The 72,089-nt window shown below is 32.0% G+C and overlaps 2 protein-coding genes across 3 annotated transcripts; one reads left to right on the top strand and one right to left on the bottom strand.

The window, feature by feature from the left end:
- The first annotated feature begins 30,708 nt into the window (after positions 1 to 30,708).
- MS3_00002769 (uncharacterized protein) lies at positions 30,709 to 41,348 on the top strand. The gene is made up of 4 exons (XM_012941623.3): positions 30,709 to 30,996; positions 33,384 to 35,160; positions 37,362 to 37,521; positions 40,605 to 41,348. Exons 2-4 carry the CDS (start codon positions 33,517 to 33,519, stop codon positions 41,033 to 41,035), a joined length of 2,235 nt encoding a protein of 744 aa, XP_012797077.1. The 5' UTR covers positions 30,709 to 30,996; positions 33,384 to 33,516; the 3' UTR covers positions 41,036 to 41,348.
- Positions 41,349 to 43,203: 1,855 nt separating this feature from the next.
- Positions 43,204 to 70,628, bottom strand: CEP72_1 (centrosomal protein 72kDa). Of its 2 annotated transcripts, XM_051210398.1 has the most exons (11): positions 70,461 to 70,628; positions 70,301 to 70,428; positions 70,073 to 70,265; positions 68,122 to 68,538; positions 64,291 to 64,391; positions 62,137 to 62,191; positions 60,753 to 60,958; positions 54,377 to 54,836; positions 49,417 to 49,490; positions 45,023 to 45,351; positions 43,204 to 43,926 (listed from the first exon to the last, which is right to left on the bottom strand). In XM_051210398.1, exons 1-10 carry the CDS (start codon positions 70,528 to 70,530, stop codon positions 45,160 to 45,162), a joined length of 1,896 nt encoding a protein of 631 aa, XP_051070384.1. In that variant the 5' UTR covers positions 70,531 to 70,628; the 3' UTR covers positions 43,204 to 43,926; positions 45,023 to 45,159. The 2 variants fall into 2 exon arrangements, with proteins under 2 accessions (XP_051070384.1, XP_051070383.1); XM_051210397.1 differs by having other exon boundaries at positions 45,023 to 47,490; positions 54,377 to 60,958; positions 70,073 to 70,428.
- Between the last annotated feature and the right edge of the window lie 1,461 nt (positions 70,629 to 72,089).

Raw genomic sequence — 72,089 nt, 5'->3', positions numbered from 1 at the left:
GGATTCTTGTGGAGAGCTCTTAACCTCTAGATCACTATGTCATCGTTTACATGTGTAACTTCAATCATTCCGACATATTACGCAGCCACCTATCGATGCCGATGGTTGTCTAACTTAGATCAGTTTGTGAAGGAAGGTTTAAAATTCAACAATCTTCAAAAAATCATTGGATGATTTCTCAAAAAATCATTATTGAGTTGAACCTAAAATACTACTGATCGAAAATTTATATATTTTTTTACCATTGGTAAGTTATTGTTTTTCGCGTGAAAGATAAGAACAATGGTAAAGAAATAGTCAATTACTAAAATGAATCACCGAACAATAGATTTGACTGTAAGTACGTACTTCACATTGCTGCTTATTGAAGCACTCAAGAATTTTCCAATGGTATGTAAATTAACATTTTCTGATAATTTCAGAATTGAAAGCTTGGATATAATTCAATATAATAATAGTTTACATTACTGAATGGACTAAGAAAGATAGTCATTGAAGAAAACCATACAAGTCGATGGGCCGGTTCTGTCATAACATGGGACAATTTCATAGTGTGACATCAGAGATCAAATTCAAAGCCTTCAGGACACCAGGCGAATTAAATATCCGTAGACCAATCAGTTGACCGGCAATCTGTTTAACGTTAAAAACTTCAGTCCATTCAGAGTGTGTGCGATCATCAGCCATAATTTAGTCAGATTTTATTATTTATGTCTTTAGTGAACACATGGTTGATTTTTCACGTTTGAAGTAAGTTCCTACCACTTATGATTTACATTCTAAGAGGAAACAGCTGTCAACTGATACCATTTTTCAACGGTCATTTATTTAACACCACTCCTTGATGTAACTTTACTTCACTTAATTGTCCAGTCATTTTTCCCTTATTAGTAAACACTATGTATACCACTGAAATTATCAAAATATCAAAGATTAACATTCTGATATAATAAGCAATCACAGTCGTTAATGATTATTGTATATTGCTGTTTAGTACTTCAGAGTACCTTTGTAGTTAGAGGACATTAACAGATTTCAATATTCACTATATGGAAGTTGGTATCATGACTCATTTTGTTCTACATAATTCAACTTAAAATTCTTTATTCTATAAAGCACTATAGATTTAAGCTAACATTAGAACAATTTCAAATAGTTCGTATACCGACCTGAATAATTATTTAAAAAATGACTGAGCAGTTGTCTACAATCTTATAACTATAAATAATATATATATTAGGTAAAGCATGATAATATTAATGAAATCATAGATCATATTTTCATGGTATTATGTAATAATACACATTAATCCATAAGTATCATCGGGTTGATGCATAAAGTGATGCAGCACTAAGGAACTGCATAAAGATTCATTATTTGGAAAGATGTGATTCAGAAGCTTTCGTGGTTTACATCACTGACTGATCTCATTTAGAAAACCGTTAAAAACTAGGCGGAAATGGACAGCTGTCTCACTTTTGGGGTCAGACATATGCATCATTGGATTCCGGTTCGGTGGTCGTAAGGATAATTACTCGCCTTGATACTTAAGGTCCTGGGTTCAATATGCGGTTTTTTACAGACCCCACACCGTTGGGGAGTCCCATACTAAGATCGAACAGCTATTCATTGCTGCATGGTTATCAACAGTTGTCCAACTGGGCCAATCTCTACAAAAGTTCCATAGCATTAATAATTGTGTGCTGACTAGTGATTAACTTCTAGGTTCATAAATTATTGTTCTTGAAAATTCGTCACAAACAGATGAAAAACACAAACAGTAGTGAGATGATTTTAAAATAAAGCATTGATGCTAACACACACATCGCAATAATCATTAGACTCGGAAGCATAAAGTTGTCTTTAGTAACTAGTGCAAGAAGAATATAAGTACACTAAGAAAGTGGAATAGCCACAATGTCTAGATGCCGCATAGAATTCATTAGATAAGAACTAAAGATTTCTTAGCAAGTGGACTGGGACGTTATGCCTATGAATGAATAATGTAATGAAGACAACAGTAAAATTACAGGTTAGTTATCATCCTCTACAACCAGAAAAGGGAAAATAAAAATAAAGAGCACGGAAGAACTTTAGAAAATACCGTGATAGTTTTATCACCAAAATTTAACTGATATATTTCATTTACCGACCAAGCTAATATTGTAATTATTACAGTAGTCGTTATTACGTGATATTTAAACTTTGCTTAAAGGACAAATTCATTTAAAAGTTTATTCACAATAGTGTTTTTTTCAACAACTTGTTGGTAGTAAATAACAGAACTTAGTTAAAATGAATGCCTATAATTGGAAATTGCATGGTTTGGCGTTGATTACAGATTCTTGATAATTATAGACTTCAAAAACATTGAAAATTATCTATAGATAAGAGTCCAACCATCTCATTGCTTCGCTTAGAGATGCAGAAAACCAAATTCATTGAACCAAAGAGACTAAAGTTGTTTTTTTAAACAGACTTACTAGCAAATATATCTAACATAATGACTCTTGTTTTCGGTGAATCAGTAACAAATGGATGATGATCTAATGTATGTTGTAATGAATAACTGAGATATATACGTATCTAATGGATCTTGATTAAAACAATAAATGCATCCTAAGTTCGATCTCTACTCATCAGTACATATTGTTAGTAGCACAAACAATATTTTAACTTCGATTCTATGGCTGATCCAATTGACAAACATCATTCGTCTTACGTTTGGTTTTTCGAAAATAAGAGCTAAGAACTTTGTTGAGGACGATAGATCCCTAAAACTCATATTTTGTAATTTCATCTTATCGATTAACTTATCGATTAAATTTTTGAATGGCAGTCAATTGATGGACCTATCGATTAAATGTGCAAATAGGTCAATCGATGAACTGTCGATTAAATGTTAAATAGCGGTCAATTGATGAACTCATTGATTAATGTTTAAAAATTTTCCATGACAATATCGATTGTAAATATTTGTATAAATACGCTTGATTTGTGTGCTTGACCTGACTTGTAATCTACTGTTTGCCTGTAGAATACACTTTCTACGCCTCACCCAAACTTCTTGATCGAGTTAGCTGAGTCGGGGACAACGAACCAGGATAACTATCGAGTCGCTGAATCATTGATCCTTCGTTCCATTCGAGTAAGACGAATCAGTAGTAACATTCGAGTTAACGAATCATAGCAAACTTATATATCAAAACGATTATCTGCTGAGATATATTCATATATAAATTATTAGAATGCAGTAAACGATGAGAATATTTGATATGAGATTAAATAAAAATATTCAGTAATTTTTCGATTTGTTTATTCATTCATGAACTCAGTGACAATTGTTTTCTCGGTATTATATATGTATATATCCAGGTCATTTTCGGGTCACATTATAATCATATCTTTTCACCACATTACATTATAAATTTATGTTGTTTCTCTAATGTATGTGTTTCTATAAAACTAATGAAACTATAAAGACAATCACATACTTTCTTGACAAATGGTACATTTTTTTATCGCTCAGTTTTGAGGCTAGATTATGATTATTATTGTTGTTATTATTGTCATTATTATTCTTACTGAAGGCACACCCATATAAAAGAGAATGTAATCAATCACCTAAAGCAGTGATAGAGGCATTTTAATATCAGACTCATAGTTTTTAGGTTAACTCCCTGAGATATTTCCAATAAGGATGAGTAATTGCTTCTTTGTGCAGGTCTTTTTTCAGTTTAATCACTGAATTGTTTTGATTTAAATGTAATAACATAGTGAATCAGAAATCCTATTTTATGGATTGATGATAGATTAGGTTGTTTATTGAACTTCAATTACAATCATTCTGTAAATATATGAAATAGTCTAGTAGTTTATTTGAACTGTTACAATAAGTAACCCAAGTTAGTGATAGATAATTTTTTTAATGATCTGATTAATTACACTCAAAGAAAGCATTTCACAACCACTCATTGAATTAAGGTACTTTATTTAATCTTAAATTGAAACACTTTAGAGATCTTATTAATTTTTTCCGTATAAACTCTCCAGAGTTACCATTACGTAGATCACTGCTGATTTCCGGTTAATGGTACGACAAATTACCCTAGAAATCATTTTCATATAAAACACAGCTTCTCAGCCTTATGGACACATTGATTTATACGCTGCAGAAAACGAGAAAAAACCTATAATATCAGTAGGAAAAATAAAGACATTTCAACAAAGAAAATTATCTTTTCGAAAATGTACTGGTATCATACAATTATATTTGTATTAATTTATTTACAAATAAAAATCTGCAGTACGATAGCAATGTGGTGTGGGTTACTTATATCCACATAAGTGGTATATAACGATGGTCAGGCATAGAATGTATTTCAGTAGAAGATCGAGAAGAAAAGAACGGAGACGAAACATAATTGATATAAAAATGCATGAAAAATGAAATCTGAGACAATGGAAATGGAACGGTCAAGTTTGAGACGATGGATTAATATTTTGTAAATTAACTATTGACTATATTGTTCTCAGATTTTAGTGAGATACTCTATAATTTCGTGTGAATTACATTCGATTGTTCCCACTCATGTACTTGTTCACTACAGAAATACCTAAACGTTGCCAATGCATTTTAATCTTCAGCAAATTAGATAGCGACTTGGAAGCTGTTTGACTCAATGAGTTAACATCGAAATTCTGAAACTTTTTCTTGAAATCTATTTAATATTTAACAAAAATATTGTTTTGTTTTTTTGTTTCAGTTAGCTTAACGACTTGTTCTTACTTAGATATTAATAAAAATCGATTGCACATTATGAAACATCGTCGAAAAAATTAAATAAATTCATCAACTCATTAATCAACATAGTTTTTAGACTATAAGATTAACATCTTTTCTAACCGCTTCATTTTAGACATGATAATAATATGTAACAATTTTATAAATAATTTTATGTATAACAAAATATGTTACTCAAATATGTAGAGATACATTTTTTTTAGTTTATTATAATAAAATTTATCACGAGCAACTGAATGAAACAAATTTACCAGGCAAAATTGAGTCTTAAAGTACAATTGGTAATTTTATTTATACCAGTTTGTATTTTCTAGTCGTTGGTGTTAAGGACAATAAATGTAAAACTTAAATCAAAACCTTTTACTTAATGACAAAATCCAGGCAATCCATACATAATACATATATTCCATAATAGAAACGGATCAGTTCTAGTCTTTAATACTAACAAAAAGAGAAAATGTAAAGCAATACAAATAAAATAGGTAACCTTTTAATAAAATTTTGGCCATCTGAACACACTAGCTAAGTAAATAATGAATTAGACGTTTTAAGAGAAAGCTACTGTGTTTGAGTTTCAGTGTAAACATTAACAGTAAGATGTAGGATCTGAATTGGGAGCAAATCTAACCTCCTCTTAGATTTTATAGCTATTTTATTTGGCTGCCAATATAAAAAAGCTATGTCCCATCCTTATAAATTTGGGTTGAACTGATAATTTGTTTACAGATATATTATTTATTATGTTTTAAGTGCATATATCATAATATTCTGAATAGGAAGCATTAAAATATTGTGCGTAACTTACTGATTCAAATTACGCAATTAGGATTTAATCGAAAATGGAGTTCTCCTGGCACAATTAACCGTTTACAATTAAAGTTATTCATGTTTGTATGCTTGTACTTTCTCTAAATTAGAAGTTTTGATTGAATAGGATGATCTTACATATATATATGATTTGAGTCTGAACTACTGTTATCTGTCATCTTACATTTGCTGAAAGGATTCAGAAATATAGTCACTATTACAGACCATCCCATCAGTTCTTGCACTGTATGATACGATTAATGATGAAAGTGTTGGAAATGAATTTGTTTATATTTGAAAAAAGACACTTCCAGTTAACTGTCATTTATAGAGTAAGAGCTTGGTAAACGCATATCAACTAATAGTGTAGTACTGATGACCAAACTTTATTTATGTTTTGTTAAGTTTTAATAGAAACAGAGCAGGATATTGATAAATTATAGTTTTAGGAGCTACTGAACATTGATTTTTTATTTATTTAAATGTAACTCCTATGGAAGTTAATTTTATCTTGATGTAATACATTAGAAATGCATTAATTTACAACATAATTTAATGGTCACATCTATGATTCAAGAATTTGTTGAGAGACTGAACTCCAGTAATCCAACTGTAATAAGTTTTGGATAAAAATTATGAAATATTTATTTCTAAATGTTATATATATGAATACAATTCTTCATTATACTTTAAAAGCTTGTTGATTTCTTTTGACGCTAGGAAATGCTGGAACGTCGCATTCAAAAGCAAAGATGAAATACTTGATCACTATCAAAATCTCTATCGGATATGTGTTCTGATAATAAAACTATGTACTCTAATTACTTTAACCAAAAGAACAGCTTAAATGTTCCAAATAAACCTGATTAGGAATTAAAGCAAATGAAATGTTGGTTTTAATCACTTAATTCTTATTATAATGAAGAACATAAATACCTATATGTAAATGAGATAACATTTAACTTGGATATTCTATCCTCTCATAACAATACTTGTTACTATGTATTTACATTAATATATCTGACATAAATTTTAAACAGTGGTAACTATTAAAGATAAGTTGGAATATAAAAAACGATGAATGGTGACTAACAGTGTAGTTCAAGACGAGCGCTTTGTATCTCATAGAACATGTCAGCTGTATGCTGATATTCACCCTGGAACTTGAATCCACTACTGATTGCTTTAAACGCCATTGCGTTATCCACTTAGCTACTGAGACCAGATAGTCGCTAGTTTGTACAATGAGGAGAAATTTACTTCATTCTTGTATTGGTTGTTTGAAATAGTAGCTAAATGGATAGTACGATGGCATTAGAACGTATCAAAAACGCTAGATTATGATATTTATTTTAAATGGAATTTTCATTTAGTTGACTCTGATATTAATTCAGAGTGATTTATAAGGATCGGACTTTGAATTAATTCAGTGTAAGTTTTTTTCTAAGTAAGGCATTAATTTGTATTAGGTAGTTCATTTTGTAAGTTTTTAATTCCTTGACCTCTATTCAGTATAATATTCCATTATTATAGCTCTGTTTATTTTGCGTTCAAATGACGTTCATTTAGTTTGGTAATTTCTATAACTAAAAGACATGTAATTTAATCGTTATGGAATTGAATTAAATTAAATGTAGATGAACAGTTTTCTAGGTCTTGACTGAGCAGATTTTCTCTCAAGATCTGTTTCGTATGGTTGGAGTTAATGAAAAAGGAAAATTCTGTATACTGGTTCGAAATGAATTACATTGATGGTTGGCAAAATTATAAGTTTCTTTTCCTTTAATATTTAATGCTGAAGCCATATAGTTGCAGTTCATGTATAAATGAATAAATAGGTATGCACACGTGTTTAATAGAGTTAAATGGTGGCTAGACACTTGTCTGTGCAAATACACTTGTGGTTTTTAAAACACATTTCAGAGGCAAGTAAGTAAAATTGAATAAAATGTGATCCAAGACTGATTTAACAAAACTGAATATTGTTTTTAAATATGATGATTAATGATTCTCCATTTTGATTGATTCTGGTTTTCATCAGTTGATGGTGCAAAACAAGAAAATGGGTATACCAAAACTTCCATAAGAATTTACGGAACATGTACATAACTATCGGCATTTTGACGTGTATGTTACTTTTTACATAATCTCATGTATATTAAAATAGTAATATCTATTTATCAGTGCACTAAAACCATTGTTGTGGGTGTTAAGAATAAATAATTTTTGGTCAGACGTCAAGATATAATAGGAATCTTTTTAGTTGTGTACATAAACCCAAGTAATTTTTGAACCTATGTTATTAGAAATGATATAGCAAGTAAAATGGCATTTTATTTTTCTAATTTACAGAACTGTACACCCATGTAAACCGCAAAATTATTTTTATCAACGTTATTTGAATAGTTTAAAAAATTTGTATATCTCCAGAGTCTGTAATACGTTTTATTAACCAAATAAATTTCAAAATGCTTAGTCCATATCATGAGTTCGCTAAGTATTAAACATATTTCTTAAGGGGTCTTATTCATTGATGAGAGGCTTTAATTGATGTCGTACGTTGATGGAAATCGTACATCATATATAACCTTCTAAATGTTTACTTGTTATTATCGCTAGTGTTGTTTTGAGAACGATCTTAGTCATGGATGGAGTTTTGCTGTTGAATTTTTAGAATTCAGTCGGCTCTAGACAGCCGTTTCATTATGATTTCAAGCTTCTTAAAATTTGGGAAGAAAAACGTGATATTTATCATGAGAAATAAAAGGGACCCACTCAACATTGAATATGTTAAGAGTCTTCAAATTATCCAATGTTTTGTCTATAAGTGATGGTTCAAGCTTGTAAGGATAGGCATGATAACTCTTTATCTAATTCATATTTCTCTACTGACCTTTGATTCTATCTCACTGGTCGTTCACGTCTTCTGCTCGCTGCTTTTACTTTCTCAGACATATATTATTTGCCATATAGATTCGGGTTTTCTATTAGCATTTTAGCTTTTATTAGATAATACAAATGCGACCCTCATATTCTCTTACACACACTTTTACACTTGTGGATTTTAAAGGTTAAAATATGACAGTGCGTTACTTTCCCGGCTTAGTTAATTAGCACAGATCTAGCTCCGTATTGGAAGAATTTCTCAATCACTTGTAATAAGAATTTTCATAGGCCAGTGGTCAAATTCTAACAAGAAATAAACCTTGCTATTTTCCTTTACTAATAGGCATTGAATTTAGTTTCTTTCTCTTCCTATATCGATACTACTCAAGTTTGCTTTATTGATTATTTGAATTTTTGTTTTTCTCCTCTCAGTCACATTTGAATGCATCAGTACATCGGTATATTCTAATTCGTTTGTATACCCATATATATATATATATATATATATATATATATATATATATATATATATATATATATATATATATATATATATATATACATTAGTTTGTTTTTGTACATGTGCGTGTATAGTATTTAACTGAAACACAGAAAGTGGTCCAATCAAAGACAAAATAACGTCGATTCATCTTGAGTTCACAAATTAAATTTTCTATCAAATATATATTTGATGCAAAATTATGTTATTTTCTTTCATGGATATTTTTCTTCAGGTTACTAAATAGTTTATCTGAATTGAAAATTAGAAATGTTCCAAATATAATTCCAAGTTTGATTCATTTTGTCTTCATTTAAAGAGTTAAAATGTAACAGTTGGAACACTAGAGTCTAACCTAGGAGAATAAAACAAAGGTTTGTGTCAACAATATTGAATAATATTGTTCTATTTTCTTCCTTGACATTCGTGTTTCTCTTATTATTCAGAAAATATTTATCAGAATGTCATATAACGTATTTATCCAATAAAATGGCAGTCGTCATAATAATATAAATTGACCTTAATACGCATTTTTCATTCGATTGGGAAGATAAATAGTTAGATAACTGGAAATGATCATGATAAAAGAAACCATTATTTCTCCTGTAGGTCATGTGACTAGTGCATGTGTACACATATGATCTCGTTTTGACTAGAAAAAATTATTTCAGTTATAATTTTTTTTGGGACGAATATAATTCCTTTGCTAGACTACTGTTTATCGATAAAAAAACATTGAATACCTTGCTAATTTAATTTAATGAGAAATAAAATGATAGGAACCAAGGGTTAATCATGTTTAGTATTTTGACATAATAGTCTGAAAACAATATTCCCTGACTCGTCATCATTAGATAATTGTAAGACTTCAGATAGATAAAAATGAGATCCAGGCGAAATTATATCATTGTATAATTTCAAACCTAATTACCACTCACTGTCTTAGAATTCTAATCACGATTAGGTATTAGGTAGGTAGATCACTGATAACCCAGAAACACTGGATATGTGCCTCAACTTAATTTCCAATAACTGTTTCATGATAGAAAATTATTTTTAGATGATACCGTAATTTTCTAGAAAACCATTATGATGAATAATATTTATCCAATAACTCATAATTTCATTTGAATATTCCAAGTGAGGTTTCGTGACCTCTGTGTTCAACGTTAATAATAATAACGATTATCGTTGTGTTCATAATCTACACAATGGAATTCTCAATTTAAACTGCCACAACACATACCTCTTAATCTTCAAACAAACTCGATACGGTTAACTTCTATCCTTTTCTTACCTACTTCACTAACTAGTGTAAGGAGTCCAGTTGCTATAATCGAATGTTTGTTGATCAACGCCAGTAAATATTTCAAATGGATTTAAGATAATCGGTTGTATGTCGATTACAGTGATAGTTTAGCAACTGAGTAATCGTCAAAATAAAGTGAAAAACTTGTTAAATGTTCATGAATAGAATTCGCACTGAATAAAGTAATGATGAAAACTTATGTCAATAAGCATTTTATTCCTTTTAAGTTGCATTTAGGGATTCGGCAATCCTAACAGTTAATGATTAAAGTTTTTCGTTAGATCAGCGGTTATATTTGTTAATGTAAATGATAGGGAGTTAAAGTGCTCTTGTATTTTTATTTGTATGGACGAATCCTAATGTACCTGGGTTTTGTGCTGATGGACTATATGTAAAAGAATTATGCGAATAAAGTACTCAGTTTCTGTCTGACAGGCTAACACTTCTTATTTTTGTACAGTGTTTCTAAGTCCTATCCAAAACTGTATTTATGATAACTGAGGAAACAGCCTATCGCTGACAACGGATGGTGACTATCAAAATTTGGAGATAGTGATCACTGAATTACAACGATACAGCTTTAAAGTATTATGGCTACTTCAAGACCTGAAGGTTTGCGATCTGATTTCCCTGCATTCGCTAATCTGAACTTAATGGAGTCGGAAACTACAATGAAACTCAGTTTTGGAGCTTATCAGGCCATAACCTGATGTCGTGCGTCGATAAAAATAGTGTTGTAAACTTAATACCATGGCTATTCGTGAAACACTTTTGATAAAACAATAAACTGTAACTTCTAGACGTACAATGGTTATTAAGAAAGTGCATAACATGTTTAATTTAAATTTTTTAATGGTTTACACCATGGACTAGTCTAGTTAGATGATCACTAACAGAAAGGACCAGACAGCTATTTCGTCCTAGTATGCAATTCTTCAGTTGTGTGGCTCCGCGACCTCACCAAGGCTACAAGTCTTGCAATGAGTGCTTATCTGGCTTTTCGGATGGTCACAGGAAGTCTAATATTAAGATAGAAAGTCTGTCCAAAGCTTCCTGGCATTTAAAGGCTGACTAAATAACATTAGTTCGTGATGCAATCTATAATGAATAAGTTAACAAAAGTTAACTAGATACGAATTATTTCGAATTTTATGATGTAACTACAATTTTTAATCATAATCTAAGGGATTTGCAGTATAACGATAAAATACTCCCATAAATTAACTCAACATTTATCTACGTTAATTATATCATTATAATGATGACTACATAAATATATTTTGATTAAATTATATGGAACAGGAGATGAAATTGGATATGCATACAGAAATTTACAAGTCATATATACCTCAAAACAAGATAAAGTAACACTGATTCGATATCAGTATCCATTTTTTGCCTCTTTTGTTTCTTGTTTAACTTTTTCCACCACATTGCTCTTCTCTCATTCAATATTAAAGTTGACCATCAGTCTGGATGTTTAAACGTATAACTTAATGTGTATGAATAAAGAAATATAATGTTGAGGAGAAAAAAAGGCAAATAAGCGAATAGATTATTGTTTGCTATGTTATAAAATTTGCTGATTTTTTTATTTCTTCCTAGAGAGAGAAAATGCAGCTTGATTTGATTTCAAATAATTTGCTCTTTTCCTTTTATAGAAGTAGTCAATTATTTCAGTAGCCAAATCAACATTTTCTTCATCACTATTAATTCAAGTAAATAAAGAAACAAGGAAAAGAAGACCTTCGTACCGACTGTGTTTTATCTTCTTCCCATTTTATCCATTCTTATTCTATTTTTTATTCATACGTTTGACTATAACAGTACAAATATATATATATATATATATATATATATATATATATATATATAAGCTAATTGTTTATCAAGTTATGTCACGATAGTCATTACAAAGAATTCTTTATTGTAGCTTTTTTTCTAGTCAATTTCTTTTTGCATAGACATATAGTTGTGACCGTGAGAACAAAGAACATGTATTTGAAAGATTAATCAGTATTTAACTCGTAACATTTAGGCCTAAATTTAGCTGCAAATTTTTCTAAACTGATAAAAAGTTATTTAAAGTGAATCTGCTTTGAGTCAATTTAAGATACAATCAAATTTGAAAATTTTCGACATGACAAATTTGAATAAGAAAAACATGACATATGTATATCTTTTAATAACCCGACTTTGCAGATCTGGAATGAAAAATAAACTCTTGTTTCACTTTTTTTGTAATCCAATCATATAAGACATACCAGGGTATTGTCTTTATAAATTTTTTAAATCAAAATTTTCACAGTGTTACTCTTTTGGTGGAAGCGAGTCCGAGAAGGATTTCATTCCTAATCTCAACGATAAAGTTAATACTCATAAACCAATCGAGTTAAAAACATTATATTATTGGTCTTCGTATTCGAGTACAAATTGTAAATCAAAAGATTAAGTAGTTGATTTTCGGCATTCGACGAAATCAGATAAACTAAATAACTTAATATTCTATCTTTGTTTGTTTATTAATTTTAGGGGTTTTTAGTAAATATTACCATAAATTGTTAGTTTCCATCTTTAAACCAATCCGTCGTTATTATCTTACTGGCCTACCTCGTAGATATTTACAACTGATTCGTCAATGAGTGGTTACCAATGTCATGTCTGTTGAGTTACTTAGAATAGTGACTATGTTACATCACGACCGATTGAATTCGATCAATACAAAAAAATTGGAAGTACAAGATGCTGGTCATTAATAACTGGTCGATCAACTGTAAATAAATAGGACTCGACTGGTTCATTGTTCTGTCTTCTGACATCTGCTCATTTAGAAGTTTTCCGTCAACAATTATATTTCTTTAGGTAGTCATCATCGGATTACGATTTACACTGATTCAGAAAAATGATACTAGAAATAACTTGGTACTTGCTACTGGAAAATTGTGAATTGGGCCACATAAACGAAAACATATAGAAAGATGAAGATTTCGCTGACATCAACAATAAATTAAAATATCTGAGTATAGTGATTTATACATGACTTATTCACAGTCATATTTACGGACCATATTTGTATACATTGAACAGTGTAGTATTCAGCACCGGTTAAACAATAACTTACTTTAAAACTACAGATGTACAATATTTTAAAATCACATGACTATGACTGACATATATAATTAATTTGTTGGGTTATATAATCAGTACCTCATAAGATGTGATTACATTTCTTAGACGATTTATACAAGGTCAATTTCTTATGTTCTCGCTCTACTCACTCGACCAAGTAACTGTTTTATGTCATCAACGATATATAAGTTTAATTTGAATCATTCTTCGCTTTTGAAATTTTTCGAAAAAAATTAGCACAATAACGTTTAGAAACAAAGTCAAAATATAATTATGGAACACTTATCTAAATTGTTAAAATGTTTTGTACTTCTACGCAATATTATTATTAGATGATTTTTACTCAAATATGATGTTGTCTTCATTGTACATTTATGAAAAGTTTGGTTGGGACTAATATTTCCCAACTGGCTTTAACCACTTCTTAAATCACTATATGAAGCGAAATTCCTAATCCATAGTTCTATCAAACATACTACGATAGGAAGGTAACGTATAATATTTATAGGTGATTAAATTCGAAAGTAGTATTGAGACATCAGAACAAATTCTAATCTAAATTGACGAATTCTGATCAAAACGAGCAAAGAAAAACGCTAATTTATTGATACACACTAAATGGCATTTTCAGGATGGTAAGAGAGAGAATAGTAATCCCGTAAAATAACTTATTCATAAGGAGAAAATGATAATAGAATATATACTAATTTAATCAACCCTAGGTAAATACATTATAGGTGATTCAGCATCCATTTATGAAAAAATGCTACCTTAAAAACAGGACTGGAATAGAATAAGGATTGATGAAACAACTGACATCTGTATAAAATTATCCTTATATATATTATATATATATAAGGCTATGACTGGAAATTTTATAATATATCTGATCATTGTTAAAGAAAAAATATAAACAAGATATTTTGAATTTGTTTCTATCTAGAACTGTGTGATTTATAAACATGTAGACAATGAAAGCATGTTTTGTTTCAAATAACTTACCCATCGAAATTCACTTGATGTTATTTTACTTGTATGTTCCCATTGTTATTTAGGACTGCGATTGATCAGTCCCATGTTGGCATACGTGCATCCTGTGCTGATTGCCCCGATCTAGCAAAGATGGATAGTAGCTAGCGGTGGAATCCTGGACGCGCGTTTCGTCCTATTTTGGACTCGTCAGCTGGATGTACCTCCATCGCAGAGTTGACGCTCACTCGTGTCCTGGGGTAAATCAGTTCTAAAACATTGAATTTCCAATAGAACTACTAGTTTTTTTCTTTTTTTGTTGTTGAATTTATGACAATCAGCTTGTTATTTCTCAACATTATACACATTTTAACTCTTTTTACTGTAGAACAGAAATCGATGGATTGAAACGGTTGATATCAAGTTTTATATAAGTGTCAATGAAAACGTTTACTATCATAAATTATTCCGGTATGTAGAAAAAATGAATGTATAAAGAACAGTAAACAAAAACCAATTGAGTTTTTTATATTTAAACGTGGTTTGTAAGACTCACCTCTTGTTTGTTTCAGATTTATGTGCATTTATCTGAAAGATACTTTTGTGATCTGAATAAAATTCATACGACACAAAATGACTTTAAATTAGTGTTGAATTTATAGCTAATAGTGCATATTTATCATGCATTTTTTATCCGGTCATTCTGATTAACGAAACTGTATTAAATTATCCAATAAATTTCACCTTTAAATATTCAATCAGTGAGCTAGTCACTTACTTGAACAAATTGTAACATTTCCTTAAATACGTTTTGTGTTTCTTTTATGGTTTTTCTATTAAAATATATTTATGCTAAATATCTAGTAACGATAGGATCAAAATACTGAAATAATTCTTTGTTGAAACTTATGACTTTTGAAAGCTATCTGCACGAAACCCTATTCGATCTAAGTTTGTGTTATTCAACACTTATCATCAAGGCCTACCAGTATATCAGGGGGAAATGATGTTTCTTTGTGGCTTCGATCCCGGGTGACAATCGTTGTGATTCTTGTTAATCATCTTCTAGCATGTCAAACAAACATTACTACTAAGCACTTGACTCCTAGATTCTATGGAGTCCGACAATAAAAATAAATCAATCATAACAGATTTGTGACTAACTCCTCTACATTTTCTAGGTTCTTTCTCAAAGCATCTGTATGAGACAGTGGACGATGAAGTAGAAAATAACCCATTAGGTCTAGTATAAACATTGATTTTTGTTTTAGGAAACAGACATTCACTGAACAGAGTCATTGGAATACAAGTGAACTACTATTAATGTAATTTATAAACCTTAACCAATCTAATTAGCTATTCAGTGAGCTAGTTGTAGGACATATACAAAATCCCAAATTCGCCCATTTTTATTACTGCTTAATTTCCCCTCATTCAATCGTACATCTCCTGTTTCAGCTTTTGAAAAATTCTCTTCGAAATTACATTCTTCATCATATGGAGTACACAAAAATCTACTTTGGAGGATGTATGTGTAAATATAATCGTATATCTTATGGAATTATAGGTTTTCGTAAAATGAAAATCGTAGTTTAAAAATTCATTTCGTTGGTTGGTGTTCAGCTTTAGTTCGAGACTATGGAACGATTCACTTTAATGAAAATCGGTATAGACGAATCTAGAACCAACTGTTAGAATGTTAACAGTCAGACCTAAACTTATTTAGTTAAAAATATTATGTTTTAGAGAGATTTTCAGTCTAATATATAAAAATTTGGTTGATCCTTTTCGGTGGAGTTGTTAACTGAAAGGAAACACTTATCTAATACATCCTGATACTAAAGAAAACACTAAGTTATTGCCTCTTGAAAGTTGAATAAGAATTGAAATACAATAAGCTTTTATTGTTTAGAATGATAAAGGTGAATTGTTTACTGTCTTACTGTTAGAAAACGCTGCTCATTTAATATGAATAGTCATGCAATTTATTATTTATAGTTTTGTATCAACAGTTGTAAAGTTGTGTCCACTTGAACTTACATCCATACATTTGTTTACTATAAAATGTACACATATGAACATAGAAACGTTTAATAATAAAAATGCATTAAGAGATGATGAGATGAACAAACACGTATACATTATTTTTCTATGTGTATAAACTGAACCGTACAATGGTTATTTGTTTGTTTGTTCGTGATGAGCTACCTGGAATTTTCTGAGAATCTAACCCAAATCTATAAAGTTAGATGGTATCGTGGTTAAAACAGTTTTTACCCATGACTGATTATTGTGTTGTTTGAATTCCAATTGAATGGTTTAAAAAATCTCAATAGACGTGAGATTTTTATGTTCCGGGTTTGATCTTTGAGAGGATAATGAGTATATGCTGTTAAGTTTTCACAGACGAGGATGAAACACTGCCTTAAAATGGTCTTCCTTTCAAAATTAACCCATAACAAAAGCTAAAACTGAGAGAATTGATACCGATAGCAAACATGAATTCTGAACATTGACGTTTAATGACGAATAACATTTACTCTCTCATTAGATGATTCCAGAAATCGTATGAGCAACAGAGAGCTAAAACGTGTTTGTAGCTAACAATTTAATTATAAGACTGACTTTATAATATCGTTGAAATAATCACTGAATAATTACGGAATTACACGGATCATTTAATAACAGGAATCAAAATGAGAAGTACCAAATATCCTGGAGCATTGACCACTGACTCTTTTCGTCAATCTAAAAAGAAACTTCATATTTTTTAGTATTTACAACTATATGACCGTGAAATGTTTAGAACCAATAACAACGTCTGCATAGGTCATAGACAAAAACAACTAAGAATCCGTCCATATATATTGAAATGTTGTCCAGAAGTACAAGTTACTGCTGTGAACAAGCTAAAAACAAAGAATTAATTTTAAGTTATTAAGCGCAAGTCTTCTACTTGGATATTTTCAGTCACTGGTCTAAAAATAAACCAATGTCTTTTTCATCTCATTATGTCATATGCAATTTTAGTAACAGTTACGATCAACAAAATATTCTCATGACGCTCTATTAGTATTTTTCATACGAAAATGTAAAACATACAATGTATGCTTTGTGACAAGGAGTGGAGTTCAGGACAATTTTTTCTTCTTATTGGGGACTAGTCAGTTGAATGCACCTGCCTACTTGTATCGATATTCATACCAGGAATCGAACCAAGTCCGTTTTACTTCAAGCATCAACTCGTTATCCACTGATTTACTGAGTCCGGATAGCTAATCAGTTGTACAACAGGTTTGACTTTTATCTCATTGTTAGTAACGTTAAAGTTAACCCAATGTATCGCAGATTCAACTGGTAGCTATTATCCATCTGTTTAAAAAGTGCTGATAAAAATGGCTATATTGGTAAAAATCGTATAGTATACACGTATTCAAACATGAATTAATCGAGATTCAGTCACCAGTATCAGCAACGTGATAATCCAGAGCTTTCTAATGACAATGAATAATAGATTATTTAAACTAAGACAAGTGAGGAAATCGAACGAGATATAAAAGACATCAAGTAAAGAGCGCTCAATTTTGATGCTGCAAACTGCATATCGTATGATCTATCTCTAATCATTCTCTCTCTCTCTCTCTCTCTCTATATATATATATATATATATATATATATATATATATATATATATATATATATATATATAATTTCTTGTGCTGACATCACAGTCCATTTTTTGATGGAAACGACATCATGCACATTTTTGCATAGAATATTTATATGAAGAAGAATAGTGTATTATTTCTTTATTATACTCAATTTACAAGTTTTAGTAACTATAGTAACTTTTAACGAGGCGTAACTATGATTATATTATTCCGTATAATACTGATTAGTTACTTATTTAAAACAACTAAATGTAACAATATGCATGAAATTTTATGAATTTACCCCGTACATAACAAGTAGCTAATTAGTTCTACAAATTGCTTGATCAGTTTTCAACACAGTAACTCATGTTAAAGACTCATTTGTATTGGTTGTTTGAATCTTTTGTTTGATGTTTGCCATCGCAATCGTTCAGTCTCTTTTTTGCATATGTTCATGCTAGGTGGATTGGCTTGACATTGCAATTAAGTCACAAGCATAAATGAATGGCGGTCAGCCGTGGAATCAAGGATGCGCGTTTTGTCATGCTAAAAATTATCGGGTAGAACTGAAGGGAACTTTGAGTGGAATATGTTTTTTTCGACAAAATCATTTACTTAAGCTGTGCATTCATTTGTTTGATAAATATATGATTCTAGAAGAGAATAAAAAGTAATTACATTATAAAGTGATCGCTAATTTTAAATATCGGAGGAAGGTTGTATTATGATAAAGAAGTTAGCGAAGGATAGGTTAAAAATTATTTATTGACCAGAAATAGTAGAGATAATTTTCAACTCGACAGATACAAAGAAGAAATGGGAAAAAGGTAAAGGTCATAATAACAACTGGATAATAATCATGAATAATTATTAGAAGTTAATAATAACTGATTACAGTTTGAAAAAGTACAAATAACAACCAAAACAATAATAAAACCAAAACATACTGGAAAACAGGACTAGAGTTATGGAAAGATGACAAGTTACCTTTACAGGCAGAGTTTAGGCTTCAATTTACAACTTGCTAACGTGTAAACATTTCATAATTTTGTTAATCAACCGACCTTTGATCTTGTTATTTTTACAGTTTAGTTAATTTTCAAAGAAGATTCATTTGGAGCAATCCATACGAAGTTGATAAGATCCTGATGTATTGAGCTATTGATGGTTTTGCATCTCTCTACTAAAAACCACGCCGAGTAATATAATGAGATGTCTAATTTTAGAAACAACAGCCTTAAATATATTTTTAGTTTATGCTTAAATTGATTTTATTCTAACAATTGAAATCATGAGTCAATCGAAGCTAGACCACCATGGAAAACCTGGAAGCACTGGAAGGCCGTTTCGTCCTAGTTTGGGACTCCTCAGTAGTGCGCATACACGATCCTGCCCCAGTCCAGTGCTCCCACGTTTTCCATGGTGGTCTAGCTTCAGTTGAATCATGATTTCAATCAGTGAAATTTCTAAAACCTTCACAAAACCCATTCTGATAATAATCATCTGCTCACTGGTGACTGACTTGAAGAGGCATTTCCTGGAGTTCTAGTGAGAAGCCGTTACCAGTGGAGTTCAACCAGGTTTGTTGTGAGATATCAACTCACTGAAGACAATGGTGTACGGTGGAGCAACTTCGTGGATTGGTTGAAGTTAGACATTAACATCGTTGGATGCCGGCTCAGCGGTCTAATGGTTAAGCGCTCGCGCGCGAAACCAGTAGGTCCTGGGTTAGAATGTCTCGAGAGGCAGGATAGTGGATGCTCAATGCTGAGAGGTCCCACAATAGGAAGAAACGGCCGTCCAGTGCTTCAAGGTTTTCCATGATGGTCTAGCTTCAATTGACTCATGGTTTCAACTATTGAAATTTCTGAAATTCTCAACAAAACCCCTTCTGATTTTATTCCGTCGCTAACTTGTTGATCATATAAAATGTTGCCAATTTTTTTGAAGTAAATTACCTTCAATAAAAAGCTGCTTGTTTGTGAGTAGTTCTACGTTTTATCCGAAAGTTTCTTAGGAGTATGTCTCGATAAAATATTATAGAATACGGTAAAAGTATAATGTTATGACAACCTTGGAGGACTTGTGTATGACTACTTCTCTGTCGATGTATTTTGCTTAAATCTAATTAAACGTTATCGCTAAATTTCTTATGACCACGTAAACGTTTGATGAAAACCTATGTACACTAAATATCTATTACATAAATTAACTGATGACTAATCATCTGATTTATGTGTTGTATATAAGTTTAGAAATATTAACGTCTATCTGTTACTCCGAGTGATATATTCTCAAATTCTTTAGTAGGAAAAAAAGTAGGTTAAAACTTTCTCAATGACTATAATGAAAACATTTCATTTTATTTTCAATCATCCCATTCAGTGTACAGTTTCTGTGTATCCTCTGAATGAAATTAAATGTGATTAACTAGTTTTTCATAAAAATCACTCTTTTCGAACAACCTTCATTAGGATAGATAAATAAATAAATAAATAGAGATGCGGGATAATTCTCAAAAATAGATTTAAACCGAATGAGGTCCGATGTAAAGACCTTGTTATTCACTTATGCAAATGGGTTATTTCTTTATTTTTTAAAACGGTCAATATTAATAATGATAATAATACTTGTAAATGAATGCGAAAATTAAGGTAAGTATTTTTAGGCTACATCAAGTTAGCTATTGCTTAATTTAGAAAGAGTTTCATCATGCATTGACATCTATGTGTGTATGAGTATTTGTATGTATGTATGTATGTATGTATGTATGTATGTATGTATGTATGTATGTATGTATGTATGTATGTATGTATGTATGTATGTATGTATGTATGTAAGCGTGCATGAGTATAAGTAATAGTATTCGAGATAGAAATAATTCTGACAGGTTTTCCTTTAGTTTATTAATTAGTGTCCTGAATTTAACATGAAAATTTCTTATTTAACTCTATTTCATCTATCTAACAAATTATTTCAATAAAGTTCAATGGTAAATGAATAAAAAAATTTCATCAGCATTACTGTGTTTTACAAATTTGTTAACTGACGGATGATGATAAAATGTGGTAATTTACGATTCAAATCAAGATTCATCTATATATTTCAAATAATTACGAATATTTTATATCAGAGCTGGCAACTTCAAATTGAAGATAGACATTAACACCGTTGGATGCCGGCTCAGCGGTCTAATGGTTAGGTGCTCGCGCGCAAAACCAGTAGGTCCTGGGTTAGAATGTCTCGAGAGGCAGGATAGTGGATGCTCACTGCTGAGAGGTCCCACAATAAGACGAAACGGCCGTCCAGTGCTTCAAGGTTTTCTATGATGGTCTAGCTTTAACTGACTAATGATCTTAACCATTGTAATATTTTATATTTTAAAGCTATAACTCACTAATAAACTGGTAATTCAGTATTGTTAAATCCTTAATCCTGATCAAAATTCATTGACCAACTTTGATAGTGGCCTCTAATGGACATGAATTTACGTCAATTGCATTATATTACAATGATTATTTGTTTAAAATTATAGACGAAAGGCCTTGCATTTGCGTCATATGTAAGTTGATAACATTCAGTAAAATGTATCTTTATTCTGGAAGAAAATGTTACATTCTATGAAGCCGATACACACGTTGCTTTGAGTTCTAGTCAGAGTTATTACTGCCCACCTATTCATGCTGCTATCGACTGTTGTAAACTAACACAAAAAGTAGGTATAGTGGTTTTTATAGAATATAACATTCAACCATTTCACGTTCAAACTATAAGTAACTAGTTTAAAATTTATTACAGAATTCTAGAGTACTGAGTTCTGAATTTACATTACCTTAGGAGAAGTGTTAGCATAAAATTCAGTACCTATTAAAAGTATATTTAAACATAAATCGACAGTTCAATGAACCATGAGGAAAAATTAATAGAATCAAAGTAATTCGAGAGTTATATACTACATTAATGCAAGTGTAGTTAGTGATTGTCATATGGCTTTACAGTCTCGTTGGTTGAGGTTATTAATTTATACATAAAATTCTGTGGAAGCGAAATGATACTTCATGAAGAATATACTACTTAAGCATATGACATTTTATAGACTAAATGGAACTTTATTTTTACGAATTCATTTTTTAGAAGTTATAGACGTGGATTTTAATTCATTTTTCATTGATCAAGTACCAGTTAGTATTCCATGACGTGTCTACCAGTGAAGATGAAAAAAACTTTTCGAAAGGATTAAATCATCAAGAAACAACTAATATCTTTGAAATCCATCATTATGAATTTGAATACAAGAAGTTCGTTTAATTGTGTGGTGAAACAAAAGGAAATAATAGGAGAAATCAAGAGCAAGAATACCTAGACGGTAGGATGAACCGAATATCATAGCCAACACCTTGTCTAAAACTATGTAACAACTACTGAATATACAATAGAGGCTTTGAAAAGATTAAAAATTTATTCACAAACCCACAGTAAATTAGAATTGTTAGTATTCAAGAAAGCTAATATTTTAAAACTCACCTTTTTATTGAGGTCGTGAACAGATTTAGACATCGTTTAGACAACTGTTGAAAACATGGAAGTACTGTACAAGTCTCGTGATGATAATTGTTATATGCTTACTAGTCACTAGCTTCGAGAAGTAATTCTTAGTTTCCTAGTGAGAAGCCGTGACCAGCTTATAAGAAACGGCATTTTTTTCAACTGATTCGCCTTTTGAAGAAGCATCATTTGTTACTGTCAGTTTATGCTTCCCAAAGAAATCTACTATTTATTATGCAAATCTCTGATAACTGAATATTAAGGGACATTTCCATATTATAAACGTTTTGGTTGATAATCTTTAGCCCTAATGCTTATAATTTTGATATTATAACTCTTATGTCCTAAACTCATTAAACGAGAGCACCGACTGATCCATATGGTTTTAAACCAATAGACATCCCGTCCGAAAGGAAGCGCCAAACACTTGGTGAATAAAGTCAAACTTCAATTAATTTATTTTATTGCTGAAATTCCATTAATGCCATGTTTGACGCACTGTATTTCTGTCAACTTCGTTGATCTTAAATATCACAGGTAGGTATTATTATCAATTCATAATTAAATAGAGCTACTACCTTACTTAATAATAACTTTCAGTTCACTAATGGCAAAGATAAATTTGAATTGCTCTGGGTCCTCGCTAGAAATTATAACTAATAACAGCACAAATTTTGAGAACCTCAATACTAATTGATTCATAGCAACATTACACTTACGGTGATGCGTAAAATTAAGAAAATATAATACATACAGTTTCCTTTCATAACTTTTCAAGACATCGGAACAACATTTAGGAGAAAAAAACAATTATTTATGTCATTCTGTTGGGTTAGCGCCTAAATTGCGATGCGTTTTTGTGATTTTCATAGTATATGTTCTATCCACTTCCAGCGTCTTTCCCTAATTACCTCTTCAACTGGAAGCTGGTTTGTTCCGTTACACAATGGGCTGTTGCTGATGGCATCCGGCCAATGAACATTGAGCAACTTGCGTATACCACTGTTTACAAATGCCTATACCTTTTTGATGATGGTTGTATTAGTTCTTCACGTTTCAGCTCCGTACATTAGAACTGTCTTGACTTTCGTATTGAGGATTCTGACTTTGATATTGGTTGATAATTGTTATGAGTTTCATATGTCCTTTAATTGTAGGAATGCTGTCCCTGCTTTGTCAAACCCACGTTTACATCTGTATCGGATCCTCCACGTTAATCGATGATGCAACCCATATACGAAAAGTGATTCTGAGCTTTCCATTGCATTCCGTGCTTGGCGTCATATGTCGAGGTCTTCATAATCCAATGTCGGTTGATATGTTAAGACATATACCTTATTCTAGCCTCTGGACAGGCCAATTTATCCGTTCTTGTTGAGTCACGTCTTGACCTTGTTAACTATTCGCTTATTAACCTTGACTGTTTTTGTATTAGGGTATATATGTGTACATTTCTTTTCCTTTTCATCATATGTCTGTAGCTTTTTCTTGTGTGACTATAAATATTGATCAACGCTTGGTTAAATGGAGTTGGCTCACTTTCAAATGCTTTCTTACAATCAAGGAAGTTGATGTATATTGACGAGTTCCACTCAATTGACTGATCAGTAGTGTCGCGATTTGATCTGTCCTCGACCGAATCATACGGAATCCAGCCTGTTGATTATGAAGTTGGACGTCTACTGAATCTTTCATCCAGTTCAGCGACACTCTGTTGAAAACCTCTCCTGGTACTGACGATAGTGTGATGCCTCTGTAGTTCTCACATTTGCTCAGATCTCCTTTCGTTGGTATCGTGATGAGGTATCCTCGCTTTCAGTCCATCGGCGCTTGTTCTTCCTCTCAAATATTCCTAAATAGAATGTGCAGCATGTTTGTAGTTACTTAAATGTCTGACTTCAGCTGCTATATTGTCAGGTCGTGCTGCTTTCCCGCTCTTGATTTTTCTGATGACCATCCTGATTTCTTCGATCGTTGGTGAAGTGACATCTATAAGAAGGTCTGTAGGTGTTGCATCGATATATGATGAATTCAGTGAGGCTGATCTATTCAAGAGTTCCTCGAAGTGTCCTATCCACCTGTTCCGCTGTTCTTGAATTTCAGTGATTGACTTGCCTTCTTTGTCCGTGCCCGGTCTCTCTGGTTTACTATATTTCCCTGCCAGTTTCTTCGTCGTGTCATATAGTTGTTTTATATCTCCTTCTCTTGTAGCTCTTCCACGCATTGCTAATTATCGACTCTAATGATCCTCTTCACTCGCTCGTTTGCTTCTGTGTATTCAGCTTGTGCATTGACTTTCTCTGTTCTTGTTCATCTGATGTCAATCACTGTCTTCTTGTGCCCCATTTCTTGAATCCAAAACAGGGTTTCCATAGTGATCCACACATTATGATGATACTTCTTGCGACCCAGAACCTCCTAACACGTTGAAATTAGAGCTACTTTGATCCCTTTCCAGTTGTCCTCCATAGTAATTTCTTCTTCTTCTTCCTCCAGTAGATGCTGTCAGGATTGGAACCTGTTGTTGAGAGTTATGTTGAATTCGTTGAGTTTGCCAGCATGTCAAAGGAAGGCTGTATTGAATCTTTAAACTGCTGTTTGTCCAGTTGTCCATCGCTTCTTTAGCTCCAGTTTCATATTGGCAACCACCAGTTGGTGGTGATCTGAATGTGTGTCAGCCTTTCTCCTGCTTCTCACGTCTTCCATAGACCTTGTGAATGTTTTACTGATGCAAATATGATCTATTTGGTTTCGTGGTGTGGTCCGGTTAGATTCACGTAGCTTTGTGTAAGAGTTTGTGTGGAAATATTCTCGTTTCTCCTAGTCCATGTCTTCCCATGGTATCTTCATACCCGGTGTTGTCCATTCCGACTTTGGCGTTTAGATCTCACATCAGGATGGTCAGGTCCTTCCCTGGGCACTTCGCTGTGATCGATTGCAGCCCCGAGTAGATCTGATCTTTATCTACGTCATTGCTATCATTGGTGGGTGAATAACACAGGATAACATTCATTGTGATTCGCTCCTTCTTTGTTTTGAAGGATGCTTGATGATCCTTGGTCCATGGGACTCCCATCCAATAAATGCATTTCGTGCTTCTTTGGACAGCATAAGAACAAATCCCTGAGTGTGTGTAGTATTTTCTTCTTCTTCGTAACCGGAGTACAGCAGTACCTCTCTCGAATCTATCCTTTGCTGTCCAGCTTGGGTTCAATGGGTTTCGCTAGTTCTGAGAACCACCAAGTTATATCTCATCATTTCCGTTGTTGTGAGACTGATCCTCCCGGTCTCCCAAGTTGTCCGATATTCCATGTACCTATAAAAATGTTTGCTCTGGTTTTTAGGGGGCATCGGGCTCGTGACATCTGAAGAATCTCAGCTTTCATCATGAGGCGTTACAATTCTTCCTTCAACTTCTAGGACAGAGTTTAAATAGTTTAACGTGTTTATTCTGGTTAGCGTTTTTTAATAAGATTGTTTTCTACGGGATGAGGCTGTCGAACCCAAGCTCAGTTTTACCTTTTTACTCTGGCTTGTGACCGGCAGTAACTCGAGAAGTGCTGTAGGCGGAGTTATATATATATATATATATATATATATATATATATATATATATAATGCATAAAATATCCCTGATCAAAGTTATCGTTATCAAATCTTTAGCATTCATACAATAAATCATGAGTCAATGATTTCCCCTGTTTAATTGTTTCTCATAGATGAATTTCTTTTTGTTTTTGAGTTGTATGAATAAACAATTCACGTCGGTGTAAAAATCGCATTTGCATTTTCCTAGTTACAAGCACTTTTTAGAATTACTATAACTTTATCAGTTATATTCTATAGTCGTAATATATTCAGTATAATCTTAAAATGCGGAATAAACCCGAAAAGCGTAAGGTAATTTTATTGGTCTAGTACAATATTGACATACGTCCATAAACGTTATTGAAGCAAAATATTAATTCATGGTCATTTAATACTTTGATATACTTGTGAAACATTTTAAAATAAATTTAACCGGGTAACAAATGTATGAAAGTTACAGTTGCTTTGAAATGCTTGAGAAGAAAATAGAATTAAAAAGGGGCAATATCTGTTGGATCTAATTGGTAAGTTTTTTTTATAGAAAATGAGTTTTACTGAGAAGACATTTCAAAAGTCGATTTTTCAGAGAATATTCAGTGACATGCTAAAATATGGAATCCCCACAGATAAAATGTTTTCCTTTACTGGAAATCGATTTCGTACGACGTATAATTACTCGTTTTAGCAAAATGCTCGGATCGTCTTAGTGAGATAACATATACGTACTTTGTAAATTAATAAAGGAGAATAGTAAACTGTTGTCTAATCTATGTGCAATAAAAATACGTCGCAAGTAGTTGGATTGGTTGAATATTTTAACTTCTATAAAGATTTTCAAGGGTCTTTGTCGATAAGAACAGATGATACAGTAAACAAACAAAATACCACACAATAACCTCAAGCTAACTAGTATCAAAATAAACAAACTGAATCTAAACAAAACTTCATCTATGATAGTGAGAATAGTATTTTATCTTTTACAATAAATTATTTGTTTTTGGATCTAGTTCCAAAAACCAGTAATTTTGTTTTATACGGAGTCATTTATAATATTTTCTCCAATACAAAGCTTTTTCTAGCTTGGGTAAAGCATTCACCATACATATTGTAACAAAAAACAACTATATTACTTTTAATAGTTGAGGTCATGAATCAATTGAAACTAGACCACAATGGAAAGCCTGGAAGCACTGGATGGCTATTTCATCCTACTGTAGGACTTCTTATAAGAAATCACAACTGAATGTAAACTTTGTTTCCTAAACAATTAAACTAAGAATAAATATTAACCTACAAGAATAATTAATAGGTTAATCCAATATAACTCAAAAAGGTCCGCGTCTTCTTTTTCTAGTAAAATCTGGACATAACCGTTTAATGTGAAAGTCTAAGATATGATATCACTATGAAAATAACTATCATAACATTTAATAATAAGTTTAATGTTTTCAACATCACAATCGCAATTTCCACCCAGTAAAAAATAGATATGAAGCAAAAATTTATTATTACAGTTATGGAAATGATAAGAATTAATTATTATTATCAGTTAACCCCACACGTGAATGTTATACCGAAATAACAATATGATAGATTTATAGATACGTTTTCACTGACAAATTATTCTGTTGTCATTGCTAAAAAAATGTGGGAAAAGGATTGACTGGCAGAGAATAATAATGAGATGCATATTTTATCAATCGAAATGATTGTAAATAGTTGGCAATTATTGAAAAAGTGTTAACAAAAAAAACATTGATGATAAATTCTATTTGGTAATGAGTAAATATTACAGGTTGAAAACTTAAATAGTGGATAGAAAGCAGACCACTACATACCTTAACACTGTTACGACCACGTAAATTAATGAACGAAATAATTATACTATTGTTTAAATATATTCATGAGTCTCTTTGACTTGAATTGCTCCTTTCTTCGACAGTTTATAATGGTATAAGATTAGAATTCCATAGCCAATCTGATCTATAAATAAACTGCATTTAAATCATTATTAGAAAAGAGTAATGTTATCCCCTGACCGATATTCTAGACTGAAATTCCATGAATCTTTTTTGTCAGATATGTATTTTGTTTGGACTGCCTTGATATACTCACTTTTGGTACAAGCTAAGATGGATTATTCTCAGCATTAAAACCTAGGATGAGCGTTTTGTCTTATTCGAGACTCATTAAATTGATGTACTTTCATCCCAAAGTTGATGTTTACTCTAAGAAGTGAATACAGCACCTATGGTTACAAACGTCAACTCACTATCCACTGATCTACTGAGTTCAGACAACCATGCATTTGCATATGCGGTATGACATTTATATCACTGTTTGAAACGTTTTGTATCACCTTTTCAACATTCAACTGACGAGCCTAAATGGATCGAAATGCGAGTCCTGGATTCAACTGATGGTCAAAATTCATTGCATTTATGTAGATTTCCTTTGGTTTCAGCAGCAACATAGTAATTAGTAAGTCGGCAACTATATGAACGACAAATCGGTAATATCGTCAAGTTATATTCACTTTATATATTGTCTCCTAGACACTGGTAATATGGTAAAAATAGATATTTGAAAAAGACTTGCGAAATTCTAGGAATATTACAAATTCTGAATCATGACTTATAATCTCCTTGATCTACTCTTCACATAGTAACAACAGGAATTCAAAATATTTGTACTGCGGAACACTATTTTCAAACGTTTAATTTTATACGTTCCATTTACAATTGGTGTGGACCTTTGAAGCAACATTTTCACGTCTTTACACAAGTCCGATTTGAATTGCTCAGATTTAAACTTGTGAAGAAGCACTAATTTTCGTAAGATTATAGATAGATATTGTTGACTATTTTTGACAACTTTTAATTTCATAACTTCCTGTCTATTGTTCTAGATTATACAAAGTGGTAGGTATATATTTACTTTTATCGAGAGTATGGGATAATTAAGTGAAAAAACGATTGTATTATTGTTCTAACCAATATATTTATAATTACTTTATATAGACAGTAACTCTCTGTTAGTGCTGAAATAAGTATTAATGATGACAGATTGTTTATTGTATTTCAAATCATAATAGACAGGTTATTGACTTCGATAAATGATGTTGATATACTGAAAGTTACCTACCTTTTCCGCTTTGAGAAAAATCATCACATTAGTTTATATTCTTAATAACTGTGGATCATACACAATATTAGAATGAAATTATATTGAAGTAGTTAGAAATGAAGTGGTAAACCTCAGGTTGACAATCGGTCGAATTAAGAAAACCTATTTAACCATAAAAATTCAGCTGTATTGGGTACTGTTGAATATTTGATGAAATTAAACTGAAATCAGTAAACTGTTTACTTATGCGGGTCATTTTATACAACGCGCAGGTGTAGAATAAACAACCGTTGGGTGTCAGTGACCAACGGACACCTGTTTTTTCCTACTATTAGACACTTCAGCAGTATATACTCAAGACTCTATCAGTAATCAAACCTATAATGTCTTAGTTAGGTGATGAGTAAGTTGCCTTTGGACCATTCGCTTACTGTAAATTTGTCAAAAAGTTCCATTTTTAATGAACTCATGACATTTAAAGGTCATCAATTCCAGATTTTCGTGGAAAATTTTAATAGTATATGACTGAAGACAATAGTGCGTCAAAAATTTCATAGTATGTACTCTGAATATTATAGAATGTAGTTTCGTTTTGAATGTCAACATTTACGTTACTTATCAACATTCTTGTTTCAAAATAAAATTATGCAATTAATCGATCAAAAGAGGAGAGTGCCAAGCTATCGGCTAATTTAATATGGTAGTTATTTTGAGATAAGTAGGATTATAGTAGTATTTCATTTTGAATAGGCTTTATATTAAAAAAACTGTATTCTTACTCAAAAATCATTTCGATTAAACCGTTAAACTGAATTGCAACTACTCAACACACCTCCGGGAAAATATAGTTGATATCGTATATAAAACTGAGTAACAGGTTTACCAGAAAAATGCGTATTTCACAAAAATGACAGTAAAATATGAGGATATTGGTAGTCAGTCAGGAGGCACGTATACCAAGTAAGACAAAATGCGCTCCGGAATTCCGTTGTTTAGCACAATTTACCTGTTCTGTGGATCATATGTATCTTCTAAATAGCGTGTGAATCAATAAAAAGGACACCACTATAAGGAAGCATATGTTTTTGAATGCTTTCCATCAATAAATTGATACTAAAAGACTTTTGAACGGAAACTGGGGTAGAAACTAAATTGATTAAGCTAGTTTTGGAAAGCTTATATCAATAAATGATGCATATGTTATATTTCTACACTCAAAGCCCAATAAGTTACTCTAAAAACAACAAAATTGTTTAATTCAGCGGTAATGCTAATCATTGTGAATTAAATTTATTTACAGCCAATAGGAAGCATAAAAAATGACCAATCAAAATTTAACAGCAAATACCCAATCAATTTCATCCTAATTGATAACATTGGTTATGTCAGGTCATTTAGTGAAAAAAATAAATACGGTGCATTGTTCATCTATATTTTTTCTTATTGAAATTCATTTTTAAAAAATGATTGTCAATTTGAATTTAAATGTTTCTATCACAAAACTAACCAAACTCAATTGAATTATAAATATGGTTATAAAGTTACGTCTTTGCGCGTACAAAAGATGAGAAATATGTTCATGGTATTCATAAAATTATCAGAAATTGTTCACCTATTCTGAAATATAAACAGCTGGTTATTTTACTAAATTATTCTACCTTTCAGTGTGTTTGAATTTTACGTAAGTGACTAGTTTGCATTGTTAATAATAATATTAAATGTCTTGTCTTCCTTTCTCAGTAAAAAGTGTATTAATATATTTGTACTGTAACAGTGTCGTATGCTAAGAATCAATAACAGGGTTCGACTTCATAATTTCAAATGAATTGAGCATTGAGTGAATTAGTCCTAATAAAAAATCACATGTTTATGATATTTCAACGGGTGGAAAAATTGAATCTGTGGCATTTCGCTGCTGAGCACATATCACTTCTTCAGAGAATAGCTAAAAAAAGAAACAACCGATCTCAAACACCCAAAAAATATGCAGCACGAACTTTGAATACCATAAAATGTAATTACACCTCAAATGACTACAAACAGCTTTTTTGACAATTCAGTTACGATTTTGTATATTGTTTGAGAAAACGACTTACATCAAGTCACAAAAGGAACAAAATTTAATTTTCTACTCATTCTGATATTGTATGTTGTTTTTCATTACAATGCAATATAGTACACTCAGTATTTAAACTTGAATTAGTATATTTCTTTTCAAGAACTCATGATTTGCTCAAATTGCCATTGAAACATATCGTCTGCTACTGATTAACAGTAGATAATACTAACTACAGTCGATTTAAATAATTCGATAGTTTAAACATTGATTAAAGGTTTATTATTTCATTGAATACTGTATAGTTCATTTTTCTCTTCTACACAAAAATATTACATAGTTCGAATGAAACTCTTATATGTAATTTATTATATTTACTATGGCGTCGACTGTAGTAAGAAAAATACTGAATAAATTCTTTCATGGTTGTAGGCTAAAATTAATTAGAATTATCGTTTTCCAATGTCGATGTAAATAACCAATTTGTTTTCTTTACTATATTGTATCTTCATATGAGATTTTATGAATATTCAGTATCGACAAGGTTTTTTTTAGTGAATTATTATAAATTTTATAGGTTCATGATCAAATGTTAATTTTAACAAGGGTCTTTAACAAAACATACTTTCATTGAATCAATTCAACACAACATTAATGATTATTTACCTTAGAATATATTTGGTATTTTGATAAAATGTATATATTTGTTTTAGGGACTATAGTGTCTGTTTGACTGAACTTCACGTTATATACGGAAGTAAATACTATTGAAGTTTAATTTTCAAATTTATGTCGCCTCTTTTAATTCCATTAATCATACTTACATATTTACAAAGCTTATTCACTTACAATTTTTCTAATCTATTAAGATAGTTCAATGAGAATTTATTAAGTGTTATACGTGAAAGAAAATTACAAAAATGTCACGTTGTTGAGAAAGCAATAAGAAAAATTAATATAGAGGTTTTTGATATGAACACTGTTGACTACTATATAAGTTCTTTTAGGAAATAAGACGTATTCTAGAATTCATATTTAATATACGAAAATAACTGTTGTAAAACATCATAGATTTGACATGAAAGATGGAAATGTTGAATAAAAGTCTCAAAGAGGCCATAGATAATTTAAAATAGATATGTAACACTGAAATTAATCAGCAAAATAGTGATTGGTCGTAAAAATAAATTTTATCGTGAATGTACGTAGGCAATCTACCGATCAATAAAATGTTGAGTAGTTAATGCTAAAAATGGATACCTTCGTTGCACTACCTCTATAAATGTTCACTTAATGCACTAATACATTTTCAGACGGATTTTCAAGATAGCATCATTAAAACTATCTATTGTTTTTCTGTAAACACTTGGAAATCTGAATTTAGGCATCTGAAAGTAATTAGTTAAAATACTTGCATTTAGATTTCGCGATCATTAACATTCACAAATAAACAATATACACAATCTTGAGAAAACTGATGATATGGGTGAGATATCAGTTCATGTTGTGCACTGTCTGTTAAATAGGTTATCACTAAACCAATTAGTCTTCAATTAGCCGGATGTAGATTTGAGAGATGAACACTGTTCGATCACTTAATGAAAATCAATGTACACCAGTATTTATATTAGCAGTAATCCTAGATATATGAATCGCATAATTTTTATCATTTGTATACAAACAAAAGGTAACGTGTTTGTGTCTAAATGCAGCAGAAGCTAAACAGGTGTAAGGTGCATTAGATCCAGTTACTATTATTGAAAGTTGAATAGCAACCTCTTAAGTGTTGAGCAATACAGAGTGAAAGTTTACTAGTTGTGTAGTGAACGATAACATAAGTGGAGACACACCACAGTAGGTTAAAGATTATTTTATAATTTTTGTACTTATCATTCATCATTATTTTCCAAACGCTACCATGCTATACATGTCAAACTATATAGCTAACACTATTTATTATTACGATGAATGTCAATTGTGAATAATCGTTCTTTCATTTTCTTTTTTTCTAGACTTGTCAAAATATCAAGACGTTATTCAGCATAACACCAATACATCTCATCTTTAAACACACTATTGAATATTTTCTTGAACATTTGATAAGTAATAATTAAGCAGAACTTTTAAAAAATTCTGTAAATCTCGATGTTTCACACTGAATTACTAGCTGTGATCTTCTTATGTTTAGTAATATTTTTCATAGCTCTTTGGTATTTAATATTTTATCCCGATTCAAGACAGATTATGAAACGTACAAGACGTGTAAAATCTATGAATAAACAGTCAAATAATAAAGACGCAAGAAAAGAAATTGCCCGACTTTATAGCTTCGATAAGAATGCCTATCAAGAGACGAATCTTTGTTCATGTGGTATTAGTAGTACTGAACATTCGAAATGTGATTCATTTGGTAATGCAAGTTTAAAAACAATCAAAGAAATGATGAGATCTAAAGAAAGACAACAAAGATATAGTTTACAACAAATGTCATCATACCAATCAAATGAGAATGATCATAGATTACCAGTCGCCAGTGATAAAAAAACTAAACTTATTTTTGGTTTAGATAATCCACCATTGAATATCACTAAACTTCAAATGGTACAACCAGATTATAATTTAGTTACAAAGAAAGGGAAATTAATTCGAGCATTCTCTGAAAGTTGTACGACTAAATGTGCAAGTCACACTAGTAGTATCGATCACGAGAATGGTGAGATAAGTGACAATAAAACATCAACATCATCCGATAAAGAAACACAAAAAGGAATTCATTTAGCAAAGTTAAGTGGTTCAGATCTTGCCAGAAACTTACAGCCTTGGCCAAACCGTACAAAATTCAAATCATTATTTCGAAGTGAAAAATCATTATCATCATCAAGTGAATCTGTATGGTCGGAGGTTAAACGTCGCTTAAGTAGTACTGAAAAAGTTTTCGACCCTGTTATGCGTATCTTGTCTACAGTACCATTGAAAAATCAAACAGATTTAGACAATACATGGACAAATTTCACAATGAACCCAGATACAAATGGACACATATGCTTTTCATTGGCGTATACATGCACTGTTGGAATACTGAATATAACAATTAACCGATTAATTGGTGTTAGTAATCTTATTAAAAGTTCAAATATTTTACCAAGTCAATCACCAACTAATTTTGTTGTAAGTTTACGTTTAAGACACAATAAAAGTTCTACAATTTACACTGAAGCACACGATGAAGACGATGAAGGGAGAATAAATTCACGTAATAAAAGTGAAGGTTTTCATAAAAATTATTTCACACAACCAGTTTTAACTTCATTAAACCCAAATTTCGATCAATCATTCCTATTTTCCGTCACAATGAACGAATTAGATAGTACTGAATTAGTTTTGACGGTATTACAGTCAACAACAGTGAATAGTTCTACTGATGAATTTGCCAACTTAAATAATAATAGAATACCAAGACGTAATAATTCCGTCGTCTCATGTCATCATTCATATCCCTATGGAAATGATAGATGTTCACGTAGAATGAATATGATATCTGAAGAGATGAGATGTATTGGTGTAACATTTTACAAATTAAACCAACATGAATTAATTAATTGTCCCGAAAAAATGCAAAATATTTGGCAGGAATTACGCAAATTACCAGAGTTACAAAGTAGACAGTCGAAAATAGCAAGTTGTGATAACAATGATTCGATAAGTGGTCCAGTAAATTACAAATTATATCCATTCATTACGGAAAATGAGGATCGTCAAAAAAATGAGTTCGGGGATGGAAAAACTTTGGTAAATGATGTATTATATTCCTCAAATGTTTTCAAGTAGTCATCAAAGATTATTTACACTTTATAAGTATTTCTGATCGATTGACTAGTTTTAATAGTAATAGTAATAAATGAGAAAGCAGTCAACTATTCTCAACAATTTCAGAAGAAGGTATCCTTCAGAACATTTTTGAAAAAAAATGTATGAAAGAGAATCGATGATGAGTTGATGCATAAGGATGATTGGTTGCACAAATCATGAATCACGGATTCCATATGAATATTGGTGAGATGTCTTCCATAATCATGAAGGACTAAACGATAACCAGTCGTAGTAGCACATTTAAGTGTATTTTATAAAATGCACTAATGGAAACGTTCTAACTTACCTTAAAGAATCATAGACACTTTAATAACACTTTCCCATTTCTAGTTATACGACTCAGCTATGGTGTTTAATACAAAAACCAGTGTGAAACAAGTTGTTTAAAATGGCTGACTAATGTTTATGCAGAATACATATTCTTTTACTGTGACTACGATTAATAACAAGTGTAATTTGAATAAATAATTACCAATTCGTTAAAGCCATGCTTTCAGAGATCGCTCAGGGAACCTAAATATTATACGATGTAAATACCGATCAGTAAAATACAAAATTAAACAACTAACATTCTAACCGTTTATTAAAATTCTTTTCAGGTAAGGTTGTATAGTGGCTAACAGTGGAATCCAGGACGCGCGTTTCGTCTCCTTGGGACTCGTCAGCTGGATGTACCTGCTAGCCACTATCCATCTTTGCTTATATAGCTTGTGAATTAAGGCAATATCGAGGCTATACGCTCAGTATGCACATATGTCAATAACAGACTGATCAACTGCAGTCTTAAATCTCCATCAGAAGATTGAAGCAAAACGATACCAAGTGAATTCTTTTCAGGTAGTTTAGATATTCAAATTTATTTCAAATAGATTTATTTCATCAGTTCTGTGCTGCAAATTGTAATGAGACCAATTAACCAAAAGTAGTTTTACTTACAGATAACTACTAAGTTACTAAACCAAACCTCAACGAATATTATTTTTTTACACTCAACTATTTCAAAATTAGACTAGTCTTTTTTATACATAATTACGTGTGATTATATCTGCTGTCGCTTTTGAGTTAAATCAGCCACATTTGTCACAGATTTTAGTTACTTCAGAGCATCAGGAATTCTTTCATGTAAATATATAACACATTAGAATTTAAATGAAATTCTCGAAATAAGTAATGTCAATATTAACAAACAACAAATTTATCTATAGTTGAAATTCAATTTAATCTAACTATTTGATCTTAAAAAATTGTAACGAAACTGTTAATAATCTCTTTTTTTTAAAGTAAAGATTGACATGACTAGCAATGGGATCCAGAACGCGCGTTTTGTTCTATTTCGGACTCGTCAGCTAGATTTGCCTGCATCTAAGAGTTGATGTTCACTCCAAGACTCGAACCCAGTACCGTTCACTTCAAACGACATCGCGTTCTCCACTGAGTCCTGTTATTTGACGCTTCAATTGATCAGTCTCACGTTGGCATGTGTGCATCATGTGCAGATTACCTCAATAAGTCACAAGTCCTGGATTCCACTGCGAGCCACTATCCATCTTTGCTCAAAAAAACTTGTGACTTAAGGCTATATCGAGGCAATCCGTACAGGATGTACATATGCGAACATGAGATTGATCGATTGCAGTGTTAAATAACAATAAAAAGATACAAATAAAACAACGCCAAGTGAATATTAATAATCTTATTTCATCCTGTGAGCAAAAACGAAAATACAGCAAACTGATTAAAGTAAATCTTATCTAATTTCAGTAGTTCAGTGAAACATAATATATTCGGTTCGATTACTTGTGCAAGGATAACCAATCTGATACGGAAACACTTGGATAACAAATACTAAATAGAAAGAAATTAATATACTGGATTTCAATACTAGGCTATATCTTTAATTACTTTCACAAACAAGTTCACTCAGAGAGGAATCAATGCAGTAATATGTGAAAATGATTAAAACCGTTAAGGTTAAAATGTTTAATTATTATTTTTCGTAATGTTGATACAATATGGAAAGATGATCAATTAAATAGTGATGAAAAACGTTTATAATGTTAAGGTGAATTTTATAGTCATACAAATAAATTGTCAAATATTTTGCATTATTTCTACTTAAGGTATTGCTTATATTTCAGTCGAATATTAGTTCAGAAGTTTCGCAAATTGAAGAGTTAAAACAATCAATGGTCAAAGTAACTATTCAATACAAAATAGACTCTTCTATCTTAGAAATTTATATAGAAGAGATAAAAAATGTCAAAATTTTAAAAAATGAAAGTAAGTTATAATAAATCTTCTAATACTTTTTAATGTGGAACATATTTTGTGAAAATTAATAAAGAATTCAAACAAATCATTTTAAAATACAGTGATGTTAAGCGACATTTTAATGCTCAATGATATACAATCTGAACAGATGTAATCCAGTAATTATTCTTAATTTTGATAGTTGAGATCACGAGTCAATTGAAGCTAGACCAACATGGAAAACCTGGAAGCACTGGATGGCCGTTTCGTCCTAATATGGGACTCTTAAGTAGTGCGTACCCACGATCGCGCCCAGCGAAATTCCAAACCAGGACCTATCAGTCTCACGCGCGAACGCTTAACCTCTAGACCACTGAGCCGGCCGGCATCCAACAGTGTTAAACTCTAAATTCAACCAATCCACGAAGTTGCACCAACGTACACAATTGTCTTCAGTGAATTACTATCTCACAACAGATCCGGTTGAACTCTAGTGGTCACTGGTTATTTTTAGGTAAAACAGTGAGATACTGAGCAATAATGTCAATCATATGATGTACGAAATATCAATAATCAAAGGTGAAATCGATAGAAAATACAGCTTTATTCATGGAATAAATGTTGAAAAAGATTATTGATCTTGTAAAACTTACGTTAGCATCAATAAGTAATGTAATAGTTAAATGGGATAAATAAAACAGTATATATGTTGTAGAACAATAAATATCAAATCCTTGGAGTGGAAGATAAATTAACCAGTTTACTTATTCGAGATTAGTATGGTTTATAACACTTCGTTTGGGTTCAGAATAATGTTGACATTATAGTTAATTTTATTGTCTGTAGAAGGTTGAAAGACTATTGAAAGCGTTTGATTTGTTTATCAGTAACAAATTTGATTAAATAAAATCAATACTAAAGAGTCTTGATAGTATTATGTTATTACATTTTTAACAGAAATTAGATAATAGATGAACCTTTAGGATAGGGCATTACCCGGGTTAGAAGACTGAAATTTCAACGTTAGGAAGGAGTAAAGTTAACAATGTAGCGTTTTGTGATCCTTATCTAGTCATAAGTTCATATTGAAAAGAAAAAGATGGAAACAGAGATAAACGAGTAGAGAGATCTTAATGACAAGTTCAGGATAACTCTTTTCATGTATGTTTTTGATTTCTTCGCAACGAAATGATTGATAGAGAAGACTTAGTATATAGACTTTTGTTATGCGTACGCTACTAAAATAGTAAAATGATTGATCTACCTAAGGTGAAGTTTACGATTAACTAACTATAAGGTAAGAGATTCTCAATAGATGTTTGCACTGTTACAAAGGCCTAAATGATCATTGCAAAATTAATCTTTTTCATCTAGCTTATAGATGACAGTGTTTTAACACGTAATAGCACTTCATACATACACCACACCAGCATTCAAAAAAGAATCGATCTATGAAACACTGTCTAAGATTTTATGTCAAAAGATGTAGATGATCTTATAAATTGTTTCAACTGTGCGGAGGATAAAATTATTTTGAAATAAAGAGTTATGATGAGAAAGGAAACAAAATATTGAATAGGTTCAAGTAACTGTTTAAAGATGGCAAGCAAGGAGCCATACATACTAGTTGTATTTCCTATATTGCGTCAAATATAATACGGAAGAGATCAAAATTTGATATGGATTGTGTATCGCGTTAACTATTTGCTATAACTTCAAATAATAGAATTATTCCGAACCATTCAAAATCCGTGCAGCATCTGGACATGTGTGTCAATGTTAAGCAAAGATGTTTGTGCATATTACTCCATCGTGAACAAAATTTAGCTAGCTAACAGTCGAAAACAGCTAAGAGTTGTATAACTATTTCATACTACTGTGGGAATGCTCTATTTGGTATAGTCTTCAAGCTTTGTGGCGAGGGTTTAACCTTTATACTGATGAGTTAACATTTAGTAGTTTACATTTATAATAATGGTAAATTATAGAAGTTTTAGTTAGAAGACGTGACTAATGAAGTTCAGTTAGCCGGTAGTGCGACAAAAGTCATCAATGGCAGCGGATGATGATCTCGTAATATTGTGGATTGAATTAGCTACCATTTTTTCAACTTTGTTAACATCAATACATCGTTCAGTTTGTTAGTGAATGGTGAAATATGGAAATTATCTGGGGACCAATTGAACGGGTCCCTAAAAGATTGGATTACAGTTTCACATCTCCCGGTCTAATAGTAGATCAATGTCTGATTTCGCCGATCCCATTTAACTGGCAAATTATTTTTAGTCTTAATCTTCTCAGCTCATTCAAATGAATTTTTCTTGATCAGTATAGTTGTTATCTTTCCTATTTTTGTTATTTCATTGTCCACTAGTACTCATGATCATTTAACCAATCTATACATAAGTTGCTTTTACAAATCATTGTGCTTGGCGCCTATAGGGATTTGTTAGTTTTGTAAAGTCTGCTGACTTCCAATTATTTAAACGAAAATTCAGAAATCACTCAAAACACTTGGATATGAACAGGTAGTTAGTATCACTAACTGCAGCCCATAAAATACGGTAGTCTATTGGGAAAATCCACTCATGGTGGCATATTTTGTCCTTCCTTTTATGGGAGCTGTGAACCGGTCGAATGGTTGTACTTGCATCTGAGTTGATATTCACTCCAAGACTCGAACCTGATATCGTTCGCTTCAAACTTTGTCGTGTTATTAACAACCCAGTGGTTGTCTGAAACCAGTAGCTAATTATATAACGCAATGACGTTTGAAACAAACGATACTGAATTAAAGTTCCGTGGTGGACTGCCAGTTTGGCATGCAGCCGAATCTAGGTGACTAGTCCTCAATAGGAAGAAACACGAATCCTGGATTCCACTGGTAGCCACCCTCCATCTCTGCTTATAATGTTTGTGACTAAATGTCAGTATTAATGCAACCCTCACAGAATGCGTACACGACAAAAGAGACTGATCAATTGCAGTCCTAAACATCAATTGGAAGATTTAAACAACTATTGCAAATGAGCTTAGTATTTTTTTCATCAAGTCATTACATATTAACTTTAGCCCTCTGTTTATAATGTTAATACTATTAACATTTTTTCTAGCTGAAATGATATTTCAAGCATTATTGTGCCTTGGTAATACAACCTTATCCATTGTACGATGCAAACCAATTCGACTTGTTAAGAAAAAATCATATAATGAAGAGAATAGCATTGATCAAAGTGACCTATTCCACATTTGCAATCATATTTCAATTCCTAAAGATGAACATGTCTCATTAAATGTAGATGTGAATCGATTATTAAACTATAATAATATTGGAATAATATTACAAATATTTACCCGAACAGATACATCGAATCACTTAAGACGTGTGGCAAATATATCAATTGGTGTGACTAAATTAATCGATAATTTAGCATCAATTCAATGGAATGCATTAATTAAAGAATTAAAACAATTAAAAAGTAATAATCAATTATTTGGTTCAACAAAAAAAATCACTTATTGGCATTTAATGGAATCATTTTGATTTGGGCTTTTTTTCAACTATTAAAAAGAAACATATTTGAAATGTAACAGACATTTAAACAAATCAACAATTGAAAATTATTAAAAATCTAATATGTTTCTAAGTTCATAGAGAAAACGTATGAATGCATGCATGCATACATACGTACATGAATGGATATATAAATACATATATACATAGAAAAGTAAATTCATACAATTGAATATACCCTGTGACTTAGATATTTACTATTGTTTATTTGTTTGAGTAGATGAGTTAACTTTTTTTCTATATACTACAATATTTATAAATATTGAGAATATTGTCTTACCTACATTTTTTTTCTCGAATATACATAAAATATTGTAGAGTATAGTTTGGTGTTCCTGGCTATAGGTTTATATTTCTGACAAAACATTATCTTTCTTAATATCGAAGATATACTAATACATGAATATAAAACTATGGCCTAGTTTATTTGAAATTGAGTTACTCAACAAAATTCTTCCTATAAAGTGTATATCTCTTACACTAGATAAATTGTGTTAAAGTTTATAGGAAAAGATCAATTAATGCATAATGAAGAATACCAATAATGTTGGTAGAAATCAAATGATTAATTAGTGAGTACTGATCACTGTCATATTATTCTAGTCTTTACAAAGTTAATCGGAGTTTGTAGATCTAGTTACAATAAATCATTAGTCTAAAAAACTGGACATTAGATGAACTATTTTGAGGTATTAAATGGCTGGAGGTTAGTCATCGGGAAACCGTGAATTTAGGGGGAGGCACATTCTTTTGTCGACCGTCTGATCAATGAAAACACGCATTTTACTGCATAGAATAAAATAATTGGTTTACATATCAAACAAAACATAACAATTTAAAATTGGTTAATATTGATATAAATTTCTAAAAGTAACCCTTGTAGGAATTATTATTATTATGAATAATTAGATTTAAACGCAGTCACAAAAATATAGTGCGATGGTTGTACATGATTCATAGTTTTAGCCTCAAGCAGTTAATTATTCTCATTACTTATTCAATATTGAAAATAAAAACCAGGACTTTACAAATGAAAGTTTTAATTATCCAATAGAAACAGAAAAACCAGATACATATATTTTAAATTTATATTTCATTAAATAAAATTAAATGCAATGAAAATTCAACAGTCTCTGCAAACTTCTTACATCAGCATTGATAATAATATGTATACTCAAAAAAATTTTGAGATGCAATTCTAGTTCTGATGAAAAGCTCCAAACAGTGGAATTCAGTCACTTCGGTAGTTAGAATGTTATCCGTAATAAAGGATGAAGAATAATTGGGTCAATATTGTGAACTGATCGAAACTAGACATTGGCACTGCTAAATTCCGGTTCAGACGTCAAGCGTTAGCTCGGCGGTCGTAAACTTCGGGTTCGATTCCCGAGACTTATTTTATAAATATTGATTTTACTCTGCTTTGAGTATGCAGCTGAAATGAATCGCATTCTAAGTAACAATGTTCCCTTCATTCGTTTGAAATAGATAAAGTGATTCGAAGTGAGACAGACTACAATCATATAAATTAGGTTTATGTGTTGCATACAGCTATCAAACCCGCTGAATCAATCTTCGAAAATACTTCTGTGTTAAAAACGTATGTGGTATTACATAATGATATATACAGACAACTATCGGAATAATAAGAAAGTAACTCTGTATGGATAAATGTTTTTTCGCAGTGTTATACACGTTAATTTAGATTAATTTACGGTGGTGTTGAATTGTGAATTGAACGAAGTTTCTAACATATTCATGTGCGTACCTGACATATGATATATATAGTCCGAAGAGTTAAGTTAAAAAACGAAACCTGAAAATGAAATCATTTCCATTAAACTACTTGTTAGTAGTATGCAAAGGTTTTTTATTTCACGCAAAGCTTCATCTTAAACTGTAAGCAAACAAGTATGATCGTTTTAGTGAAAATAAGCACGATTTATTAAGTAGGGTGCAAGTAATTATCAGAATGGCATACGATATTTTGTTTTAAAATGGCAAATTAGAAATAACCATGTCAATGGTGACTATCTACATATATAAACTTACCAAACTAGTGCAGTTTGTAGAATGTCCAGCCCACTTTACCTCTTTTATTAACAATAGTATGAATCGTTTAAGTAATTAACAACATTCAGACAAAAACCCTTTCTATTAATAGTTTGGCTAAACAGTTTATTTGAAACATTTGAAAAGGAAGGAAAAAGTACAACAGAAAAAGAAACATATTGTCGGCAAAAATTAAAAATTCGCAGTTCAGTAGAAACATAATAATTCGTTTTTTCAAAACCCGAGAAAATTCAATATCGGGAGGTGAATTGAAGTACTACAATACGTACATAGTTGTTAAGTTGGAGAAGTTCCAATAACAGAACTTACAAACGACAGCAGTAAATAAAAGTGTGGGAAGAATTACAACAAATCACAGAATAAACGAAACGTCATGATATGTTTGTGCATACAATTGGTGATTCAAAAAACAATTCACAAAAGCAGTAATGATTTTAGAGGAAGAAAAAAATTCATTAAATTCCATTTCCATTTTGTGATATGTGTATATTACTTTAAAACGTTTAGTAGTATAGAATGAGACCAAGAAAAACAATGAAAATAAATGTCTAGAATAAAACAACAAAAAACAAATTGGGAATAAAAACAATACAAGTTAACATGTCAATTGACAAAAGAATTCAACGTCAAGGCTGGATTTTTTAAAGTTAATTAGTAGCCTAAAACAAAAGCTGTGTTCAAAATTCAATTAGTTCAGTAATTTGATGAAAAAACGGATGAAAATGTTATTATATATTTAACGAAGCACTAAGTGCTTTCATCAAACTATACTGAACTTCCTGAAAAGGCTGAAATGGAAAAAGATAAAATTTAGTCCAAGGAAATAAGAACATATTAGTTTCTATCATCTGAGTTTATCCATAATGTGTTTTCAATACTAATTGTATCGTACACACCACTTCTCATAATTTTACTGTTTATTCAGGAAATGAGTGCTGTGTACATATATACTATCTATTACATTTATGCACAATTGTCCAATATGAACATATCTAGTGTACCCTTGCTTAACATTTCATAGGAATGCTTGAGCGTCAGAATGATTCATTTAATGAACATTGGAAAAGTTGTAGGTAAGTTCATCCATTATTATAACTAAATAAATAAGTGAAAAAATGACACTGCACTCATTTGTCGGAATACTGTGCAAATGACCACTTGAACTAGTAATTTACTGGTGACAAAATATACCGATGAGATGTAACTGAAACCCTGATAAAACTAAATAAATCCCATTTCTCACTAAGATAAAATATAAATAATCAAACTGGTATCTTTTACTTCATGATTATTAAACTATATACAAATGATCATTGTTAGTTGTAATCTAACTTTAAACTCAATATTTGTTATTGTCGTCTTATACACTTTATAAATTGAAATCAACTAATTATAAATTTGTCTATCAACCTTATAAAGAAAACACCAAATTTGTATATCCATGTGTAGTACGTTGTGATATGTTATGCTACTCATTCAATCACATGAACAAATAAATAATAAATTTGATCTTTTAGTGTTCTGATTTGTAGTTCGAGAATGATGAAGTTTGTATTTTTCATCAACCTTATAACTAATACAATAATGAAGTTATCTACCAAGTGTTGATGATGAAGATATAGAACGGTTTCGCTTCAAAACAGATGAAGCCTTCGGAAAGAAACGATCTTCATAAGTTCTTGATTAGTGCATAACAAAAAGCTTTTAAATATGACTTTACAAAGATGAAACTTGCAACTGCTCCAAGTAAACTAGTTTCTAGATGATTAAATACTGTACGTGTCATAAACTATTTAAAAAATAACCTCAATCTACGTATTTTAATTGTGCCTATAGCACACATAAAAAATATAGCAAAGCAAGAATAACAACTACACTACTTACCTTATTAATTTATTAAATTCTGAATACGTGGTATTGAATTCAGCTGATTCTCTTCATGATTATTACAACTAAGCATTATAAGAAAATTGTTCCTGACGTGTAAGATCATTTTCAAAATTTAATCCACTAGGGATTATTTATGAGGACGATGTCTTTGGATTGGTTGTTAAATTTGGATTTGATGACATTAAGGACATTGTACGTTTCATCGTAGACCCGGCATTTATATTAAAACTGATATTTCCGCCTGCTGATTCGTGTGAATTAGTCAGAGATAAAGGCATGACAGGATGAAATGCAGTCATATTTGAATTCATAGCGGATGCAAGCTACAATGTCATTTAAGTAGTTGGTAAAACATATGGTTAATTTGTCCTTAATGCGTTAATTGCTATAAACAATTATGTTTTAGCGTCCAGTTTAGTTTACTACATATTTGGCAATAATATATATCCAAAAATCAGACTGTAGTAATGTAATTAGCAACAGGTTCTAAGCCTTACAAGATCAACTGGAAGACGGAACTAGTGTGGAGGACAATTGGAAAAGGATAAAAAAACCATTAACTTCAAAGTACCAAGAAGTGCTGAGCTCCAAGAAACATCAAAATGAATGGATCGCTGAGCAAGATTCAAATAAGGAGGAACAAGAAGACACCAGTTAAGAACAGCCGAACAAGAGCACGTAAAGCCAAGACACCGACCGAATACACTGAAGAAAACAAGAAAGTGAAGAGAAATATTAGAGCTGACAAGCAGAAATACGTGGAAGGCCTGGAAGCGACAGTGGAAACAGCTGCAAGAGAAGGAAATATGAAACAACCAAATATTGCAACGAAGAAACTAGCAAGAAAATATTGTAAACCCGAGCAAAAAGTCCAGAATCAACAAAGGAGGTCAGTCACCTAAATTCAAGGAGAGAGGAGCAGGTGGGTAGAACACTTCGAGGAACTCTTGAACAGAAAAGCCCCACAGAACTCATCATATATCGATGCAACACCTACAGACCTTCTTATAGGTGTCACTTCACCAACAATCGAAGAAATCAGGATGGTCATCAGAAAAATCAAGAGCGGGAAAGCAGCACGACCTGACATTATAGCAGCTGAAGCACCAAAGTCAGACATCGAAGTAACTACAAACATGCTGCACATTCTATTCAGGAATATTTGAGAGGAAGAACAAGTGTCGATGGACTGGAATCGAGGATACTTCATCAAGATACCAACGAAAGGAGATCTGAGCAAATGTGAGAACTACAGAGGCATCACACTACTATCAGTGCCAGGAAAGGTTTTCAACAGTGTTGCTGAACTGGATGAAAGATTCAGTAGACGTCCAACTTCATAATCAACAGGCTAGATTCCATATGAATCGGTAAAGGACAGACCAAAACGCGAAACTATGGGTCGTTGATGAGCAATCAATAGGATAAAACCCTTCACCAAACATCAAATTCTTTGCCTTTAAGAAAGTATTTGACAACGCGGATTGAACGACAAAATGAAATGTGCTTCGACATTATGCTGTACCTGAGAAGATCGTCGTCACCATGCAAAATTCATACGGCAGAATACACAGCAACTTTAGGCATGTAGAAAAACGATCATATGCATTTCAATTGAGAACTGGTATGCGACAAGGCTACTTACTCTACTCTTTTCTCTTTCATCTCAACAAGAGAAAAAGGAAGACTTTCAAATGCAACACAGAGAGAATCAATCAAGCTCTGGAAGAGGTGGATAGTTTTACGAACCTGAGAAGCATCATTGATAAACGAGAAGGATAAGATGCAGATGTGAAGGCACGCATCGGCAGAGCAAGGACAAGATTCCTAAAGTTCAAGGACATATGGAATCGAAAACTCGTCTCAGTCAACAACAAAGTGAGAAGCCATGACCAGAGGGATACGATCCATGTCGGGCGGAGACAATTATCTACCTCAGTCAATTGATGAAGGGTTATGAAAGATTATGGCATTAACACCATCGCATGCCAGCCGACTCAGTGTTCTAGAGATTAAGCGTTCGCGCACGAGACCGAAGGTCATGGGTTTTCGTCCCGTGTGTAGGACCGTGATTGCGCACTGCTGGGGAGTCCCGTACTATGACGAAACGGCCGTCGAGTGCTTCCAGGTTCTCAATGGTGTTCTGGCATAGGTCGACTTGTGAATTCAATTGCTATTGTCAGAATCGCTAATACGAATGTCAAGACTGTTCGACTGTATGGAGCGGAAACGTTGCGAACATCTACAACCGTCATCAAAAAGATACAGGCATTTGTAAACAGTTGTCTACGCGAGATACTCAATTTCCCTTGGCCAGGCACCATCAGCAACCATCCACTGTGGCTGGGAACAAACAAGATTTCACATGAAGACGAGATTGGGGAAGACGCTGGTGGTGGATAGGACATACATTACGGAAATCACGAAATTGTATCACGAACCAAGCCTTGACTCGGAATCGTCTATGTGAAAGGAAAAGAGGCAGATAAAAGAACACACTGCTCTGAGAACTGGAGGCAGACATCAAAAGAATAAATGTCTAGTGGGAACAACTGGAAAATAGAGCATTGAACATAGTTGGTTTGAGAATCCTAGTCTGGGGCATAAGCTTCCATGAGGGGTAGCGGCTGTATGTAAGTGTGCAAGTCAAGTGATTAACAAAAAGCTTAATCTAAACAAAATCTGAAAAGGAGCAGAATTTTCAAAGTGATAAGTTGTATAGTTAACAGTCATTGTCTTACGAATATTTACTAAATTCCGCAACAATCCTATATATATATATATATATATATATATATATATATATATATATATATATATATATAGATCATAATTGTGTTTGACTGAATTACGTCGAACGATAAACTAACGAGAAAACTCCACAAAATCTGAAGATCCATGGCTAGTTACGGTAAAACGTTGACAATAATCATGTGAAAATGAGATTCGTATTTGAAAAGATCATTTGTTCTGAGACTCCCGTTGATCGAAATAGACAAATAAAGAGTCAATATCATCCAAGGAAATAAATAAATAAATTTCACTATACATAGTCTCAGGCTAACATTTGCATGTTCAATATGTTGATTAAAACTAGTCGAAATCCATCTTTGGATGCGTACAGGATTTCGTCAATCTAATGTGCTACAAGGGTTAATGTTTATCAGAATGCTTAAGAGGAATTGATGCACAAATAAAAGATCCTGGTAATTGAAACAGTATTAGGATGAAAAGTTTCTAACAGGTTTATTGAACTGTTTTTGAACAACAGTACCCAGTCATAAATCCATTATATATATATATATATATATATATATATATATATATATATATATATATATATATATATATATATATATATATATATATATATATATATATATATATATAGTACAGTATCCCTTGTTAATGCATATATTAGTTGGAGACTAATGGATTAATTTAAGACAGTGAAAAAGCTTCTATATTTTCATTCTGATATTACTATCACTACGATTACAATGGAAACAAATGCGAACGGAATCACTCTTTATCAAATAAACTACAGTAGTACCAGAGATCAAACAAGTTCTTTTAATCGGGAAGAGTAAATGAAGTTCATTATGAATGAAAACAAAACCCAGAATTTTTGTTTCTATTAAACCTAATAATGAATGTGATAACACATTAATCTGTATTGAAATAATATATGCTAAAAGAAAGCTTTATGGTACTCTTTAGTTAGTGTACGAGTGAGTGGTAGGAGGAGTAGGAACGAACAATACAAAACATGACATCGATCCATAAATTTATTAGCTGAAGCTGGTCAGTGTTGGACGGTAAATAGTACAGTAGAAGCAGCCACCCTTTAACATCTTTTAGATTTTGAATTTTAAGATTATCTTATACTTTAGTTCATTTTGTATCAGTTGTTTTAATCTTCCCATTGATGTTAAAGACTACATTTGATCAGCCACCTATTGGCTTATGTGCATCCTGTCTGAATTGCCTCGATATTGCCTTAAGTCACAAGCATTATAAGCATTATAAGTACAAATTTTTTGTTCTAGAATTATAATGTCTATGTATTATCTTTTTAACTACTACTACTGCTATCATTACTTCTAATAACCAGCTATTTGTATTAATTATTGCATATCACTATAATAATATTGTGTGTCGATTTGAATCAATGAAAATATCTGTCAGGTTTGATGAAATTATGACTAACTGACTAACTTTTAGAGCTTAAATCCAGCAGTGATAATTAAAGCAATTATCTACTACAAATTGTCCATGAACTCAAATGTCGTATCTGTATTATATTATCAACAGATGATTGTTATTACTTTGATACGATAAAAAGTATGATATAAGTTATAATTGTCAGTAATGATCATTTAACATACTTCTTCATACAATTTTAAACGTGTTTTCAATCGTTCTACTTCAGCTGTCAATCGAGAATTTTCACATTCTAGTTCTAAAAATAAAGAGAACATAAAACTACTTTTTAGAAATATTGACAGAAGATTACAACAACACTTACAAATAATAGCAGAATACTTAAAATTATTAATTCTACATATATAACACCCAGTTATATTGCTGAACTAAGTATTCATTAGTTAATTTTAGTCAAATACAGTTGATGTAAGACGAAAATGAAGTTAATGTTACATTGAATGTTCTCATCAATAACTTGAGATTACCTGTTGAGCATTTAGTCAATTTAACAAGTCATCTCTTGTAAACATCTCTGAATACTTTATACCAGAATAAATCTAAACAAAGAAAACAATAAAATGAAACCGTTCAAAAAGATAGTTTGCTTATGTTAACTTAAACTATTAACTAGTACGCTATTTTTTGTTGATCATGAGGCTCTAAGCTTTTCACTGATGGTTACATTTTAAAATAAATAATGGTTCTTTCTAATATATAACTGTGAATATCTTTAGTTTGAAATGTATAAATTTTAAACACTATAAAATAGTTTGAATTATAATCCAGAATTATTTGACATAAGTGTCCAGCTGAAAAACATAGTTATGTAAAACAGAACTAATCTTCTTGTGATTAACTGAGAAATCTATCCAATTATTACTCACATATATAGTATTACTGACTTTAATAAATCAACTATTTTTACTCAACATTTATTTCTCGTAAACAGTTTAAATTTTGATTTAATGGTAAGCAAGATGAGCCATTCAATCTTTAATATCAAGTCCGTTCATAGATTAAAGATTATAGATCATTGATGTACACTGCTAGAACGTTTCAACCTAGAGCTCCATATTTCTTAATTCTTCTTTAACTGTTGTTGTTTAATTATTTTTATTTCGAAAGAGAAATTTATCATTAAAAATACTTTAGCTTTAATCTGTAATTCGTCAAGCATCCAATTTGATTAATTCAAAAAGAATGGAAGGCGAGAGTATACAATACCAACGACTTTCAGTAACTTACTAACCATTGATGAAACGGTGTTTCGTTATAAAATAATTAGCAATGGAAAGCAATAAAATTACAGAGGAATAATGGTTGAGATATGACCAACTCTTACATGTTAAATTATTCATCACAGTAAAAGAAAAAAAGTGAGATTTACATATGAATCGAGCTAGTGTTATTAGTTAGGGTTATTAGCCTATAGGGTTCTTATCCATCAGTTGACATTATCTATAATGTTAAAGGTTAGGGTTAGGAATCGCGAGTTTAACTAGAGTTATGAATTAGGGTACTCATCACAAACTAACATTAATTATAACGCAATGAAGCTTTGCTACTCTTTTGTTTATGAACCTAAGAAAGTGAAAGATGAGATTTAGAGTTAAGAGTTAGTGTAGGAGAACATCATCATATTCGCTGATTAGTTGCATAATAGGTATTTTTATCAACTTGAAACGTTTTATAAACAATGCTTGAAAAATGTTCCGAAATCCTCGGTCGATTTAAAGACAATTGAAAATAAGTCAGCGATAGCGTTACATGCGTTAGAAACAGGGCACAAGATTAATTTTGAAGGGGACAAAATACTTCAGAAAGGTTTTAACACCCATAAAGAAAGATTGACAGCAGAAGCGCTGCATATATGGGTGAACAAGAACAGCCTGAACCAAAAAGATGGTATTCAACTGGCAACTACATGGCAAATTTCGTTTGACAAGTAAATTTGGAACCTATCTCTTGTTTAAACCTGTTTTTAATATCACATGCATCGTTATTATTTTTGAATGAATTCAATGAGTTTTTAAACAATACAATTTATGTTTTGACATGTACATCGATGTTTCATTATCAATTTTTCATCCTTGAACTTGAACTTTATTTATTCCTTCATATCAATCTCTCACACATACATACATACACACACACTCACACACATACGATTTGTTACTCAGTTAAGTATTTCCATGTAGTTGAATTCATCACATGATTTGTAGTCAACTGACTCATTTTATCCTATTTTACAAAAAATCAACACCCAAATATGATTGGTTTAACACAGTATAATCCTGATTGTTAAAAGCTATATATTTCTTTGATAATTTTGATTTTGATTATTACCCTGAAGAAGTCCAGACAAGTTGGTTGGACGAAACGTTGGAATTAGTTATATTTCAATCGCTGAGAATATTTCAAATATAATTTTCACATATAATGACAATTTTAGCTTAGTTTATAATTAAATGCAACATATTTTTTACTGAGCTCTCAATTTGGTGCAAAAATCCATAAGATGCTATCTTGATTCCTTTTGATTCACTGAAAGCTGTCAGTGTATTATGTTTTCACACAAAATAAATCTAATGTTTGCACACATTTTGTGATCAGTTTACAATGAACGAATTTGCAAGTCTTATTGTAATGTTCTCTGAAAATGATGACCAGTACATGGTTGATATGTTGTACAGTAACAAAATTACTTGGGAAATTCAGATAATTTGCATTATTTTCTGTGTTATAATTGATTTTATTCATTTTAAAATAAATTCTTTTATTGAATGTCAGTAGCAAAATACATGCGGTAAGTTGCTGTCCAAAATACTTAGTGTAATTAAAGAAAACTTTAAATGATTTCACATTTAAAAATTAGTTAGTATATTGAAAAAAATTAGGCACAACTTATTTCAACTACGTAATGTCGCTTATGATTATTATTTATTGTATCCAAGGTTATATTTTGTAAGCTCCACAGAACTCGCACTGTTTTCAATGATTTCTGTTTATATACACTAGTTTTGTACCTTCTTCCCATCTTTTTCATGTTTATCATAGTTGTGAGTAATATTGTGGGCAAACATTTCAGATATGAGCTGAATCCTATCAACTATCAATAAATTTATGTTCAAACAAATGGTGAGTGCACTGAACACCAGTCCACTCTGTATTTCTTTAGGGTTATGAAACGTCGCTTATTTAATTAGAAGATATGTGTAAGCTTCAGGCTACCGAATATAGATTTCATCGGAGGATTGCGCACATTTTATAAAACGACTGAGTTAATAATGTTGAAGTTATCCATAAAGTACCAGACAGTGATGAAAAATAGATTGATAAGGTCGCAAACCTACATAAACTGAGACGATGAGGGAATGTATTAAGTATACCTAACCACTGATAACCTCGACAGGTGATGTGAATTGTTGTAGTTGTTTGGATGAAAACTAGGAGGGGGCCAAACCAAAAATGACATCAATCCTTGAAGTCAATGACGGTTAGAATGAGTTTCGTTGTTAGCGTCCACGTGATAACTTCGATCAATGCTTGGAGGTTAATAAAACAGGGTGATTATGAGAAACGTTGAATTTTGAAACTGTCACACCTGAAGCTTTTGTTTCTATTTTCGTTCTCTAATTACAAAATACTCTAAATACTGTATTTTTGTATGCTCTTGCTTGTAAGCTTTTGTTGATGTGCAAACTAATGTTGTATGTTATATTTTCTTTAAGTTAATGTTATTTTATTATGGATCTATTGTTCAGTCGTATTCCACTTTTGGCGTCTTTATGCCGTCAATGCAATTTCTTAGTTATCCTGATTTGTGATCAAGATTTTATTCTAGATTACTGTATGCAATTCGAGTTATGATTATAGTGGCTACAACAGGGGAAGTGATCTGTCTTCTTTCATCTTCTGATAGGCCACTAAGTTAGATGAAGTACGAAGACCAGTAAGAGTTAACACCTTGGTTGTTTTTCATTGGTCGACTTATCAAACGGCTATTAAAAGTCATCGGCTCTACTGGTAATAAAGGTGAACTAATCGATAATCGTACTAGACCTGATCATACGGGACCCTATAAAATTTAAACCAGGCAAACAAACTGTTGTCGTTTATTCCGACATAACAGAGTTTGGTTGAAAAATGGATCAAGAACGACCAGAGTAGAGCAGATGAATTCTCTTTATTTAATTACAAACCACATATTTGCCAAATTAATTCAAAAGTTGGTAAAATAAGGAAGTGATAAATTCTTCAAGATGTGAAAATAAAATACAAAGTAACCTGATGAGTTTCATACTAAGACTAAACAGCCGTTCAGTGCTTTCAGGCGTTCAATGGTGGTCCAACACTGATCGGTTCATGATCTTATTAAAAACTCAACGATTTCTACAACTCTATACCTAAGAGCTTTGTTCATGAATGTTTTTTAATAAGGTTTCGAATAATTAACTCTGGTGTACTGAACATAATCGTGTTACTATGTAAGTTCGAACCTACCGTATAGTAATCAAAATATTTAAAATTATGACGAAAATTATTGTCACTATATTAAAAAAACTGACAGCATTAAACGTAGGAAATGTTCAGTTTATTCAATTAATATTGAATATTAAATGTAAGTCAAGTTGAACTCTAACTCCGACCCATAACCCTAAATCATTAATTTTAACTCTAAACTCAACCACGAACATTTTATAAACCCTTGAAAAACATATGCCTCCTTATAAGAGTTCAAGAAGACTGATGTACCAAAGATATTTGGATGAAGCTAAATCTCATTATTTTTTTAGTTACCGACTATTATTAACTTGAATTTATTAAAACTAATTAATAATGAAGGTATTTTTCATAGCGGTATTGTCGCATTAACTAAAAAGAACTAGTGAAAACCTATGGTTACTGAACAGTCTTTTTGTTTTCAAGTGCATATTACACTCTGAAAAAGAGTACACTTCTGTAATCTCATGCATAATTAAGCATGTATGATTCATAAATTACTTTAAGTCACTTAATGAACACCAGTTAGTATATGTTGACAACGTTAATCAATTTACATCTTATCGTGATAATAATCTCTACTATCGATGATAATAGAGTAATACAATAAACTACTTCATATACTTTAGCCAATATTACCTTTATTTCTTATATTGTCATCTTGAATTAATTTAGGACTATCTCTAGTCGTTGATGGAAAATAATCTCTTCTGGAGATTTCTGCTTCATTTCCTTCTTGTTTGAATTCACTCACTTCCATTCTTTTCTCTTGAGGTCTTCTTGACTGCTCCAAGCTTAAGATACGACTTCCATTGAGTAATTCTTCTTGAAATGTATGATTTTTATTTTCATCTATGTAATTACTGTTAACATCATTGCTATGGTTACTGGTGTTTTTTGTATGACCGTTAGATGTTACATCTATGTGTGGATTTGATTGTGATTTACCAATGGTTGAATAAATTCGACTAGTGGAAGATGTTGTAGATGGTACAGCAGTGAATGAACCATTATTCGAAGAATATTTCGATAAATTATTTTTTAGTTCACTTATTTTATAACGAGCAAAGCTTTCTGAAACCGCTTCTTCAATAAAATTCTACAGATAACATGAGAAAAGTTTGAATCAAAATTTATGGTCAAATTATTGCTAATCATGAGATATTTATCAATGAGTATGAATGAATCTAATATAGGTGGTTACTTTAGTATTATGTATAGTTGTAATATTGTGCATTAAAATTGTTTTTCACTGCATATTGCAACTAGAAAATTTGAACTTAGCAGATGACCTAACTCTTTTATCCCATACATACCAACAAATCCTGGTAAAGACAGCCAGTGTAGCACCAGCCTCTGAAGTAGTAGGCCTCAACATACACAAGAGGAAAAGCAAGATCCTCAAATGCAACACGGAGAGAACCAACCAAGTCACACTTGATACAGACGCTCTGGAAGAGCTAAAACGTTTTAAGAACCTGAGAAGCATCATTGATAAACGAGGAGGATATGATGCAGACGTAAAGGTGAGGGTTGACAAAGCAAGGTACGCATTTCTACAGTTGAAAAACATATGGAAATTAAAACAACTGTCAATTTAATTGCTAATGTCAGAATCTTTAATACAAAGGTCAAGACAGTTCTACTGTATGTAGCTGAAAGGTGGAGAACTACCACAACCGTCATCAAAAAGGTACAGGCATTTGTAAACAGTTGTCTACGCAAGATACTCAATTTCCCTTGACTAGACATCGTCAGCGACCATCCACTGTGGCTGGGAACAAACAAGCTATCACATGAAGAGGGGATTGAAGGAAGATCCTAGAGGTGAGTGAATTCACAAGTCGACCTATGCCAGAACACCATTGAGAACCTGGAAGCACTCGACGGCCGTTTCGTCATAGTACGGGACTCCCCAGCAGTGCGCAATCACGGTCCTACACACGGGACGAAAACCCATGACCTTCGGTCTCGCGCGCGAACGCTTAATCTCTAGAACACTGAGTCGGCTGGCATGCGATGGTGTTAATGCCATAATCTTTCATAACCCTTCATCAATTGACTGAGGTAGATAATTGTCTCAGCTCTTCCAGAGCGTCTGTATCAAGTGTGACTTGGTTGGTTCTCTCCGTGTTGCATTTGAGGATCTTGCTTTTCCTCTTGTGTATGTTGAGGCCTACTACCGCAGAGGCTGGTGCTACATTGGTTGTCTTTACCAGGATTTGTTGGTATGTATGGGATAAAAGAGTTAGGTCACTTGCGAAATCCAAACTTTCTGTCCGTTGTATTCCGTGTTTCCATTAAGATGTTGAGGTCTTCATAACCCAGTCGACCACCAGAAGATGGTAACATCATGTTTAATTGTTGGTCATAGGTACATACACATTTTATTGGGATACACTCAGTTATCTTACACATCGGTTACAATGTAAAGACTATAGGCTATAATTAACGTAACGTTGACATTTAAGTACATTAGAATCATTCATTTTGTATTATTAAGATAGTTTTAATCGCTGGTATATTCTACTTTTTTACACTTGAAATTTTGATCAATCAAATCATTTTCAGTTAAAATGACCGAAATAGTTTTGAGCGCGAAGTCTGATTTCTCACATGCTCCTATGTTACAATAATTTTCCATCAATTATTTATGGTTTTATATGATACTAGATTGTTACCTTAAATGAAATATTCTTAGTGAAGTGCTTTTCAGTTGAATAACGCTGTCCGGAGTAAAATCAGAAAGAAACAATCAATTAGAAGGCTGGTTAAGAAGCTAGGACGGAGCTCAGGTTTTTGATTTTCCATGTATGATTGAAATCCCGATGTTTGTGCTTCATAAGTTTCTGATGACTCAGAAATCCAGATCTTCCTCAATTATGTTTTTTGCCAACTCATTGGTTACTTAATCGTTTAGTATGTCGTTATTTTTCATATATATTAGGGTCATCCACAATTATTTATATAAAATAATTGTATTGCTTAGTTGGGATTTTGTGAGATTGCAATGACTGTCTCGTTAACTTCCGGAGTTTCCTCAGATCTTATTACTTTGTTTGAGCGAATACAGTATGTTTTGTAACTTTGTTCTAGTGACATAGATTAAGAGCTTATTATTAGTAACTTATAGTGCACATTTCAACATTCTAGGTCAATATATTTCTGTGAACCATGGAAAGATAAGTATTTACCATTTCATAGCAGAAGAATTAGACAGAGTGACTAAAGCTGATTTTCACCACAAAATGATAACAACCAGAGAATCAATATGGACTAGAGAATACTGAATAAATTGATTCATTTCATATTGATAACCAAAATGATATTAAGCTGTGATTTTCTAGACAAGTGAACGTACTGAACAACTAGACATTACATTCAAAAGTCATGTAGTGGACTGATAACTATCTTGAAGAAACAAACAATATCATGGACTTACATACAAATGGGTAGACTCAAAAAAGGTTTACTCCCACATTTGACTAGCGATCATTTATGTTTGGAGCCCACTCTGTTCAGACATTTTTACTTTTTAAAGAAAGAAAACCCCCAGTGAGAATCCATGAACAGTTGATTTGATCCGTGTCAGGTGTGAGGCAGTTACCCACCGAAGACATTGGAAGATGGTCGCTCACTATCGTGGATTGGCTGAATTTAAGCATTGACGACGATGGATGTCGGCTCAGCAGTCTAGAGTTTAAGCGTTCGCGCGCGATGCCGATGGTGCTGGGTACGAATTCTGCGTGCGGGATCGTGGATGCACAGTGCTGTGTAGTCCCATATCAGGACGAAACAGTAGTTCAGTGCTTTCAGGTTTTCAATGATTGTCTAATATTGGTTGGTCCATGATTTCAGTGAAACTAAACAATCTTCACAATCTTATACCGACAAAAATCTGTGGAATCGTTGAACGTTGACTTTCAAATTGTCAAAAGTCACAGAATATTACTATATGACATGACAGATACATTTTAAATCCTTATTCTATCCTAGTTTTAAATACTTACATTATGAGAAATACATTTACTGTGTTGAAAGATCATTGTTACCTTTTAAAATAAAAGAATCATATTTTTATAAATATTTCATTAAATTAAACAAATGACGATTCATGGTGTGCAGCAGTTGGATCTGTTAAGGTATATTCTCACAGGATTCAATGTGATAACTTGATTCACAGATAAAAACCAATTTTATCTATTTTCAATTATAAAATCACTAAGATCTGAGATTAGCATTAAACAACTTACACAAGATTTCAACAACTACATTAAAACAAGTGAAAAATAACCGCGGGGGGGGGAAGAATGATGAAAATTCATTAATAATTTATCCAATGATTTCAATCAAGTCATATCTCTTTCTGAAGAACATGGTTATTTACGACAGACATATAAATAGATTTCTTTTACGTGTTCGTATTTGTAAACTAAGAAAACAATCCAATTATTTTTGAGTTCCTTCAGGTTTTAAAATTAAATTTTACAAATGTTTTCATTGTTTGTGACGATTTTAAAAATACTATATATACATGTATTTACTGATGCCCAATAAATACACTGTAATAGTTGACAGTAGACAAACAACAATGCAGATTATTCCTAGTAAAACAATGTAGATGGATAAAACAAAACATGACCGGGATTAGTATTATCATATATTATTTTGTTAACGGATTTATAATAGTCTTGCGGAAATAAGGTTTTAATCAACATAACAATGCAATCATGTAGAAGTATTCACAGATTAAAAAAATCTCGTAGTGGAATAAACTAAACGTTTTGTTTGAACATAAACAGCCAGTAAACATTTTATTAATCTAGTTTATTGATAAGCATTACTGAAGAACTTTTTATTTTTACTGAAGTTGACCAGGAATAAAATCCATATCAAACATTTTGTCTTATTTTGACATTTTTAACGGATGTAGTCGGATCCCAATGTTGGTATTTACGATGAAACTCGAGTCCAGCACCATACGCCTCAAATCTCGACACGTTATCCTGAGTTCTATTGAGTCCTGATAACCAACGCTTTGTGCAATGGGTATGCTTTTTTTCTAAGGATCTGTAATTTTCGGTTATTTATGTTTACGATTGCAATCCATCAATCTCTGTCAGCATATTTGCATGCCAACCCTGACAAATGTTCCATGAGTAAACATGACTTATACAGTTCAACCGTATCGGATCTGAAACATTTACTCGCATACCAATCACATTGGATTATTATCATAATAATCCATGAATCGGTTAAAGATAGGAATCTGGATCGCTGGATTCTAATTCAGCGGTCTATAGACATGCGACGAGTTCAGAAAGTTCACTGTGAGTATCTTGATGGCATCATGGATATACGTTTTGAAAAGTCAGATATAAGGCAGTAGTTTAGCGCCTGGTATATTCCACCAATTATCTATTTTATATCGATTCCTAGTGATAGTCAATTCCGACTTCAACTAATATTTACAAATCCCTCAATCAAACAATTTATAAATTCACTTAATTAAATTACACATACAGATTGAATAGAAAAAGACACTTAAAAAAATAGTCCCGAAGTAGGAATTCACCCTACTTTTCTTTGTGTTTGTTATCTATTTGTCATTGTTGTCTGTAGAGACCTTATTATTTATAGTGTATCATACTAGTTGTATTTGTCAAATTGAAGTTGAAAGCTTTTCACCATATTTTACGACCTTCATCCTTTATTCTCCAGTAAACTTATATCACATTCCCATTTTTGAATACATTCCGACTGTGATCGCTAGCTTGTTTTAATATTTATTTGAATGCATTAGTTTGTTAAGCGTATAATGTGTATTTTATGATTGGATTTGTAAAGTATATTTTGTTTGTTATTTATTGACAACATACCGATTTTCGTTCAGGTTTTAAATTATTGATGAAGATCCTTTGGGAATGAAAAGCATTTGTCTAATGCACTAAAGGTTTATCCAGTTTTGTCTTGATAGCAGAAATTAAATTAAATGACGAAAACTAACGCAGTGATCAGATGATTACAGCAAAAAGTTACGTCTGGTGCCAGTCCAGTGCAAAAGATACTTTGGCGAGGCTATAATCTATGGACGAAACAGTCATATATAAGATATCAGGTCTTGAATTTTGGCGCAGAATTCATTCACTCATTTTGTTAAATGTTATTTTGGCATTATAGCTGATATCAGTTCGTGATAAAACCAACAAATCTAACATCCAACTGTAAATCCTAAGTATAATTCCTCACACTAATCCATACTCCTCATTTAACCCTAGTAGGTAGGTGGACATTCCAAGTTCATTTTAGCGTTCCTCAAGGGTCGTCCAAAAATTATAGTCTCCCTGACATTTTGATAAGTGTTGAATAAAGAATAACGCTTAGAGTACGAGATTTGTGGAAATTGAGAAGTTTGACGTTTGAATTACGAATCGAATTTTATCTGACGACTAATGAAAACCAAGTAGGATACTGGTTGTTTCATTTTAGGGTGAAACTCGAGAGCAGTTTGTACTAACGACCTCACTGGTTCTTCTTACTTATCAATGGTTGTCTGACTGAAACAAGTTCATGACATAAAATACCAAGTGAGAAGATATAAAATTCAGATTTATTTAAATCAGGATGTGACAAAAATTGTCGGTAGACTGACAGGTGAAGAAATCATATTTACAAAGGCAACATAATTACACAATAAAGCAAAAAGCTGCTAACTCCAAAACCAAAACTACATAAGACGAAAAGTTAATATGACAAATTAGCAACGAAAACAGTATGAACAATAATTATACTTTGATTCGAAATGAGGGAGGGCATAGTGTGGAATGCGACTTATTCTACTTCGTAATAGCTATTTACTGCATAGTATTCTATCTTATCTTTTTAAATGAGCTAATTTTACTGTATTCATTTAATTCTACATTTTCTTGAGATGTATAATTTGCTTTGAACTCGTATGTAGGCATAAAAATTTGATGCATTAAATAAACAATAATTTTAATTAAATAATTCTTACTTTCATTATTAGAAAAAATGCATTATCTATCTTTTCATTTGAATAACTGTCTATATAGTCATTCCTCATCCATGAAGATTCGGAATGTTTACTGAGTTCAGAAATATATTCACTTTTATCCTGTTCTACTGAAGTTTTTTTGACATTTGGATTCGAGAGTATAGAAGATGGAGTGAAACGTTTTCCTCTAGGTGGTATACGTGGACCTGTAAAAAAAGATATGCATTCAAAGTAGTCCTTCACTAATGTCTAAACTGTATTTAAGCAACTAGTGTTGTCTCGTAAATCCAAGAAACATATGTATTCATATTAATTCTAGAGGTTTCCAGAACTTCAAGGTACATGATCTCTGATTTATGTAACAGAATATATTTTGAAGTATATCTTCACTCGTGTAATTGTTATCTGATTTATTTACAGCTCAAGATTTATAAAGTAGCATGAGCTTAGTAAACAAATAGGAAGTTTTTATCACTTATCTTTGGTGTTCAGACTTAACAAACAACACTCAGTTCTTAAGAAAAGACGTTATATTTCTTGAGATAACTTCAGAAAAATCAGTTTGACAAATATAGTGCATGAAACATTGGCCTCGATAAACATGTAACGTTTAGCTAGCGATCATGAGCACTAAACCAGCAGGAAGCAATTATATTTTTCAGAACTAGACGTAAATGTTTCTATCAGATAGTCATCTTTCATCAGGTTTACGAACATAAGAAACGTTCTCGACCATAAATATATTCCTTGACGTTTTGCGATTTATTAATACTTGTTTACTTCCTTTACTTCTTTAACATGTTGCTTTATTATTAATTAGTCTCTTAAGAATAGACCATACTTTTTTATGAAGGATTTTGATGTCGTTTAGTCGCTTTATGAACCATTTGACTTCAAAACAAAGTTTTAAACAGATATTTTGAAATTAAGCATGTAATCCATCAGTATTATTATCATCAAATATGACCTATTCATAATACTCGTAAAAAATCTCCCTCTCCCAAGAAAACAAGTGGTTCGTAAAGTTTGAAGTTCAAGATAAACGGCTGTTGATCGCTGTTGTAAAGATGTCTTAAATTTCTTTGAATAGTCTCAATTACAATTTGACACAATGAAAATTTATTGGGGGATTCAATCTGTAGAGCTGGTAATTTTTTCATACAATGCATATCTTTGATACTAAATATAATTATTAGTATTATCATAGTCAAATATTTCAGTGCTAAATTCCGGAAAATACTACAGTATCCTAAAGGTTTAAATGAGATATTACAAAATGTAGAATATAATTTAGGTAGATGACAAATATTACACTTATACCTTGTGAAAATTAGAAAAACGATTAATGAATCAATGAAGCATTACTTTTCTGTTCTGAACTCACCATTTCCTAATTTAACATCTGAAGGGACAACGGTTAAACATCGTTCACTGGATTCCTGTAAAACATGAAATACAGAAGATATGACTAGGTTTAAGTGAAAGTAACCTAATTATTCAACTAAGGTCATGTGAATTATTTATTATCATACGTACATAGACATTAGAAGATGAGCCTACTATGACTACCTTCCTTCGCTTTTGGTTAAATCATAGACAGTATAAATCTGAAATTTATCCAACCCAATCTTGATCATTAAGAGCAAAAATTATATATAAAATAGCCGTAGCAACAAAAATCCAGATATATTCAACGTTTCGCCCGGCAAAATTTCCCGAGCTTCTTCAGAGATGTTGAAAATAGTAAAATTGAAATATTTGAGACTAGTTAAAATATAATTTTTATACATAATATCTTCAGTATATTTTGGTGGAGTTTTCTTCTCTCAGCTGGATGGTTTGGTCGTGGAGCTTTCATCGTTCTTCTGAACGACATCATCAGCACAAACTTCAGATAGAAGTGAAGTGTTTGAATTTCTCCATATGTGTCTGAAAGCTTGTTCTGTGCACCTCGACGTTGATTGGTTCTTATTTTAAGGTCAATAAGAACCAATCAACGTCGAGGTGCACAGAACAAGCTTTGAGACACATATGGAGAAATTCAAACACTTCACTTCTATCTGAAGTTTGTGCTGATGATGTCGTTCAGAACAAAAATCAAAACAATGGGAGACACAACCAAAACAAAGAAGTAAACAACGACAAATTTAAGGTCAATAAGAACCAATCAACGTCGAGGTGCACAGAACAAGCTTTCAGACACATATGGAGAAATTCAAACACTTCACTTCTATCTGAAGTTTGTGCTGATGATGTCGTTCAGAAGAACGATGAAAGCTCCACGACCAAACCATCCAGCTCAGAGTACAAAACTCCACCGAAATCATCCACCTGAGCTACAAATCTTCTCCACCATCTCGTATCTTCAGTATTGTTTGCATTTACGTTTTTTCAAGCTGGTCGTCCCAATTATGACGAACATTCAAATAAACTAATCCTAATTAATTCACTTGGTATTGTTTTATTTGAATCTTCCCATTGATGTTTAGGACTGCAATTGATCAGTCTCTTATTCAAGTAAAACAATACCAAATGAATTAAACTTCACCCCATTGCACAAGCAAGTGGCTATCAGGACTCAATAGCTAAGTGGGTAATGCGATAGCGTTTGAAGCGAACGGTACTGGGTTCGAGTCCCAGAGTGGACATCAACTCAGATGCAGGTACATCCAGCTGATAGGACAAAACGCCCGTCCTGGATTCCACTGCTAGACATTATCCATCTTTACTTATAATCTTAATTAGTTTACTTTATTTCAAGAATATGGTCACATTAAATGAGTGAGTTGATAATTTTACTAGAAATCTTTGATATTCACGCAACAAAATGTTCTGAGAAATCACAGCTTTCTTATTACTAATAGTGTAACGATAATATTATTATCAAATAAATCGATCGCGAAATAAGCAATCAATATGACTTATATCATATTCGTGAATTAAATACGATAATCAGGTCCTAATTCATATATATTGGTTGTTTGAATCTTTCCATAGATATTTAGGTTTTCATTTGATCAACCTATTTCGGCATGTAGGTATCCTGTGCGAATCGCCTCAATGGTGCCATTAAGTCACAAGCACTACAGGAAGAAATGAAAGGTAGCTAGCAGTAAAACTCAGAATAGGCGTTTCATCTTGCCTCGGACTCGTCGCCTGGATTCGCTTGTATCCCAGAGTTACGGTCCACTCCGGGACTCCCACTCAGTATCGCTCGTCTCAAACGCCATCACATTATCTAGTTAGCTACTGTTTCCATATAGCCACAAGCTCGTGAATAACGTTATGGCGTTTGAAGCAAGCAATATGGAAGGCCAACCACGTCTCGAAACGTTCAGTGATAACACTTTAGATTACGAAGCTGGACGACGCTTTTTGAAATACATGATCAGTACCAGTTCCCTCACGGTAACGGGTATGTCTTACTGATGAGTTCTAAGTAGTATGAAACTCTCTCTATCAATTACTTCCAACCAATTAACATCATAATACAATGTCAGTTCAAGAATTGATGGAAACAAAGTATAGTGTGACTGACCTTATGAGATTGATGGCCATTTTTGTCAATAATCGGTCCATTTTCATCAACATTATCTTTTCTTCCGAGTACAGAAAATTCTAATTCTGTTTGTAGTCTCTCTATATGAACGAAAAAAAGATTAAACATCGGTATTTCAGTAGGCGCGATATTAGTGATCGAAAATTTTGTAGAAAATACCTATAAATAGGATTAATCCCTTAAAACAACGTCGGCCAAAAGGATTCAATTAGAAATGTTTTTTAAAAGGAAATAAAATTATTATTAACTTGTTAACAAGAAAAGTATCCAAAGAGAAAATCATTAAAATAATGGATATAGACAGACATTCCTTTTATAAAATTTAATAATGCACACTGTTTTCTATACATACTTAAAAGGAAATATCACCAATTTGTGAGTATTCGAAGACTTAACTAATCGAATAAACCATACAATTATATCATAAAATTTATTTTTATTTACTTTTTTTAATGTGAGGCATTTGTGAAGATTGTTGGAATTCGAAGTATTTATAACATGAACTAACCTTCTTATTGAAAACTATGAAGAACTAGACAGCCATTTCATCCTACCATATAGTCATGAATGTACACTGTTAAGGAGTCTCATAATAGCCTTTTTATACTCTTTGGTTTTTACTGGTTGTCTAACTAAAGTCGGTCAGTCATATGAACTATGTAATTTAGTTATTTAGTACGTCTTTCTCTGAATTCTGAATTCTAATACATTTTAAGACAAATCCGTGATTTTAATCACAGTAATTACAGTAAGCTAATGTACACAATTTTGATAATATATCTCGACAGTGAACCAATAACATCTGTAAGAACAAGTGATAACATCGATAAAAATTAGCAAACAACTCATGTCTTATCTTAAAGGATATTAGACTTAATCAGTGGAGATATTTATCAACAATTTAAAACGTTTCTTATCATCTCGGATACAAGTTGTGGATTATTCAACATTATTGTAAAACTCAATTTCAAATATATGAATGGACTTGAATAGTTCATATTGTTAACATTGAAGAGTGCATTAGATCAGTGGATATTGACCTACGTTTATTCATAGTGAGTTGACTTGATATTACTCTTTAGTTGCAAGTCTCAAAATAGTTGGAGTGTGCTTAACAATGAACTTCAGGATCTAAATCCTGGATGCATGGTCCATAAACGTAGCGTATTGTTAACTGTACAATGCTGGGATGGAAGTAGGGTGTTAGTAGACAGAAAAACTTATTTACGTAAAATTTCTATAAAGTTCTTTCTCTCCTACTATAGATTTAAGATTAAATGAGTCATCTTGGAATTCTGATTAAGCAACAAATAAACTTTATTAATTGATTGAGTAATTTAATTTATTCCAGTATATATATATATATTTCCGGTATTAGAATAAAATAATTCAGCATTACTAGGCAATATCATGTAAACAGTAAAAATTTATTTCTAATGAAAACTGTGTTTTAAAGCATTATAGATGCCATTTAGTTTTCTGTTTTTCAATAAAAGAATACAAGAAATAGATAAATAAACAAAATGAATAAGCCTACGGTGTTTGTTCAACTCAACTAACTAACCTATTGGTTTAGAAAATGAATCATAACGTCAGTTAAAGTAACATGCTAACATTAAAAGAAATTAGATTACGTTATAAGGGAATGTTTTGTTCATCATAGGCTTTTCTTCGAAAATATTTATGTTTTCATCACGAACTGACTTTAGTCAGAGAACCACTGAAAACTAGGGAGCACTAGACAGCTATTTCGTCTTAGTATAAAACTTCTCAACATTAATCATCCATATCTCTTCTCAAAGGGTTGAGTACAAAACTTTCAGCTCTAGAGAGTCACATGGTTGGACGAAACTTCTATCCTTGCTTTTAGTGGCTGGCTAATCATGGACAGCTCGTGTTACAAACTATAAAGTTCAACAATCTACACAAATTCACTACTCTACTTGTTTGGTTTTTATTTTTCGTATTAACTGAGACCACTGAAATCCAACCATATCGAGTGTGAGACATTTATTCACCACACACAACGAAAAAATGTTGTGCAATATCGTGTTAGTGCTGGACACCAACACCGTCAGATGAAAGCTCAGAGATTTGGAGTTTAGACGTTCGCATGCTAGAATGAAAGTTCTGTGTATGGTTACCGGTGCAGGGTCGAAGATGCGCACCGGTGAGAAGTCCTACACCTGGACGAAACGGTCGTCCAATTTTCCCAGGTTTTAGGTGGTGATCTAGACAAGATAAGTTTGTAATTTAGACCTTTTCAGTCATGGAGATTCGTTTCAGTTTTGTGGGCAGCGAAATGCATTCCTGTTTGGTTAGAGAAAAGTTTTTATCCATCTACGAGTGGGATTTAATGATTGTGACATTATTTCACAAATAAAAAGAAATCGGAAATTCAAAGTAGTAATCTAATTAGTTCGCTGGGAGATAATATAGGTTCTGGATTCTCACCTAAGTGATATTTTATATACATACCGTTAATGAGTCACATAACGAAGCAAATTGTCTTTCTAGTATCCTTTGATTATCGAATATTTATTGAATTATACCAGTCAATCAAGCAGACCAGTTATAAAATATTTTATGTTTTTTTGTAGCTGCTCATATAAATTATAAATTAAATAGTTTTTCCAAGTTGACGAACATTTTTCCATTCTATTCCCCTGTTGATGTGACTATCTAGAGCAGTAGCAGATAAGTTAGCTAGTTAATTAGTAAGCACCTGCCTCTGTATTTCAAAATTGGTCAAACAAATTCATTGGACAGAGTCGTTTCGTTCTTCTCATTCAATAGTGACCAAGTTTCCAAACCTTCCATCACACACATCCAAAATTATAACGGTTTGAGCCATCAAATTTAGTCTTAGAATCAGAATTAACTTTTTGTACTTCTGTCCTTTGTTTAGCTATTGACGTCTTCACGATATACTTACTCATTTTATTTATTTCTGTAGTTTTTATTTGAACACTGACGATAAGTGCCCTCTAACAAGTGCACATTTAATGTATTTGTTTATTGCGTGCTCCAACTTCTTTTAATAGTTGTGGCCGAGTTAATGGATCGTATGTATGAGCACATAAATATAACTGTTTACTAAAGGAAAGCCTTAGAAGGCTCTGATTGAATGCAATACTGTGTAGTTAGATGTTTTTTCCTTCAAAATATATTAGTTCTCTACTATATTCAGCTACAGGTGCTGTAACTAGAAATCAGAAGTGAAAAAGAATTTCATCACTATAGAATGAGTATACTAAAGTAAAAAGTTGAAAATATCAACCGCCTAATGATCATAGACTAACCTCATGTGAAACAAATATTTGGTATACTTAATCAACCAGAGAATTTTTAGTCTTGTATCCAGCGCTACTATTTTCATATATCTATTTTTCTGTCCTTTTTTATTTGGCAAGTATTCATTGATACAAAGCTTTACTATGTAACAAGAACAAAACAAATTTGTTTTGGTTCTGATATTTATGTTAGCTGTTTTTAATGTAAGTTCGTCAAAGTTCCTCACTGTTTACTTAAAAATCACACTAAAAACGGATAGAACTTGACACATTTACGAAGAATCTCTTTAAGTAATCATCAAGAACTTACCGTGGTTGATTATTTACTTTTAAAAATCTGCCTGAAAAATCCACATGAAAAATCAAGTAGTTATATAAAACAGTGTATTACTGGTTTAATCTTGTTTCTTGAGTAGCTTTGGACACATTATGACTACAACGAGGAGATGGACAAAAAATTACTGATAAACACTTGCAAGCTTTAATTACAACACAAATAATACAAACAGACTATTACCTTTACAATTGTAGAACTCAGCATGTTTGATACCTCTGGGAGGATCAAGCGGTGGTAGCATTAATCTGGGTTTTGAATCAGCACGTAAAATATTACTTGTCCATGGATCTTGCGATCTAGTTGATAAATCATAAGCCTCCACGTCGTAAACTAGTGGATTATTCAAAGTAGTATAACCATCACATGGCCATATATCCAGATTTAGTGAAGATTTATTATGATTTTGGTAACATTTTAATGGGCGATCTGTGTTTTCAATAAAGTGCGGACTATGGTCAAGTCTAGCTTTACTGGCTTTAGGGGATCTCATATCATCAAGTTTCCTTAACATGGACAAAGGACAGATATCAACTGTAGAGTCAGTTCCAAAGAAAGAAATGGCTGCCTTCCTTTCCGCATCTCTCAGCATACGACAATCTAAAGGGATAAAAAATATAAGTTTCAAGTCATATATATGTTATGTACTTGAATACTGAAAACTTTGTTGATATATTTGCTTTTAATAAATGACTACTGATGGCTCTAAAGCATTTAGTGCCACTACTGATATCAATGTACCAACTCAAACAACATTATAGCTTCAAGCTAGCTAGTAAAACCATTTAGATGTTTTAGTTCAGTTGCGTCATTAAACCAAATCACATGATAATGTGATACATTATATTTAATGTTAAACTGACAAATAATTCTCGTTTAAATATTTAAAACAAAACCTTCAATGAGGAGATCTCTTTTCAACGAACTTATTATTAGTAAAGTATTAGTTCCCTGATGACTTATTAACAAGTAATAAACATGATACTGTAATAGAAAGATTGTAATACTGGATTACGCAATATGAATATTAACAATGAAAGACTATGTGTGTATAAATAGAAAGCCATGAAAAATTAGTAAGTCAGCTAAAGATGATAATGTGAGGCAATTTTCTACCACCATTGCTGTAGAAACAATTTATAATGACTAAAAAAACAAATATTGACTGGTAAAAGGCTGAAAATAACCGAAATCGTAGTGACCCTGATGGCTCAAAGTTACGAGGCTACCAAATTGAGTTTGTAGATCACTCATTTAAAGGTTTGAGCAGGATAAAGTGTAAAAGACTATTAAATTTTAATGATCATAGTTGACAAATAAGTCTAACTAGAACGTATTTGAACATGATTCACTTCACTAAAGTAAATATTGATGGAATTTGGACATTTACGGCTGAGTGATTTATACGCTTTTTACTGATAAGTCTTCACGTAAAATTAATAGCAATAACTGTTCCTAATGTTAATAGGAATAATTCAAGCTGATTGAACTACTTACTACTATCTTAAAAAGTAGCAGCGAAGATACCTTTCAAACAAAATAATGTTCAAACAATTATCGGTCGACAATTAGGAATTTAATTTACTTGCTGTTCTAAAAACTGAATTGTGATCCTCGAGATCTAAATGTTTATTTTAAGGACGTTTAAATTATTATACTATTAAAGGTTTCCCGAATTACATAACCCTCCACATTGGAGAAAATTAAACGGACAGTAAATTTGCGTACACTATGCATCAATGCTTACTAGTTTTTGGTAGCACGCACTTTTGACGCGTTTAGATTTCCAACAAACTTAAGGAAAAAAGACGTGTAGATACACTCAGTTAACGCTTTGACGAGCAAATATCTCGTTGACAGATTCGTATTTGCGAGTACAAGGCTTTAACTATACAAACAACAGCTATCTAATGAAAACTTACGTCAAACAAATGTCAGAAGAAATTACTAGACCGACAGTTTTTACATTTATTAGACGATCAGTGTGAAAAATCATGGACAAGTGAATATGTCTATTTAACCGTTGAATCACAAAATACCAGTGAAAAACACTATATTAAGAAAGAAGTGTTCTACTTTTAAACATAACTTTTAATAGAAAACTGAAATATATTTCAAAATACTTCCTACCCACCAAGCGTTTTTAGTTTGGGAAGGATGTACGTGAGATAAAGCCTGTAATCGGAGTTTATACGCGAAACCGGATTCAGCCTGAGGTCCAAATCCCTGATATTTTGGTTGAAAGATAGAACTCGAAGTTCATTTATCTCTTCTATACAATTGTAATATAGGTTTAATACTTCCAAAGTCCTAATGTGTTCGATACCCTGTTTGTAGAAGTGACAAGTATAGAAAATATTACTCTGATAGATTTCAATACGTTTCTTGATAGATCCAAAATTTTTAACCTTGAGAAATGCAATAACGAAGTCCCAAGGCAGCTAATTTTTTCCTCATAATTTCCTTGTAGTATTAATGTTTTTATGTCCTCTATGGAAATAAACAGGTTAAAAGTCACGTACCTAGATTTTCACCGCAAATTTTGACTTTCTCTTTTACCCACTCTTCTGATATAGAAAGATATTTACTCATGTTATCATGCTGTCAAGATGTCGAATTAGTTCACACTGGTAGTACCGAAGGCTATGTACTTCTAGTGTTGATGAAGTAAAACAAATACATGAAAGTCTTGGAAATGTTTTTACAGAAACACTCAGTATCTTAAAAACTCATTTTATTTAAAAACGTTTGATGAGTGAAAACATCACTAACCAGTAAGATTAAATACTGATAAATTCTAGATGGGTTTTGTGGATATCGTAGTAGTTTCAGTGGTTAGGATCATGAGTCAGTTGAAGCTAGACCACCTCGGAAAACCCGGAAGCACTGGACGGCCGTTTCGTCCTACTACTAAGTCGCAGATATCTACCAATCTATCACGAATACTATAGTCTGTGTTACTGCGGTAATTCATTTTCTGCTTCTTATTTTTTACAGTTGTGATTGACAGTACCATATCACAGTGAAAAATTGTCACTTCTGAGCACCTCATGATGAACAAACATATCACCTCGAATGTACCCGACCGTTCTTGTGAGACACCATGCATTAAATCCCAGGAAGAACATCAATGTAGTTTGTGTCTATATCTAACGTACGTGGTTTCAAAACAGTAAGTACCACGTATTTGTACTAGCTGACTTGGTTTTTTGTGTTTGAGCACCCTCAAGGCTGTTGAATTCTTCCGTGAATGAGTTGTCATTATGGTAATCATCAAACAGCCATTGAGCCTTTCAAATATTCCTTGTGAAAATCTACTGGACATCTATAGACTATAGAGAGCCTTGAGAGATTCCGGAAAATTTCATTAGCAAAGGATCAAAACTTTTAATTCAAAATCCTATTTCCCGGACTCATGAGATGAATGAATTAGAAGCAGTTGGAACGTAATTTGACGTACCTGTGGCGGTAAATTAATTCCCCAAATAAATAGTTTTGTTAATCCCTAACTCCCTCACCTTCCAACTCAGTCCATTCTGTCCCGATAACGTCGAAGCACAGTTTTGCTATGCAGAAGCTGACTTCCACTAATACGGGGCTATAGACTTACGTGCAAAATTCTTTGCAGTACCGCGCGTTTGTGTGCTCCTCGATAGTGTAATGATGAGTATCTCCGCTACATCAGACTTATTTTAGAATCCGGGGAAAACCCTGGAGTTTTTCAAGATCCCAGACGTCTAACGTGAAAACTTACCGACGACACGCGTTAATTGCGACCGCAACCAGTAGATGTATCCGTTTGCTATACATCATTGTTGTGACGACGAAATTTCGCTACCTCGTTGACACTTACGCGGCAGTTAGCATCCTCTCCGCTAATTCTAACGACTGTCTGCATAGACCGGCCTTCAACTTACGAGTGGCAAACGGAAAACCGGTCGCTACACACGTTAAGAGATATATTCATTGTGATGTAATTTTAAGCAAGCCCATTCATTGGGTTCTCCCTGTTGCAGTTGTTTCTATGCTGATGACTGGCATAGACCAACTATATCACCAAAATCTATCCATCGACCCGAGGAAAAGGAAGTAAAACAGACAGAAATACTGAATTATCTTTTCGTGGAATTCCACTTTATGGTCGTACGTTA

The sequence above is a fragment of the Schistosoma haematobium genome, chromosome ZW (assembly GCF_000699445.3).
Source record: "Schistosoma haematobium chromosome ZW, whole genome shotgun sequence".
Taxonomy (NCBI): Eukaryota; Metazoa; Platyhelminthes; class Trematoda; order Strigeidida; family Schistosomatidae; genus Schistosoma; species Schistosoma haematobium.
This window is presented reverse-complemented; position numbering and strand designations above follow the sequence as displayed.

Excerpts from the sequence above, each read along its gene's own strand:
- MS3_00002769 (XM_012941623.3), top strand. The coding sequence starts at position 33,517 with ATGTTTCACACTGAATTACTAGCTGTGATCTTCTTATGTTTAGTAATA. Across the intron at positions 35,161-37,361 it reads TCGGGGATGGAAAAACTTTG|GTATTGCTTATATTTCAGTC; the intron begins GTAAATGATGTA and ends TTTCTACTTAAG. Across the intron at positions 37,522-40,604 it reads CAAAATTTTAAAAAATGAAA|CTGAAATGATATTTCAAGCA; the intron begins GTAAGTTATAAT and ends CATTTTTTCTAG.
- CEP72_1 (XM_051210398.1), bottom strand. The coding sequence starts at position 70,530 with ATGAGTAAATATCTTTCTATATCAGAAGAGTGGGTAAAAGAGAAAGTC. Across the intron at positions 60,959-62,136 it reads AGATGTTAAATTAGGAAATG|GTCCACGTATACCACCTAGA; the intron begins GTGAGTTCAGAA and ends CTTTTTTTACAG. Across the intron at positions 54,837-60,752 it reads CATTTTTTCTAATAATGAAA|AATTTTATTGAAGAAGCGGT; the intron begins GTAAGAATTATT and ends TGTTATCTGTAG.